Source organism: Hevea brasiliensis, chromosome 2, assembly GCF_030052815.1.
Source record: "Hevea brasiliensis isolate MT/VB/25A 57/8 chromosome 2, ASM3005281v1, whole genome shotgun sequence".
In the NCBI taxonomy this organism is placed as follows: domain Eukaryota; kingdom Viridiplantae; phylum Streptophyta; class Magnoliopsida; order Malpighiales; family Euphorbiaceae; genus Hevea; species Hevea brasiliensis.
Window position 1 is genome coordinate 95,184,695 of NC_079494.1, and position 72,089 is coordinate 95,256,783.

Sequence of the window (72,089 nt, forward strand, 5' to 3'; positions counted from 1 at the left end):
AATACTTTAAGAGGTCGGAGGAGAGTTCTTACCCAATCCTCATTCAAACAAAAAGCACGAAGATCGGAGGAGAGTTCTTATCCGATTCATTTAAATTTTTGAACCAAAGAGGTCGGTGGAGATTTCTTACCTGATCCTTAGTCAAATAAAAAGCAGAGATCGGAGGAGAGTTTTTATCCGAGATCCTTCATTAAATTTTAAACCAAACACCCTAAGAGATCGGGGGAGAGTTCTTACTTGATTCTCACCTAAATTAAAGCAGGGAGATCGGAGGAGAGTTCTTATCTGAAATTTCCACTCAAAAATCTTAATAAAGTATATCTAGAGATCGCGAGAAGTTCCCTGCCCAAGCTCTCTTAACAAAATTCAAACTAAATAACATGACCCTAATACACAAGACAACCTCACTCAAACACTTATTCACTAAAGGGTCATCTCACGAACTTGTGTTCCTGGGCAACCCAAAAATAAGTGAAATATCAAACATTCTTTTATTTTGCACAAAGGATTAACATCATCATTATCCCAACCCCCTAATTACCTTTTTAATTTATAAAAGAGTAAAATATTAAATCTGTGTACCTTCATTGAGGGACGAGGCAGGCTGCCTAACACCTTCCCCGCTCGTATATGGACCCCGAACCTAGAATCTCTGTTTTCGAAGTGGTTTCTTTTAAATTTATTTTCATGAATGGTTTTCTTTAATTTCCCTCAAAATTAAAGTGGTGACTCCTCACTTTTCCCACTTCGATGAAGAGCTTTCGTCCAGGCAACCGCAAAATACCTTGCGACACATTACACTTTAGTTTTTTCATCCATACATAAACATCTTTGACATAAAAATAGTTCATAATTTGAACCTTAATGTGCATAAGTTCTAAAGTGTAATGGTTCAGCATACATACTCCCAAGAAGGGTTAACATAATGTATACATCATCATACTTAAAAATACTACATAACTCCAAATTTCTTAAGTTACTAGCATAGTACTATCCATTCAAAGATCCCTTCTAGTCCTGCAACCCTGCATCTAGGGGTTAGAGGAAAGGGGTAAGCTTACACAAGCTTAGTGAGTAAACTAACCAACATTAATTATATCATTTAATTCACACATATGCAATGCATCATTCACATAGGTTTTCACATCACAAACATTTCACGTAGGATGGACTTGTCAGTAGCAACTCCCTAAATTTTTGCTTAAAACATGACCTACATCATGCACCCAGGGCAACTTATAAATCTCCCCTGGCGGGGCATCATGAAGATCTCCCGATGGAATTTGCTTATGGATCCATAACATATTTAATGTAACATAGTCATAAATATGGGGGGAGTCAGTGGGTCATCCAATAATGCACCAACAACAATTATGCACTTATACAACATCTTTGTGTTCTAGATGCATACACCTTAAATAAGTATGACATAATTCATGAGGATGATCATAAATTAACTTAAAAAGTTTACTTTTTTATTAAGGCTATATTTACACTTACTCACCTCTTGAAGCCTATCAAGCACCTAGCTCGAATGGTAGCTATCCTCGAATCCTTAACCTTCTGAGTCCCTCAAGCACAATCCTATAAAATCGAACCCTAGAGTGTTATACAAGGTTCTAAAACTCTATATGTATCATAAACATCTTATTCTAGGCCCTTAGGTACCATGAAATCATGTTTTGAAACCTTAGAAAAGAATGGAGAAAAAGTTAAGTAGAACCTATTTTGATTGCCAAAGTCTTAGGCTTTGGATTGCCCTTTTTGTCTAGAGCTAACAACGGCTATGGAAGTCTTGGACTTCGGCTACTGAACCTGGAGATTTTCTAAATTTTTTCAAGAAAGTGCATGCTTCAGTGGCCGAACCTTTGGTTTTCGACAGCTAAACCTGAAAATTTCTAGAATGCTTAAGTAAAAAAGCTATATGATTTCTTATCCCAAAAACCTCAAAACTCATCCCAAAGTTCTAAACACAATCTAATTACAAATACACATCTCTAGGGCCTAAAACAACTTGAAATCATACTTAATACCCACATACATTAACAAAAACTCAAACCCAAGGTTTTCCCCAAACCTAACATAACACATATATGGATTTCTTCAAACCATCAAGGGAAACTAGCCATTTAAGGCCCATAGCATTTAAACATTCCTAAATTAACAATAAGACATGAAATTTCTACATAAATCATAAAACCCTATTCCTAACACGCATAAATTCCCTCGAAACTCAACTTAAAACAATTTTTCATGAAATTGAGTTATAGAAACCTAATCCCTCATCAACTTTCTTAGATCTACCTATTAGATTAAGAAAGGAAGAATATCACCTATTTTCTTAGAGCTTGGAGGTGAGAGAACTAAAACATCAAAGCTTGAATATACTCTTTCAAAATTTAAATGGAAGAATCCACCTCCAGATCTTTAAAAACTTAAGGAAATCTCTTCAAAGAGCTTCTTGTATGCCCCAAAGTTGAGAGAGAGAGGAAAGAAGAAAACCCAAGTGTTTTGGGTAAAAAAAAAAAAAAGAGCTTTGGTCCCTTTTATACCTTCAATAGTCAAAGAACTTTTAGCTTTCGGCTCTTGTAATCCGTTTTGTCCAAATGGGCATTTTAACCATAAAAAGGACTTTGGCTGTAAAAAATCTATCCTTCGACTATCAAAATTCCTTCTGCTTAAAATAACATTTTAAAACTTTTAGGAAATGCAACTAAAACATTTTTCATTCCTAAATACATTTTAAACACATCACACATATATAAACACATTTTCTTATCTCACCACCACTCCCTTGTTAATGAAGTTTTAATTTTCACTAGAATATTCCATCAAGGATAGATATTCCAACGTTAGAAAGTGGTAGGTATTACATTCTCCTCCCCTTAAGAACATTCACCTTCAAATATTAAAACAAACTGTAGACCCTTATTTTGTAATGAGTATGTGCATTAAGGCTGTGGGAAATCCGGTGATGAAAAATTATATGACTATAAAATGTAATTGGAGGCATGTAGCTGAATTATTAATTTCGTGGTATGATTTTGAAAAAAAAAATAATATGATTTTTTGGAAAATTAATTTAATTAAATTTAAATAAAATTTTGTTTTGTTTAAATTTAATATGGGTGATTTTCAAATGGACCTAATTAAGTTTAATTGGGCTCTATGGGCCTAAGAAAGTCTAGTTAAAAATTTTAAATAGGGTCCATTTAATTTATTTTTTGAAATTTAAAATAAAAAAATATCTTTTTTTCTATCCTTTTCCTATATAAGCTCTCTCCCCCCCTTGGTCCCATTCTCTTTCTCACTCCCTATTGGTGCTGGCCCTTCCTCCCTATCTTTCTATTGGTTGAAACACCTCACCCATATTCCAGTCCCACTCAATTTCTACAATCCTAGTTATTTAAGTTATTTGAATCTTATCACCCAAAGACTCCAAATCCTATCACACCTCTCTCCCAAAATCCTATAAATACCCTACTGGGGTAGAGAAAAAAGGAGGAGGAAGAGAAAAAAGAGGAGAAGATTAAAAAAAAAGAGAAAAAAGAAAAGAGATTTTGGAAAGATTCAAAAATATTTAGAGCTATTTAGAGATATTCAAAACTCTTTTAGTTCTTTCTTGTTTTTTTTTTTCTTTTCTTCAAAAAGATTTTCTTATAAGATTTCTTAAAGGTTGGTTTTTGTTATTTTCTTTTCAAGATCTATGCCATGCAATATTTAATTCTATATTCTTTATCTTTTAATTTATCTTGCATGTTCATATGTATCATGTAATTATGTTTAATTTGAGAGGATATACAACTCTGCACATATTCAGTTTTCTGTCTCTCACGTTTTTATTATTTTTAGTTATTTTCTAAATATGTAAAATTTTTTGGTAAAATTACATTCATATTCTTCACGAAATTATATTAATTTTTGGCTCAAGAATCACTTAAAAAGCTTTTGTATTTTATAAGTTATAGCTATTTGAAGTTGGGGTTCCTACAAAACCCAATTTGCAGCATACCCGATTTTTGAAGTCTATATCTCCCGTGTTTCTTAATTTTTTTGTGTGAATCTGGCATCTAAAATTAATTTCAAAATCTTATGAATCTTTTCTAATTGGTTTCACATTCATATCTATTGTGGTTGATGAGTTATAAATTTTATAAAAAATTAGTGTGATTCTATCACTGGAAAAAGTTATGATTTGTGTAGACCATTCGGCTAGGATTTTGTTTGGTTTATAAATTTTATAATCTTGTAAGATGTGTTAGCTATGTTTTATAAATTTTTTTTACAATTTTTAGGAATTTCTAACTATTTTGAAAAAATCAAATTTCTTACTACCATAAATCTGCCAGAATTTGGAAATTATATGTTTATGCATATTCTTGTATTTTCTTGGGTTTTAATTGATATTTGACCTATTTTTCCATGTTTGGAATATGTTAAAAGACTTGGACATTTAAGTAGTTGTAACTAATTAGGAATCTTAACCCTTTAGGAGACTAGAGTTAGAATCTAATGTGAATTGTTATTAGTATTTTATTTTTTTCTTTACTTTCTTTATTTTCTTTAAGTTTTCTTTATTTTTTTATTACAAATAAAATTGGTAAATAGCCCCATGGTAAGTACCAAAGAGGGCATTTACGTGGAGCTAAATAGGAGTAAGCCAAGGTATCATTGCCATACTAGAAGAGAAGACTTTTTTTAAGGGTAGCTTGCCCCAATGGCAATTGCAATTACCAATAGGTAAGTAGTTCTGAATTTCTAGAACAACCGTTGACATGAAATTGTAGTAATAATAGGATTTTTATTTGGTAAATTAAAATTAGCTTTATTTTTAATTTAACTGACTTTTTCATGTAATTAATTTAAGTAAATACTGGGTAAATTAAAATTAACCTTATTTGTAAATTAAATTAACCTTGGTATGTAAAATGAATATAATTTAATACTTGGTAATTGTAAAATAAATTTGCATATTAGAAATCTTTATTAGGTTGTGATTGTTTGGGACTTATGTGATATTAGAATAAATTACACATGTACATAATTAATTTAGTTTAATTATCCTTAGGGCAACTTGGTGAAAAATTAATTAATTAGGTTAAATAGAAACTTAGGATTATTTGAAATTGAATTTGTTTGTAAATTAAATTCTCAATAATAAATTAATTTTAGTCATCTGGTAAATATCATTTAAATAATTAGTAACCCCATAGATAGGAATTACTTGTGCATGAAAATTATTTGTTAACAATAACCATTTTGTGAATTACTTGCGTGTGTAGAATTAGAATTACATTTTTAGGATAAAGTTTAATAAATGAATAATAAACAAGACTTCTAGAAACATTAGTAGAGGACTGGCACTCAAATTAACGAGGTTAGACCAGGCGTAAGGGGTGTCTAACACCTTTCCTTTACATACCCATTATTCTGAACCTAGACATTGGGCTATGGTAATGACGGTTCTGGAAACTCTGTAAGGAGTAAGTTGCCATCCATGACTCTTGGAAGAAATGTTGAATATGTCCCAGTTATTACCCGGGTGGCAACTCCTGTCTATTTATGCCTTCATTGCATAAATCCTTAGTACCGTGGTAGTTTTATGGGAAGATGGTACTTACCAGCGGTTTGATTCTATTAGGATTGTGTAAAGTGCATGTCTTAGAAATGTTGTCTAAGGAGGTGGTACTTAAGTCAGACCATTGTGACTCCATCATCTTTCATGGGCATTACCTGGTGCATTTTATATAATTCTAGTGGATGATATTTTGCCTCACGCTTTACTATGCCCCCGTATCTTATACAAACACATAAAAACATAACATAACAAACATAGCATACATAATATATAAAACATACCTAGAAATGTTAGGGATATTATTGTATAATGGAATCATGGGTTTCCCATGTGCACTCTTTCATGTTGTGGATAACACCTTGACCATAGATAGCTTCTTGTTCCTTAGCTTCCTTACTTGAGTGTCTACAATCCAAACAAGTTGTTCAACATAAGAAGCATCTTCCAAAATTTCCATGTCTAGTTCACTTATAATCTTGTTTAGATTTGACATGAACTTTCTCAACATAGAAACATGAAAAACTAGATGGATTCTCTCCACTTCTGATGGCAAAGTACTTATAAGATACATTTTCAACCTTTTGCAGCACTTCATATGGTTTAATGTACCTTGGAGCTAGTTTGCCTCTTTTCCAAACCAGATGACACCCTTCATTGGAGATGCTTTCAAAAGTACCATATCCCTTTCCTGGAAAATCACTTCTCTCTTATGGACATTTGTGTAACTCTTCTGTTTACTAGCTGTTATTTTCAACCTTGCCCTGATTAAAGGCATGGCTTGATTGGTGACCTCCACCAACTCTGTTCCCGCTAAGGCTCTTTCACCTACTTCTTCCCAACACACATGAGACCTACATTTCCTCCTATACAGACCTTTATATGGTGTCATTCCAATGCTAGAGTGATAACTGTTATTGTATACAAACTCAACTAGGGGAAGGTACTTTTTTCACGATCCTTCAAAGTCAAGTACAGACATTCCCAGCATATCCTCCAAAGTTTGTATGGTCCTTTTTGATTGTCCATTTGTTTAAGGGTAAAAAGTCACGCTAAAGTCTAACTTGGTGCCTATCTCATTTTGAAGACAGTGCCAAAACCTTGATGTGAACTATAGTCCCCTATCAGAGACTATTATCATTGGAGCTCTATGCAACCTTATTATCTCCACCATATAGACCTGATCCAACTTATCCAGAGAATAGTTAGCTCTAACAAGGATGAAGTGAGCAGTCTTAGTCAACTTGTTCACTATGAGTCATATCGAGTTATGTCTGTTGGAGGCTACCAGCAACCCCATAACAAAGTCCATGGCCACATTTTCCCATTTCCACTTTAGAATGGGTAGTGGGTTTAGCATTCCTACTAGCTTTTGATGCTCTAGCTTCACTCTCTGATAGACCTCATAAGCTGACACAAACTGTGTAATCTCCTTCTTTATGGAAGGCCACCAATACACCTTCTTTAAGTCCTAAGATAGTTTGGTGGCTCTGGGTGCATACTATACTTAGTATTATGTGCTTCCCTCATAAAGTCTCCCTTGAGTTGGATGTTATTTGGTACACATAACCTGTTTCCATACCTTAATACCCCTTTTCTATCGAAATGAAACTCACTGATCTTACCTTTTTATAACGTTTCTGCTATTTTTACCAACTCAAGGTCTTTATGCTGTTTCTCTGCTATTGCCATAGGTACCATCATCTGTGCTATCTAAGTACCCTTAGCTGATAACTCCAGTTGCAACCCTTCTCCAATTAGCCGGTGTAACTCCTTTAAGATGGGCCATCTTTCTACAGATATATGAGCCAAACTGCCAAATGATTTCTAGCTGAGGGCATTTGTAACAACATTTGCCTTTCTTGGATGGTACTAGATTGTATAATTATAATCACTGATAAGTTCTATCCATCTCCTCTATTTGAGATTTAGCTCTTTCTGCTTAAAGATGTACTGGAGACTTTTATGGTTTGTGAAGATCTTGCATTTTGCTCTATAAATGTAATGCCTCCACATCTTTAGGGCAAAAACTACGGCTCCCATCTCTAAGTAATGAGTGGGATAATTAGCTTCATGCTTATTTAACAGTCTTGAAGCATAAGCTATTTCTCTTCCCTTTTGTATAAGAACACATCCTAAATCCACTCTGGAGGCATCACAGTAAACATTGAAATCTTCATTGCCTGTAGGCAGAGCTAGTACTAGTGCTGAAATTAAACACTCCTTAAGCTTCTGAAAGCTCTCCTCACATTCATCTCTCCATTCAAACTTCTTATTCTTATGAGTTAACCTAGTCATTGGAGCTGCTATGTTGGAGAAACTAGGGATAAATCTCTTATAATAGCTAGCCAAACCTAAGAAACTCTTGATCTCCATCACTGTAGTTAGCTTTGGCTAATCTGTCACTACTTCTACCTCTTTAGAATCCATTTCTATTTCTTTCTCTGACACTACATGTCCCAAGAAAGATATACTCTTTAGCCAAAACTCACACTTAGAGAAGTTGGCATATAACTGATGCTCCCTCAATATCTCAAGTGAAAGAAAAATCCACTAAAATAAGCCTTAAGGTGCAAAGTGAGTAATTTTAAAATTTACAAACCTAGGTTTCCTGTAACATGTATAAACACTTTATACTATTGCATAGCACATAGTTTTGGTCATAATCAATTGCTAACATGCCTAATTGAGCATTAGGAGACAAAGTCCCAAATTTAGAATTTAGGGTTTCATGGAGAATTATTACCCAATTAGGCACATAATCAAATTCCACCACCTATTCCCGGGAGTGAAGACTATCAATTGCTAGCTCTCTAGCTTATCCACACAAGCTTTTTACTTAAAGCACCATTGATGAAGCAAAACCTCCTTTGGATCCTCCTTGCAATTCAGTTAACTTAGGAAGATTTAAGGAGTTTATTTCTTTTAGGTTTTCAAGCATGGATCTCATCACATAGTCAGCTATATCCTTCTTCATACCAGACTATCAGTAATGAGGCTTCAAGTCATGGTACATTTTAGTACCTGCTGGGTGCATAGCATAAACACTATTGTGTGCCTTTTTCAAAATGCTTATCCTCAATTCCCCATCATCTGGTGCGCATACTCTTCCCTTGTAGTATAAGCACCCATCCTCTTTCACCTCATATTTAGTCTCCTTCCCCTTTGTGATTCTGCCTATGAAAATTATTAACTTCTCATCCATCTTCTGTCCCTCCTGTATCCACTGTAGTAGATTTGGCTTCACTTGTAACTTAGCCAAAATAGCTCCATCCTGAGCTAAAGATAAGCGAGCATTCAAGGATCTCAAAGTTGCAATAGACTTCTGGCTTAGAGCATTAGCAACTACATTTGCCTTCCCAGGATGATAATCTATCACACAGTCATAGTCTTTCAGAAACTCAATCCATCGCCTCTGTCTAAGGTTGAGCTCCTTCTAGGTTGGAAAATATTTTAGAATTTTGTGGTCTGTGTATATGTAGCATTTTTCACCATACAAGTAATGCCTCCATATCTTCAATGCAAAGATAATTGCTACTAACTCTAGATCATGAGTAGGGTAGTTCTTTTCATATGGCCTTAGCTGTCTAGAAGCATAGGAGACCACTTTCCCTTCTTGCATTAGAACACACCCAAGCCCATTGTGGAAAGCATCACTGTAAACCACAAAGTCCTTCCTAAATACTGGTTGTGTTAACATGGGTGCCTCTGCCAATATAGCCTTCAACCTCTCAAAACTGGCTTGACACTTGTTATTCCAATTAAATTTTACATTCTTATGTAGCAACTAAGTTAGTGGAACGGTTCTCAGAGAAAATCCCTTCACAAACCTTCTGTAATACCCAGCTAGCCCCAAGAAACTTCTGACTTTAGTTACATTTATGAGAGGCTTCCATTCCATTATTGCTTCTATCTTTTTGGGATCCACTCTAATCCCATCAGCCGATACTAAGTGTCTAAGAAAAGCAATATCATTCAACTAGAATTCACACTTGGACAGCTTAGCATACAGTTTTCTCTCTCTCAGGGTCTGCAGAATAATCCTCAAAAAGCTCATCATGCTCCTCTTTGTTCTTAGAATACACCAGGATGACATCAATAAAGACCACTATAAGTTAATCTAAGTATGGACGAAAGATACAGTTCACAAGGTCTATGAAAGCTACTAGTGCATTTCTCAACCCAAATGGCATCACTAGAAATTCATAATGCCCATATCAGATCCTGAATGCAGTCTTAGGCACATCTGCATCCTTTACCCTCAGCTGATGTGTAATACCCCTATATTAAGTAGTCTATATATTCTACTGTTTCAGTGACTAGTGTTCGTCTGGACAGTCAGGATGTCTAGAACTATATCTATGTCATTTAGAAAAGCCATAAACAAAAAATTAATAGAAATTATATGAAGGTGAAATGGAAATAAGAAAAATAAAGCATAATGGGTTAAATAAGCCGAGGTCCCAGCAATGGGCGATCGAATCGGGAAGTGACTGTGAGCTTAGATGTTACCCTAATTTTGTGTGGGACCCTATGACATCCCAGGCCTAAAGATATTTACGAAGCTAGTGGTATTGTGAAAACCATGGAAAAGAATTGAGAACAAGCTCAAATAATTGAATCAGAGTTTAGGAAGTAACTCAGTGCTATTGAAAAAACTAATCAGATCGATAAGGGGCAATTTGGTCAATTCACCCTTAGAGGTGACTCTTGGCCTGAATATCCATTAAAATGTAGGAAATTAAAATTATGAAAAATAGATTAAAAGTGAAGAGGTGAATGGAAGAAAGGTAAAAGAAAAGGAAAAAAAATTCAAATTAAATGCTTTATGACATCACCCATTATGTAAGCATGACACAATAAAGATTTATAATTTAATTTAATTAATTATGGATAATTATAAATAGGATAAAATAAAAATTAAAAAGAAAAAAAATTTGGATCTTCTTCCTTTAAGTTGGCTGTCCCTCTCTCTCTCCATTTCTCTCTTACACATCTTCCATTGATGAGTAATTGAAGCTCATTAAAACCCTGAATTTCCTTCATAATCCCTATAAATCCCAACACTAATTCTTAAAATTAGACCTTGGTTAAGAACTTAGGAGCAAAGAAAGGAAGAAAATTAAAAAGTTGAGGAAGATTGAAAAAGCCCCAAGTAAGGTAAGTCTCTCTTTTAGTTTAAATTGAATTGTACTTATAGAAATAATATTGAGCAAGTAGAATTAACTTGAAAAAATTAAAAAATCATACTTAGTAAGGGACTAGAGAATTTCGACAAACTTGAAGATATTAGGGTTTGATGGAAATTGATGGAATTAAATGTGTATATAAGCTTAAATGAGTAAGTAGATGTGATTAGTATACTTGAATTACATGAATTGTGATAATTGGAGAATTAGGGTTTATAGTGGTTAGGGTTTTAGAGTAATTTGGGATTTTTTGAGAATTGTTGAGCAATTGTTGTTTTGATGCTTAATTTTGATCAATTAGTGTGTGTATAATTGTGACTTGATGAATGGTATTGAAAGAATTGATAATTGTTGAAGTGTTGAATTTTGGACTAATGAGTCCAGCTAGGTTAAAGGGCCATAAGTTGAATTATGTTAATCCAATTGGTATGAGGCTAATTGGATATGAAATTAGGGTCATAATGCTACAGTTTTTATGGAGAAACCTTGCCCAAAAACTGACCATAAGTTGGTCTAAAATTGGGTTGAATCCAGAATTGGTGCCCTGATTCTGGGCAGAATTGACCAAATGAACAGTACATGTTCAATTGGCCATAACTTTGTGTAGAGAGGTCCAAATGACCTAATTCTTGAACCCACGGAAATCTTAGACAATTTAGAACAACTTTCATGAAGAACATAAATCCAAATTCTGACCATAACCTATTCAAATTGCTAACCAAATTTAGGTCACTAAATCTGCCAGAACCAAAATTTGCCTAGAAAATCTAGAAATGACCAATTTGGCCAGTTATGGTAAAAATGCCATAACTTGAGCTACAAAACTCCAAATGGAGTGATTCAAAAAGAAAATTAAACTAGACACATAAAAGAACAACTTTTATGAAGAAAGTTTAGCCAAATTTCTACTGTAGATTGGTCCAATAGAATAGTAAACATTAGTGACTAGATTTGAAATTTTAGGATTCATTCTATTAGGCCTTGAATTGCAATTGGTAACCAATGCCAACAAATTGTGACCCAAAATGTGGTATGGCCATGTGTTTAGAAATGGTATACCTATTAATTATGAAAAAGTTAACATTTTGAGTGAATAGTAATGTGAATAGTAGTCACAATATTATCAAATACAAAGAACTCCCTTAGGAGACTTTATAAGTAAAATTAAGTATGCAAAAATTTAATTATTGGATTAATTAGTAAAAGTGATTTGGATCGATATTAAAACACTTTAATTATGTGTTTCAGTTGGAAAGGAGCCCTCCAAGGAAGGAGGAAGAGTGGACAAAGTCCAGGCAAACAAAAGAGGTTTGTGCATAACAAACATAAAATTTTTAGTTTTTATTTGAAAAACTATTTGAATAAATGTTGTGAACAATTTTTTATTATTATGACTATGAGAATTTTATTTGAAAAATAGTGTATTGCCTACCTTGTAAATGAGAATTTGAAATGCAACATGAGTTGTGAATTGTATGAAATATTTGAATGATATGGTTTTGAATTGACCTTTGAAATCAAACTTAGCATGGCAACTTTAATGTGTTCCTCCTCCATCTATGGAGTTGAGATTGATTATATTCCTCCCTCTCTGGCTTGCTAGTTTGAGGTTGAGATTGGATGAGTACTCATATAGCTAGCTAGCCAGCTCCCTCATTAATTTCGATTAGTGAGGTTGTAGATTGCTTTGTCATGGTGTACAACACGACATTGATCATGAAATTTTATGTTATGACCTAAGTTGTGTATTTATTGGCAACACTATTATTTATAATTTATTTTGATAAATTGTTATTAAAAATCCTGACTTCAGCTGGAGAACTGTGATTGTGAAAAATTTTATATTTATGTTATCAATGAATGATTATATTTCTGATGACTTTAGAAATTATTATTGTGCACCACTGACTAAATTCCTATAACACCCCTATATTAAGTAGTCTATACATTTTATTATTTCGGTGACTAATGTCTGCTCGAACAGTCAGGATGTCTAGAACTATATCTATATCATTTAGAAAAGCCATAAATAAAAATTAATAGAAATTATGTTAAGGTGAAATGGAAATAAGAAAAATGAAACATAATCGGTTAAATGAGCCGAGGTCCTGGTGATGGGTGACCGAACCGGGAAGTGACTGCGAGCTTAATTGCTACCCTAATTTTGTGTGGGACCCTATGACACCTCAGGCCAAGGGATGATTGCGAAGCTAATCGTAATGTGAAAACCACATAAAATAATAGAGAACCAGTTCAAATAATTGAATCAGAGTTCAGGAAGTAACCTAGTGCTATTAGAAAAACTGATCAGACCGATAAGGGGTAATTTGGTCAATTCACCTTAGAGGTGACTCTTGGCCTAAATGTCCATTAAAATGTAGGAAATTAAAATTATGAAAAATAAATTAAAAGAGAAGAGGTGTATGGAAGAAAAGAAAAAGGAAAAGAAAAATTTAAAAATTTAAATGATTATGACATCATCCATTATGTAAGCATGACTTAATGAAACTATAATTTTAAATTACATAAATGTGGGGATAATTATACATAAATAGAGACAAAAAAATTAAAAACAAATAATTTTGCTTCTTCTTCCTTCAATGGGCTGAACCCTCTCTCTCTCTTACTCTTTCTCAAAATTCCACCATAGTTAAGCAAGTTCAAGCTTTTAAAGCTTGATTTCTTCCCATAAACCCTAGCCATAAATTATAGAAAACTCCAAATTAGTCCTAGAAAAGAAGAATTGAAGGGAGAAATTGAAGAAATTAGAAGAGAAGTTGAAGGTTTAGAAGCACCATAGAGGTAAGTCTCTCCCTCTTCACTTAAGTTAGTTTATGCTTGAGAAAATGATGTTAAGCAAGTAGAAATTAACTTAAGAATTGAAAAAAATTCATGCATAGACTCAAGCCATAAAATTTGGTCAACTTGATGGGATTAGGGTTTGATGGAAATTGATGGAATTAAATATGTATACAAGCTTAAATGAGTAAGTAGATGTAATTAGTATACTTGGATTACATGAATTATGGCAATTGGTAAATAAGGGTTCTTAGTGATTTGGGTTTTGGAGGAATTTGGGGATTTTTGAGAATTGTTAACCAATTGATGTGTATAATGCTCAATTTTGGCCATTTGGTGTGCTTTGAATTGGGAATTGAGGAATGGAATTGAGATAAGTTGTGGTTATGGAATTGTTGAATTCTGGAACTAATGAGTCCAGCTAGGTTAAAGGGCCATAAGTTGAATTGTGTTGCTCCAATTGGTGTGACGCTAATTGGAGATAAAATTAGAGCCATAATTCTACATTTTTTATGGAGAAACCTTGCCCAAAAACTGGTCATAAGTTGGTCTAAAATTGGGTTGAATCTGAAATTGGTGCCCTGATTTTGGGCAAAATTGACCCAATGAACATTACATATTCAAATGGTCATAACTTTGAGTAGAGATGTCCAAATGACCTGATTTTTGAACCATTGGAAAGCTTAGACATAGTAGAACAACTTTTATGAAGAATAAAAACCCAAATTTTGACCATAAACTGGTCAAATAGATAATCAAATTTAGGTCATCAAAATTGCCAGAACCAAATTTGCTCAAAAAATCTGGAAATGGATCAATCCAGCTAATTATGGTAAAAATGCCATAACTTGAGCTAAAAAAACTCTAAATGGAGTGATTTAAAAGGGGAATTAAAGTAGAGACATTAAGGAACAACTTTGATGGAGAAAGTTTAGCTAAATTTCTAATGTAGATTAGTCCAATGGAATAGTAAACATAGGCAATGAAATCTAAAGTTTTGAAATTTCTCCTAATAAGCCTTGAATTGTAATTAGCAACCAATGCCAATAAAATTGTGACACAAAATGTGGTAGAACCATGTGTTTAGAAATTATATAATTATTAATTATGAAAAAGTAAAAAATTTGCATGAATAGTAATGTGAATAGTAATCACATTAACATCAAATGCAAGGAACCCAACCTTATAAGACTTTATAAGTAAATTGAGTATGAAAAATTCAATTTTTGGCTTAATTATTTAGAAATAAGTTGAATGGATATTGAAACACTTTAATTATGTGTTTCAGTAGGAAATGAGCCTTCCAAGGAAGGAGGTAGAGTAGATTGAGTTAAGGCAAGCAAAAGAGGTTTGTGCACAACAATTTTTATATTCTTTATCTCTACTAGAAAATTTATTTGGATAAGTGTGTTGTGAACAATTTATGATTTTTTTGGCTTTGAGAAATTTATTTAAGAAATATTATGTTGCCTAAATTATAAGCGAAAATTTTGAATGATACATGACTAGTGTTGAAATTAAATTGTTTGAATGAAATGGTTTGCATTGGATTTTGAATTCACACTTGGCATGGCAAATCTATTATGTTCCTCCTCTACTAGGGAGTTGAGATTGATTATGTTCCTCCCTCTCTAGCTTGCCAATTTGAGATTGAGATCGAATGAGTACTCATATAGCTAGCTAGCCACCTTCCTCATTAATTTCGATTAGTGAGGTTGTAGATTGCTTTATCGTGGTGTACAACACGACATTGATCGTGAAATTTTATGTCATGACCTAAGTTGTGTAATTATCGGCAATACTATTATTTACAATTATTTCGATAAATTGTTGTTAAAAATATTGGCATTAGCTTTGTGAATTATGATTGTGAAAATTTTAAATTTTGTTCCCAAATGAATGATTATATTTCTTGTGTCTTTTAAAAAAAATTATTATTATGCACCACTGAGTAAAATTACTCAGTGATGGCTTTTTCTTATTGTCGCAGATAGGGAAAAGGATAAAGCAGCAGAGTGAGCTACTATAGCTGCAGGGAAACATACTTTGGGATTTTTACAAGTATAATATTTTATACCCTTGTAAATTTCTTTTGATGTAAAATAATTGTACATATATATCTATAAAACTGAATGAGCAGTTGTACAATCAAAATTATAATAATATTATTTTATCCTCTTTTCTTGAAATGTGAATTTTATATATAAATTGCATTGACTTCAATGATATTGAGATTGTTAGAAATTGTGTTGGTTTGTATTGGATTGTGTTGAGGTTAATTGGTGTTGTGGATTTATTACATATTGGGAGTATTTTTAATAGGTTTTAAAGAACTGTTTTCTCAATTTCTAGTCGGCACTCTGCCGAAATTTTTGTAAAATTTTCGCAATGCCAAATTAATCAAAATTTTAGTTTATAACATAAACTTTAATTAAAGGCTTTTTAATATTTATTCAATATTACCTTACACTTTAAAATGATTGGAAATTGGTTTAAAATCCCTTTTAGTATATTTAATGGGTTATCGATAGGCGAAGTTCAGTAATTCATTAGGTATACTACGGGATCATATTATGCCTTACAGAGGGGTAGGGTGTTACAATTACTCAGCGATGGCTTTTTTCTTGCTGTCGCAGATAGAGAGAAGCATAAAGCAGTAGAGTGAGCTGCTATAACTGCTGGGAAACAAATTTTGGGATCTTTTAGAGGTATAATATTTTATACCCTTGTAAATTCCTTTTTAATGTAAATTATTGTTCATATATATCTATAGAACTAGTTGAGAAGTTGTACAATCAAAATTATAGTATTAATATTTTGTTCTCTTTTTTGGAATTCAAAATATTATATTTGAGTTGAACTGAATGAAATAATATTGAGATTTGTTAAAAATGTGTTGATTGAGTTGGATTGTGTTGAACTTAAATAGAGTTGTGGGTATTATATACATATTGGAAGTGTTTTTAATAGATTTTGAAGAACTATTTTCTTAATTTTTAGCCGGCATTCTGCCAAAATTTCTAAAAAAAATTCATAATACTAAACTAATCAAAATTTTGACTCATGACATAAACTTTACTTTAGGGCTTTTTAATAATTATTCAACATTACCTTACATTTTAAAATGAATGGAAATTGGTTTAAAATCCCTTGTAGTATATTTAATAGGTTATTGATAGGCAAAGTTCGGTAATTCATTAGGTATACTACAAGATCATGTTATGCTTTACGAGAGGGTAAGGTGTGACATGTTTTAGTGGTATGAGGGTAATGTTTTGAAATGTGCTTAGAATTATAAATTGAAATATTTCATTGATTAGTACAACTATTCAAGTGTCTTTAATTGATACATATGATGCATTTACATTATGAATATGAACTAATGGGGATAATCCTCCTTGTGTTAATTGCCAGGGAGTAGAATTTCTATAAATTGTTATGGAAGAAGGGGATCGCTCAGTTAAGCAATCAGTTGAGGCTGAGGTACAAGGAGAAGCCCCAGCTCTTTAGAATGTTAATGGGTCAGCTACACTAGCTCCACCCATGTCGCAGTTTCTTGCTCAGTTTACTCAGCAGATGGCTGCCTTATTCCAACAGATGGCTGGAAATATGCCAACTCAAACCCTAATTCAAGCATTAATAATGCAACCCCAGCCTCCAGCTAGGCAATATGATAAATTGATGAAATATGGGGCTACCGAGTTTAAGGGTAATGTGGATCCACTAGAGGCAGAGCAGTGGCTTAAAAGAATGGAAAGGGTGTTTAAAAAGCTACATTTCACTGAAGAACTAAAGTTTTAATACTCAGTTTCTCTGCTGCAAGGGGATGCGTATGAGTGGTGGAAAACCATCCCACATAGTCTAATAGAGCCCCTAGTCCTAACATGGTCAGATTTCTTGAGGGAGTTTAGGCAAAAATGGGTACCTGATACGTATGTCGATATGATTTGCAAGGATTCCTAAATTTGAAGCAAGGGGACAGAACATTATCAGAATATGAGAGGGACTTTTTTAGACTGAGTCACTATACTGGAAGCCTACTCACCACCAGCAGAAATTGATGCAAAAGGTTTGAAATTGGGCTAAGACCAAGTTTGAGATTGCAAGTGGTGGGGTTCAGACACTAGAATTTTCAGAATTAATTTCACAAGCCCTAGAGCTAGAAAGAATTGAATTGGAAGGGGCACCTAAAAAGGGGTCAGAGGAGAAAGAGAACGGTGGAAAGACCACTGGTCAAGCTTTTGATAGTGCATTAGGGAATAGAAAAAACTTTGGAGGATTTAGCTAACATAAGTCTGGTAATGGTAGATCCTCAGGACAGAGGCCACCCAGGTTTACCCAACAGACATTCAGAGGAACATTGGCAGTCCGCACCTATGAGACATGTGAAAAGGTGCATGGTGGGATATGCTACAAAGCCACAGGGTCAAGTTATAACTGTGGTAGCACTGGTTATTTTGCTAAGGATTATATAAGTGCACGCCATTCTGGACCACCTGCTACTTCAAAGGGATCAACCCAAGTTTCTATGTAACACCTTAGGCAAATCTCACATCGGCAAAACACGGGAGAGATGCTGGGTTTATAAGTTGGTGGTTCGTAACCCCTATGGACGCATTTTAAAACCGTGAGGGCTTCAGCCCAGAGCGGACAATATCACTAGTGGGCCGGGCCGTTACATTTGTGGTATCAGAGCCGCTTCGCGTGCAACCTTGAGCGATGGTGGGGCAAACCTCAGCGAGGATGCTGAGTCCCATAAGGGGGGTGGATTGTAACACCTTAGGCAAATCCCACATCGGCAAAACACGAGAGAGATGCTAAGTTTATAAGTTGGTGGTTCGTAACCCCTAGTGACGTGTTTTAAAACCGTGAGGGCTCCAGCCCAGAGCGGACAATATCACTAGTGAGCCGGGACATTACATTTGAGCATTGTAACACCCTAGGCAAATCCCACATCGGCAAAACACGGAAGAGATACTGGGTTTATAAGTTGGTGGTTCGTAACCCCTAGTGACGCATTTTAAAACCGTGAGGGCTTCAGCCCAGAGCGGACAATATCACTAGTGGGCTGGGCCATTACATTTGTGGTATCAGAGCTGCTCCGCGTGCAACCTTAAGTGATGGTGAGGCAAACCTCAGCGAGGACGCTGAGTCCCATAAGGGGGGTGTATTGTAACACCCTAGGCAAATCCCACATCGGCAAAACACGGGAGAGATGCTGGGTTTATAAGTTGGTGGTTCGTAATCCCTAGTGACGCGTTTTAAAACTATGAGGGCTTTGGTCCAGAGTGGACAATATCATTAGTGGGTTGGGCCATTACATTTGTACAAATCAGCCAAAGCCAAAGTGGCGCACTAGCCAAAGTGTACATGATGCGTCAAAGAGAGGAGGCTGAGACGTCAGATGTAGTAGCTAGTACTTTCTCTATCCTTGATCAAGATGCTTATGTATTGTTTGATCTTAGCTCCACACATTCATATGTTAGTGCCAGTGTTGTCTGTTCTGCTATTATCCCATGTGTGAAAATAGACTTTGAGGTGCTAGTAACTAGTCCATTAGGCCAGGAGGTCAGTATCAATAGAGTGTATAAGGATTGTCCTTTGGTGATCCAAGGACATACTTTTCTATCCGACTTGATTGAAATGCCCTTCAGAGATTATGATATCATCTTGGGCATAGATTGGTTAGCCAGGCATCATGCCATGATTGACTGTAGACCGAAGAGAGTCACTTTTGGTCTCTCGTAGTATGGTGATGTAGTAATACATGGGGAGAGGCAGTTATTGCCATCAAATCTCATTTCAGCTGCGCTTGCCAGAAAAATGATCCAAAAAGTGTGTGAAGTTTTTTTTGGCTCATGTGAGAGATACCCAAGTAGGGAGCCCAACATTGAGGGATATTCCTACTGTATGTGATTTTTTGGACGTGTTTCCTAAAGAATTGCCAGGATTACCTCCGAAAAGAGAAGTGCAGTTTGAAATAGAGGTTATGCCTGGTGTGGACCCAATCTCTATTACACCTTATAGAATGGCACCTGCTGAGTTGAAGGAGTTGAAGGAGTTGAAGGTGTAGTTGCAAGAATTGCTTAACAAGGGCTTAATTCACCCCAGTGTGTCACCTTGGGGAGCCCCAGTTCTATTTGTCAAGAAGAAAGATGATACTCTCCGTCTGTATATTGACTATAAACAGTTGAATAAGGTGACCATAAAAAATAGATATCCATTGCCTCGCATAGATGACTTGTTTGATTAGTTGAAGGGTGCAGCTGTGTTCTCCAAAATTGACTTAAGATCGGGGTATTATCAGTTGAAGGTGCAAGAGCAGAGCATTCCTAAAACTACTTTTAGAATTCGATATGGCCACTATGAGTTTCTAGTTATGCCATTCGGGTTAACCAATGCTCCAGCTGCTTTTATGGACTTGATGAACACTATCGTCATACCATATTTAGATTAGTTTGTTGTGGTGTTTATTGATGATAGCTTGGTGTATTCAAAGAATGTAGAGGAGCATGATAGGCACCTGAGGATTGTGCTATAAACCCTAAGGGAGAAACAAATATATGCCAAGCTATTGAAGTGTGAATTTGGCTGAAGAAAATTTCTTTCTTGGGGCACATTGTATCAGCTGAAGGCATTAAGGTAGATTCCAGCAAGGTAGAAGCTATCCTTAACTGGAAGCCACCTAGAAATGTTACAAAAGTTCGCAGTTTTCTAGGTTTAGCTAGTTACTACCACCGTTTTGTAAAGGGGTTTTCTATGTTAGCATCTCCACTGACCAAAGCTACTCCGAAAAGATGTAAAATTTCAATGGACTAATAAATGCCAGCATAGCTTTAATGAGTTAAAGAGATGTTTGACTAAAGCTCCAATCTTAACTTTACCTACACTGAGTAAAGAATATACTGTCTACAGTGATGCTTCTCACAATGGGCTAGACTATGTACTGATGCAAGACCAAAATGTCATTGCTTATGCATCACGTCAGCTGAAAACCCATGAGAGAAACTATCCTACACATGACTTAGAGCTTGCTGCCACTGTATTTGCTCTGAAGATCTGGAGACACTATTTATATGGGGAGAAATACTACATCTACACAGATCATAAGAGCTTGAAGTATTTGGGTACATGGAAAGAACTGAATTTGAGGCAGAGGAGATGGTTAGAATTGATCAAAGACTATGACTACTTGATAGATTATCAGTCAGGGAAAGCTAATGCTATAGCTAGTTTAATGGTTTCTCCTTTGTCTATGGTGCATGAGTTGAGGGCACTGCATGCTAATATGGAAATAGATGATGAGGGACAAATGATAGCTACTTGGCAAGTGAAGCAAATGTTGATTGATCAAATAAAAATGGTAGCACAAAATGATAAAAAGTATCAGAAATTGATTGAGAAAGCTCGGGATGGTAAGAAACCTAGATTTTCAGTGAATGATGATGGCTTATTGTTACACTAGGGTAGAGTGTATGTTCCAAATGATGTGGAATTGAGGCAAATCATTATGAAGGAAGCACATGACTCTCTTTTTGCTATGCACCCTGATGGAACTAAAATGTATATAATGGTAAAAGAGCACTATTGGTGGATGGGTATGAAGAAGGACATAGCTGAGTATGTATCTAAATGCCTAACTTGTCAACAAGTGAAGGCAGAACGCCAAGTGCCAGCTAGTTTGCTACACCCATTGCCAGTTCCTGAGTGGAAATGAGAAAGAATTACAATGGATTTTGTAATGGGACTTCCTGGAACACAGAAGAATCATGATGTAGTTTGGGTCATTATGGCTAGATTTACTAAGTCTGCTCACTTTCTACCAATGAGGATGGAATATAGCCTAGACAGATTGACTAAACTGTATATTGATGAGATTGTGAAATTTCATGGAGTGTCGGTATCTATTATGTCAAATAGAGATTGAAGGTTCACTTATAGATTCTGAGGTAGTCTGCAAAAAGCCCTAGAAACTAGATTGAACTTCAGTACTGTATTCCATTCATAGACATATGGCCAGTCTGAGAGGGTAATTCAGATCTTGGAGGATATACTATAGGCTTGTGTGATTGAGTTTGAAGGTAGTTGGGAAACACACTTACCTTTGATTAAATTTGCTTACAATAATAGCTATCAATCAAGCATTAGGATGCCTCCATATGAAGCTTTGTATGGCAGGAAATGCAGAACTCCTTTGTGTTGGGATGAAGTGGGTGAAAGGAAACTAATTAGCCTAGAAATTGTTCAATAGACAGAGGAAAAGATTAAGCATATCAGAGATAGATTCAAGGCTGCATCAGATCATTAGAAGTCCTATATTAATATGAAAAGAAGGGATATTGAGTATCCAGTGGGTGATAAAGTATTTCTCAAGGTTTCCCCTTGGAAGAAAATTATAAGGTTTGGCAAAAAGGGAAAGCTGAGTCTTCGCTTTATCGGACCGTATGAGGTTCTAGAGAGAGTGGGCCTTTTGGCATATAGACTGGCATTGTGATAAGTGCATAATTTATTAATTTTACTCCCATCATATTTAGTGTTTTTAGTGTGTTTTTATGTTTAATTCAGTTGGTTAAAATATATTTATCATTTAGGCATATTTTTAGATAGTTGTGGAATAATTGTGTTAAATGGAGAAATTTTTAGCATTTGACCTTTACTGTATTTTTCAGGTGTTTCTAAAGTTGTGGGTCTCCAAATTGAGTGCTGTTTAACCCATTGAAAAGCTAAGATAGAGCACTTCAAACGATAAAGAGGGACCAAAGCCTAAATCAGTCTCTAAGGTTGACAAAATGAGCTATGGATCTATTGCAAAAGCCTAGACTTGATGTGTCACAACCAGTTTCAGTATTTATTTTGTATCTGGAGTTTCAGATGTCCAAATGAAGCAAGCCCAAGTCCAATTGAACCTTAACAGCTACCTTTACAACTTCTATGAAGGGCTGAATGCTAGATGTGTCACACCTTACCCCTCTGTAAGGCATAACATGATCCCGTAGAATACCTAATGAACTACGGAACTTCACCTATCAATAACTCATTAAGTACCCTACAAGGGATTTTAAAACAATTTTCTTACTTTATAAGTGGTGAGCATTTTCTACTAGGTATTAAAACATTTAATTAGAGTTTGAAACTAGTTAAAATTTTTGTCCCATTTTATTTTTTCGCAAATTTTATAAAAATTTCGGCAGAGTGCCATCTGTATTTTGAGAAAACAGTTCTTCAAATACTTGTAAAAAGCACTTTAAATGATTTATCTCATCAACTTCATCAATTCAACATCCATCCCAACCAATTTAAACATCATTTCTCAAATTCTAAAATTCAACATCATAAAAAATACTACTAAGTAATTTCATTCAAATTAAAATAAAATACTTCCATTCATATTTCATTAAAGATAAAATAATATACATACATCATTCCAAAATTTAAATTAGAAAAAATCCAAACTAAAATTTATTACAAGTTTTATACAACTTTATACAACTGCGCATAACCAATTTTACATATCCATACAATTATATACATTTACATATATCAAAATAGTTTTTACAATCAGGGTATAAAATATACCCGATAGACTTCAAAGCAGGCAGCTCCTCAATCCTCAGCAGTTTACTCTGCTACTCCTTTAGTCTTTATATCTGCGATAACAATAACAGCCATCACTGAGTACTAGGACTTAGTGATGCACAACATACTAAAATAATCTTTATGCAGAATTAAAACATAATTGTTCAAAAATTTAACTAAACATGAGATATAAAATTCAAAATATAATTTTAATCCAAACAATTTCATTTCAAAAGTCTCAAAACAAATTTCATAAAAACACACAGTTATATCATGCCATTCGAAACAAATATCATCTCAATAGCCAGAGGCTAAGGAGAAGTCACATCACAAGGCTAGCTAGCTCAAATATATGGGAGCCCATTCTTTTTCTTCTTCTACTGGCACACACCTCAATACTTCAGCCAGAGAAGGAATCAAAATTCGAAATTGATTTCCCCCACTAGTCATGCTAGTGAGGTATTCAAATATATGGTCATGACACTGTGGTTTCAAAATTATCTTAACAATTTACTAAATATTTGATGCCATTTCAAATACATACAATTAAACTTTACAATAATTTAGGTCAACACAATTTCTTCATTTCAATTACAAAGTTGCAATCAAAATAAATCACAATTCATTTTATACAATTGCAAAAGAAATTTAAAGACAAATTTTATGTTGTGCACAAACCTTATACGAGTTGCCTCTTGGCTTGACTCGATCCCTCGGGTTCTTTTCCTGTATTATTTTCCACTAAAATACACAGTTTCACAGTGTTTCAGTATCATGACTTATCATAAATCCAAAAATAAATTCAAATTGACTTTTACCTAGCTTTAATATGCTAAAATTAGCATTCTTTAAAATTTATGTTTTGGGGTTACTATTCACTAACTATTCAAGTCAATTTGTTGACTTTCTAATGCTTAATAGGTATGGGAATTCCAATTTCACCCACATACCACATTTTGGTTACTAAATTTGTTGGTTTTAGTTGTTTACTCAAATTCTAAGTCTTTTAGGCAAATTTGCAAATTTTCAGTTTTAGTGTCTTATATTGCACTGTTCTATTGGTTATTTTGCTATTAGAATTTGACTAAGTTTTCTTCATAGAAATTGTTCCTTATTGTCTTAACTTTATTCTCCTTTTTGAATCACTCCATTTGGAGTTTTGTAGCTCAAGTTATAGCCATTTGAATCATGGCTGCCGGATTGGACTTACCCAGATTTCTGAGCAAATTTCTGGGTTCTGGCAGTTTTAGGTTACCAACTTTGGATGGATAAATGACTTGGTTAAGGGCATAATTTGGGTTTGTGTTCTTCATGAAAGTTTTAGGACTATATCTCAGCTTTCTACTGGTAAAATTTTAGGTCATTTAAACTTGCCAGCCCAAGTTATGGCCAAATGTTCATTTGGTCATTTTTGTACAGGGCAGAACACTCACATCTGGATTTGGCCAATTTGTTCACTATGCTATGGTCACTTTTTGGGCATGATTCCTAAATGAAAAATGTGTCATTTTGTGTCTAGTTTCATTCCCAATTGGTTTCACACCAATTGGGTTAGTAAATTTTCAGTTTTGGTCCCTGAAAGGGACCTTGGTCATGCTGCCTGCATACTGCCCACATCCAATCCGAATCTAAACCTAATTCTAACACTTCCAACATACATCAATTGGTCACAAATGACCATTTTCCATCTCAAACAAGGTCAAACACACCATTTGACCACTTCTCCAAATTTTTGTTTTTCAAACCCTTGGTGCCAAAACCTAATTCACATTTTTGTTATATTTAATTGATTCTAAGCATACCAACATCATTCCTCAACTCAATTAAGCTCCCTAACATATTTAATTCAATAAAAACACATGCATTTCCATCATAAACCCTACCTGACCGAATTTACTTCTAGTCCTCCAACAACTATTTTCATTTCATTTTAAGTATATTTCTAAGTTAGTTAAGCTACAAACACAATAATTAAACTAAAAGGTTGAAGTTTGAATTATTACCTTGAATGCAGAATTTTCTTCTTCCTTTCCTTCAAGTTTTCTTTTCTTTCTTTCCCTTGCACCTTCCTTTCTAGTTGCCCAAACAAGTTTTATCTATGGTAGACTATTTTTTATGGTGGGATTTTGTTATTTTTAAGCTCATAAAAGAGCTTTAATGGAAGTTTATGGGTGAGGGAGAGAGTGAGAGAGAGAGGGACGGCAATGAAGAAGACTTTTTTTTTTTTCCTTTTCTTTTTCTTTTATTAATTTATCCTTTATGGAAGACCACAAATTATCCAAATTTATTTTTTTAATTAGTGTTTATTGCATCATGCATGATGTCATGCATGATGTCATCACTTTTCACTTTTTCTTTTTCTTTTTTTTTCTATTTATTTTTCCAAATTACCCCTCACCGGTTCGACCTAGTTTGCAAATAATTTAATATTTTTTCTAGATCCCTGACCTAATTATTTGACCGGCTTAACATTTCTTTTTCGTGATTTTCTCTTTTCCACTGTGTTCGTAATAGTCCTAAGGACCGCGGCGTCATATTTTATGGTTCAAAATTTGAGTTTAAATCGACATCGCAGTCCTTCCCGAGAAGGTCACCTATCGCTGTGACTCTCGGCTCGTTTAACTTCTTATGTTCTGTTTTTCTTATTTATACTTAACTAATTGACAATTACTAATTATTTGTGTTCAGGACTTATCTAGTTGTCTTAAGTGTGGTTCTAATCCTCTTAATTATCCGGACCGACACCGATCACTGGAATAGTGAAATATACCAAGCTTTACAAATAGGGGTGTTACAAGATGATGTCATTTTAATTGTAAAAAACGACAATGAAGTAGTCACTATGGGCTGGACCATTTGTCTGAACCAGTCTCTGTTTTTAAGCCATAACTTGGGCTATAGACCTCTAATTTGAGCGAATGAGTACCCGTTGGAAAGCTAAGAAATAGGGCTACAACTTTCCTGAAGAGGGAAGAGGTAGATTCGGAAACGAAATCACTGAAAATCGACCTTGATTTCAAAGACGTGAATGTAGGCTAAAAATCTGTCTTTTGAATTTCAAAACTTTTCCTAGTTTGGTTCCTATCTTTGGGGTTAGGTTTTTTACTATAAATACGTCTTTGGGCAGCAGCTAAGAGCATCCAATTCAGACCTTCATTCTCCATTCTTTTTTTTTTTTAGATTTATTCTTTATTTTTCTTTATTTTTCTGTAAGCCATGAATATGAGTGGTTAAGTTTTTAATTCAGTTCAAAGGATTCAAGTTCTTTTGCTCAATTTAATTTATGTCTTTTTAAAATATCTATTGTTTTCTGATTTCATTGTCTTTGATATATTGAATGATTTGCTAAAAAGGCCTATTAGTTAATTGTTTGATTTGATCAATTGCTCATTCATCTTCATAATCCGTAATTATTGTGTAAGATTGAACATGAGTAGCAATTAGGTTTTATTGATTATGATCCAAGTTTTCGATAATAACCTAAGGAAATAATAGGGTGGATTAAATAATTTATGCTTCATAAATTGTTGTTCAGCTTAACTACTTCCTTTTCTTAAAGTAGTTATTAATTTGATGAGGATTGCTTAATACCAACTCAGTTAATAATTAGAGTCAATAAGAGTGATGGGCTCGAATTGATGATTATAGGGAAGTGAGGGGTTTACCTCATTGTTTGGTAAATCTACATTAAGTATTCAATAAGATATAATTATATTTCTTTTGTCTATGATCTAATCAATGCATTGGAATGATAATTACCTTGGACTGAAGTTTGTTTAATTTGAGAGAAGTTCTTATTTAATTTTAGATCTTAATTTTGGATTTTTTATTTCTTCTTTGGATTGCGAATTCCCCCCCCCCCCCAACCTTTGTTTCTTTTTTCATTGCACAAGTGCACGAAATTTAATAATTCAGTCTCTAGGGTTCGACCTGGATTTACCATTTACTGCAGAAAATATTTCATAATTGGTGATTTCAGTTAATTTAATTTATAGTGGATTCGACACCCATCAAGAATTTTGGCACCATTGCCGGGGACTGAAATTCATTGGATTTCATGTTTTTAGTGTTAGGGTATTTTGTTATTAATTTTGTTTGTGAAGTGTTGTTATTTTCAAGTTTCCAAGAAAAATTACAATGTTACTATTCATCAAGAAGTTTGGTTGAATTTGGAGGGCGGCCCATACCTATTTTGAAGGAAACGACGTTCTGATTAAGACCAATCTATCTTGAGGCCAAATTCGATTGTTTTCTAGAGTTTTGAGGCATTTTTCTATTTTTACTTTGATTTCTCTTTGTTTATGACAAGAACTTCTCAATCTGGTGAGTTGATCATTGATCCATAAGTAGAAAAAATAGCTAAACGGTTGAGAAAATTGGCTAAGCAAGCTAGGCAGATTCCGAGTACATCTGAAGGAGTTCAATCTCCAAAAGAGCTAAGTTTGAATTCTAATTCAGAGTTAAGCTCTGAAAACAAGACCATGGCTGTTGCTAGGACTTTGAAAGAGTTGGCTGCTCCTGATCTAAACCAACAACCTTTGTGTATTCAATACCCTACTTTGAATGTTGCTTTTGAGTTGAAATCTGGACTAATCCATTTGTTGCCTAAGTTTTATGGTCTTGCAGGTGAGGATCCACATAAGCATCTAAAGGAATTTCATGTTGTGTGTTCCAGCATGAAACCTCAAGGAGTTTCAGAGGATCAAATCAAGTTTCGAGCTTTCCCTTTCTCACTGGAAGGCACAACAAAGGATTGGTTGTATTACCTTCCTTCTGGATCTATCAACTCATGGAATGGGATGAAGCAGATATTTTTGGAGAAGTATTTTCCTGCTTCCCGTGCTACCAACATAAGAAAAGAAATTTGTGGCATCCGGCAGTACAATGGAGAGAGTTTGTATGAGTATTGGGAGAGATTTAAGAAGCTGTGTGCAAGCTGTCCCCATCATCAAATAAGTGAGCAGCTGTTAATTCAATATTTCTATGAGGGACTTCTACCAATGGACCGCAGTATGATAGATGCTACTAGTGGAGGAGCTTTGGTTGACAAGACACCAGAAGAGGCAAGGAGGCTGATTGCTAACATGGCAGCAAATTCTCAACAGTTTGGAATGAGAATGGATCACACACCTATAAAGGTTAATGAGGTAAGTACATCTAACCTTGAGAAACAAATTTCTGATTTAACTTCTTTGGTGAGGCAATTGGCTATAGGGAACATGCAAACTATTAAGGTATGTGGAATTTGTTCAGGTTCGGGTCATGCTACTGACATGTATCTTGCGTTACAAGAGGATGAATCAATGGAACATGCTAATGCAGTAGGACATTATGGATAGCTAAAATGCAGGTATGATCCCTATTCAAATACTTATAATCCAGGATGGCGAGATCATCCCAATCTGAGTTATGGGAATCAACCGGTGCAAAACCGATACTAGCAGCAAAGACCACAAGTGAATCAACCACCTCCACCTCCGCCTCCCTCAAATCAAGGTATGTCACTTGATGAAATTGTTAAGGCTTTGGCTAACAATACCCAATAGTTTCAATAGGAGACTAGAAATAGCATTCAAAACATAGAGAGGCAGATTGGTCAGTTAGCTTCATCTGTGAGTAAGCTGGAAGCTCAAGGTTCTAGAAAGCTTCCGTCACTAATAGTCATGAAAGAAGTTGATAATCAGACTCCACATGAGTCAACGAAAAAGAAGCAAGGAGAAAAAGAGTCTGAAATTAAGGTAAATACCGAACCTAAACTAAATAAGGTTAATAATTCTATTCTTCCTCCATTCCCCTGGAGGTTGGCCAAGACGAAGAAAGAAGAACAAGAAAAAGAAATTTTAGAGACTTTCAGGAAGGTAGAGGTGAATATACCTTTACTTGATGAGATCTAACAAGTTCCCAGGTATGCCAAATTCCTCAAGGAGTTATGCACTACAAAGCGCAAGTTGAGTAATAATGAGAACATCAGTGTGGGGGAAAATGTGTTAGCATTAATTCAACAAAAATTACCCCCCAAGTATAAGGATCCAGGTTCATTTTCTATTCCCTGTAGAATAGGTGATTCTAAATTTGAACGTGCAATGGCAGATTTAGGAGCATCTATTAATGTTAGGTCAAATTCAGTTTTTTGTTACACTCACTTCATATAGGCATTTTAGGGTAGTTTTGCATCCATTTTGCCCTTATATTTTAGTATATTTTATGTTTTTAGCTCTATTTTAGCTTATTTGTTAATTTTAGATACTTTATATTTGATTTTTGTAATTTTGTTGTTTTTTATAAGATTTTGTGGCAAATCGAGGATCAATGAGTGCATTAGGAAGTGATTTGAAGAAATTTGGAGTTCTTTAAGCAAAGAGGAAAGTTGAATAAATCAAGTCTTGAAAGAGCAAATTAGCCAAAATTTGCTTGAGACTTTGCTTAAGATCCTGCTTAGGGTAAAGCGGTAGTGCTTAAGGTGCAGCACAAGTCAAGCATGAGCAGAAAAGTCTATTTTACTCTAAGTCTTCCGAGATTTGCTGAGGGTCTGCTTAACCTTAAGTAGACAGTGCGACCAGAGGCTGAAATTTTCTAAGAAGCTGCTTAGGGTTAAGCCGAACCCTAAGCAGACTGCCCAGAACGTGAATAATGCTGCTGACTTGGACAATTTTACACCTCATTTCCTAACCACTCCTTTGCTCTTATTTACTTTTAGGGCAACTTTTTGGGACGATATAAATTCATCATTTTCTAGTTTTTGCCACAAGAGGAAAGGAAGGAAAAACAAAAGGAAAGAAAATTTAATAGAGGAAGAGGAGGAGACACCATTTTCTTTTGGGGAGGAGCTGCTGTACCAGTTCTGGAGCTCCAAAAACTAGAGATTTTGGTTCTTTTACCTGGGTTTTTTCTATTTTAGTCCTCTTATCATGTTTTTCTTTACTTTTCCATCAATCGTTCTTGTAAATACCATTATGAGTGAGTAAACTCTTTAGATTTCAAAGTTGGGAAATATGTTTTAGATTAATTTGTGGATTTGGACTGGGTATTTCCTTATTTTACATAAATATGAGTTTTGATTCTTTCCTTGTGTGCTTGATTTACTTGCCTAATGTTGTTACCCATTGGGTATTGTGTTAATCTTTGATTGAAGGACCGAAAGGTGAAAGTCATTGATAGATAATCAAGGATTGGAACTTAAAATCACCTAGATTTAGAAATAAACTAGGATTTTAAGAGGAATTAATTATTGGTTACCAAACTTAATAGGTTTTAAAGTAATCAAATAACATACGAAAGTAGGTTTAGTTATTTTAGAACACACTTTGGTTTACTTGAAAAAGATATCAAAGGAATTTAGAATCAATTTCCTTCAAACTCTATTTTTCCCTAAAAATTGGAATGCCCAAGACAAATCCCAATTAATTTATGCATAAACCCCCAACTCTGGAATCATTTTCAACATAATTAGACTTTCATTTAAATTACCCATTGTTAATTTAGTTTAATTGCAAACTAGATTTAGAATTTATTTGTTGCTCTTTACCCATTTTAATTAGATTAATCAATTTACCTTGCTCATTTACATTTACCATTTATTCATTAATCATTAGCCTAAATAATCGCTTCATTCATAGTTTGGTACTCAAACTGCAAATCCTCGTGGGAACGATACTTGATTCATCACTTTATTACTTGAGACGATTCGTATACTTGCAGATTCGCCACATTAAGTTTTTGGCGCCGTTGCCGGGGATTTGATTTTTATTTGATATTGAGCAATTGTTTGTTTGGTTAATTTGGGCATTTTATTTTATTTTCTTTTTACCATTTTACATTGAGAATTTGTTTATTTTGTTTTTTCAGGTACTTTATTTTATGAGAAGGATAAAAAGTGAAGAAATCAATTTATTTTTTGATCCAGAAATAGAAAAGACAGCAAAAGCTTTAAGAGCATAATCTAAGAGGAGAAAGGCTGAAATTAAAGCTCAACAACAACAAGAAAGAGCACAAGAGCAAGAGTAATTACAAGAAGAAATGGCCAACAACAATAACAACCGCTCTGTGAAGGATCATGCCTATCCTAACATTGGGGATTTCATGCCAAGTATCACAAGACCAAGAGTAGAAGCTAATAATTTTGAACTGAAGCCTGCACTCTGTCAGATGGTACAACAATCACAATTTGGAGGAAATCCAAGTGAAAGTCCACATGTGCATCTAGCACACTTTCTTGAGATCAGTGATATGTTGAAGATAAATGGAGTTTCTGATGATGCAATTTGACTCAGATTGTTTCCTTTTTCTCTGAAGGACCGAGCTAGAGAGTGGTTACATTCTTTGCCACCGGGTTCTATCACAACATGGGAAGAACTTTCTCAAGCATTTTTAGCTCAATATTTTCCACCAAGCAAGACAGCCAAGCTAAGAAATGAGCTGACTTCTTTCAAACCTAGAGATGATGAGAGCTTGTATGAAGCATGGGAGAGGTACAAGGATTTGCAAAGGAGATGTCCACATCATGGGATTCCTAAGTGGATGCTTGTTCAACACTTTTACAATGGAGTTTCACCAGCTATTAGAAGTACAATTGATGCATCTTCTGGAGGTGATCTTATGGAAAAATCTGAAGATGAAGCTTTTTCTGCTCTTGATAAAATTGCTTATAACAACTACTAATGGAGTTTTGAGAGGAATGAGATCAAGAAACCAGCTGGTATGTTTGAGCTTGATGCCATAAATATGATTAATGCTAAGTTTGATGCTTTGACAATGAAGATGGACAAGCTAAGCATGAAAGTAGATTCTTCAGCTGGAGGTTCTAGTAATTCAGTAGAAGTTGGAGCTGCAAATATCAATCAGGCAAAGATATTTTTTGCACTTAATCAAGATTTTTCAAGTGAGCAAGTGGATTATGTGGGAACTACAATCAAAGACCGGTGGTAACTCATTTTACGCAACTTATGATCCAAAGATGGAGAAACCACCCCAATTTCTCTTGGGGAGGTAGACAAGGACAAAATCAAAATTTTCAGCAACCTTCTAGGTATCAACAACATCAGAATTTTCAGCAGAATAGAGGTCCTCCTCCTGGAATTTCTAAACCTCAAAATGCACCTGCTCCACCTCTACCACAATAAGCACAACCAGACAAGACAGCTAGATTGGAAGCCATGATTGAGACTCTACTTGTGAGCCATCAAAGTCAACAAGAAATGATTTCTCAATTAGCATCTAAAGTGGATCAAATGGCAACACACAATAAGATGTTAGAGAATCAAATAGCTCAACAAGCTAGCTCTTCAAATAACAAAGCATTTGGGAAGCTCCCTAGCCAGCCAGAAAATTCAAGGGAGCATTGCAAGGCTATTACATTGAGGAGTGGAAAAATATTGGAGAATGGAGATAAAAAGATTGAAGAGAAAATTGAAGAAGAGAAAAACAGAGAAGGAGATAAACAAACTGAAGCTGAAGTTAGAATTGAAGCTGAGAAAGAAAATTCTGTGGAAGAAAAAGGAAGTAAAGAGAGGGAGAGTTAAGAGGAAGAACCTAAATATGTTGCACTTAAAGCCTACATGCCACCTTTACCATTCACACAAAGGTTCCAGAAAGCAAATTTGGATAAACAATTTGGGAAGTTCTTAGAAGTATTGAAGTCTTTGCATGTGACTATTCCTTTCACTGATGCCTTAGCACAAATGCTTTCATATGCTAAAATTTTGAAGGAGATTTTATCTAACAAGAAGAAATTGGAGGAATTAGAGATCGTGGCTCTCACGGAAGAAAGTAGTGCTATTTTGCAAAATAAGCTTCCACCCAAACTGAAAGATCCTGGGAATTTTTCCATACCATGTCACATTGGGGATATCAGTATAGATAAGGCTTTATGTGATCTTGGAGCCAGTGTTAGTCTGATGCCATTGTCTATCTATGAGAAAGTGAAGATTGGAGAAATGAAGCCTACTACCATTTCACTACAGTTAGCAGATAGGTCTATTAAATTTCCAATTGGGGTAATTGAGAATGTTCCTCTGAAAGTTGGAAAATTTTCATACCAGTGGATTTTGTGGTATTGGAGATGGAGGAGGATGTACACATTCCTATTATTCTTGGTAGACCTTTCCTTGCTACTGCTGGAGCTATGATTGATGTAAAAAATGGGAGGTTTACATTAGAAGTTGGGGAAGAGAAAGTTGAATTTAATTTGTTTCAAGCAATGAAAAAGAAAGATGATTTAAATTCATGCTTGAGAGTTGATGTGATAGATGAAGAGGTCAGAGAAGTGCTTAAAAAGCAACATCCTAAAGATCCCTTAGAAGCTTGTTTGGTTCATAACATCAAAAAAGGGGATGAGATTGGAGAAGCTGCAGAATATGCTACAATTTTGGAAGGAAATCCACCTTTGCCTATAGCTGATATTGAAAAGATTGGGGACTTAAAGCAAGAAACAACTTCATCATCAAAGCTTGAAAAAAGTGAAGCACCTAAGGTAGAGTTGAAACCTCTTCCAACAAATCTCAGGTATGTTTTTCTAGGTAAAAATTCTACATATCCTGTAATTGTTAGTGCTAAATTGAATGATTGTGAAGTTGAAAAATTATTAAGAGTTCTTAGAAAGCATAGAAGGATAATTGGTTATACCATTGATGATATTAAAGGAATACATCCTTCTGTGTTCATGCATAGAATTTTGTTAGAAAATAATCATAAAGCCTCTCGAGAGTCACAGAGGAGATTGAATCCAAATATGAAAGAGGTTGTGAAAAAGGAAATCTTGAAATTGCTTGATGCAGGTATCATTTACCCTGTTTCTGACAGCAATTGGGTAAGTCCAGTTCATGTTGTACCCAAGAAAGGGGGCATCACAGTAGTGAAAAATGAAAATGATGAACTAATACCTACAAGGACTGTAACTTGATGGAGAATGTGTATAGACTATAGGAAATTGAATAATGCAACTAGAAAGGACCATTTTCCATTACCATTTATAGATCAAATGCTTGAGAGACTAGCTCATCATTCTTATTTTTGCTATTTGGATGGCTATTCAGGGTTCTTTCAGATCCCTATTCACCCAGATGATCAGGATAAAACTACCTTCACATGTCCTTATGGTACCTTTGCATATCGAGGGATGCCATTTGGACTATGTAATGCCCCTGCTACATTTCAAAGATGTATGATGTCCATATTTTTTGACATGATTGAGGGTATTATGGAAGTGTTCATGGATGATTTTTTTGTGTATGGTAAATCTTTCGATGAATGCTTATCTAATTTGTCTAAGGTTTTGCAGAGATGTGAAGAGTTCAATTTAGTTTTAAATTGGGAAAAGTGCCATTTTATGGTACAAGAAGGAATTGTTTTGGGACATCTTGTGTCAAATAGGGGTATTGAGGTGGATAAAGCAAAGGTAGAAATTATTGAGAAAATGCCACCCCCAACATCCATGAAGGGAGTGAGGAGTTTCTTGGGGCATGCTGGATTTTACAGGAGATTCATCAAGGATTTCTCTAAGATTTCTAAACCTCTTACCAATTTATTGAGTAAAGATGTGGAATTTCATTTTGATACTAATTGTATGAATGCTTTTTGCAGGATAAAGGAAGCTTTGATATCTGCTCCAATTATGCAGCCACCCGATTGGTCATTACCTTTTGAGTTAATGTACGATGCTAGTGATTCTGCCATTAAGGCTATTTTGGGACAAAGGAGAGATAAGAAGGTGTATGCAATATACTATGCAAGTAGAACCTTAGATGATGCTCAAATAAATTACTCTACTACAGAGAAAGAGTTTTTGGCAGTGGTATTTGCAGTAGATAAATTCAGGTCCTATCTTGTGGGGTCTAAGATAATAGTGTACACGGATCATGCAGCTATCAAGTATCTCCTTCAGAAAAAAGAGGCCAAACCTAGATTGGTAAGGTGGGTGCTACTCCTTCAAGAGTTTGACTTTGAAATTAAAGACAAGAAAGGAGTAGAAAATGTGGTAGCAGATCATTTGTCTAGATTGAGGCAAGAACAAGGAGATAATTTGGGAAAAGAGCCCCCAATAGATGATTATTTTCCTGATGAGCAACTGTTAGTGATCATGAATGCAAAAACCCCTTGGTATGCAGATTTCGTGAACTATCTAGTGTGTGGAATCCTTCCACCTGAACTAACATGGCAGCAGAAGAAGAAATTTCTTTTTGATGTAAAGGATTATGATTGGGAAGAGCCATTTTTGTTCAAGAGATGTGGAGATGGGTTAATTAGAAGATGTTTAGCTGATGAGGAGATAGGGAATGTTATTAAAGATTGCCATTCTTCACTTTATGGAGGTCATATGAGTGTGACAAAGACTGTAGAAAAGGTTCTTCAAGCAGGGTTCTTTTGGCCACACATGTTTAAAGATGTGAGAAATTTTGTAAATACATGTGATAGGTGTCAAAGGATGGGTAATATCTCGAAGAGAGATGAAATGCCCCTCCAAAATATATTGGAAGTGGAACTATTTGATGTGTGGGGCATTGATTTCATGGGACCTTTTTCATCATCCTTTGGACACAAATACATTTTAGTTGGAGTAGATTATGTGAGAAAATAGGTTGAAGCTATACCATCTCTAACTAATAATGTTAGAGTTGTGATTAAATTCCTTAAAAAGTTCATTTTCATAAGATTTGGAACTCCACGTGCCATTATAAGTGATGGAGGTTCTCATTTTTGCAACCATCAATTTGAAAGATTATTACAAAAATATGGAGTGAAGCATAAGGTTGCAACACCCTACCATCCACAAACTAGTGGTCAAGTGGAGATCTCAAATAGAGAGTTAAAAAGAATTCTTGAGAAAACAGTGAATAGTTCAAGAAAAGATTGGTCACTAAAGTTAGATGATGCTCTTTAGGCCTATAGAACCGCTTTTAAAACTCCTATTGGCACCACCCCATTTAGATTGGTTTATGGGAAAGCTTGTCATTTACCTTTGGAGTTGGAGCATAGAGCATATTGGGCCATAAGGACACTGAATTTTGACTTAAAAACTGTAGGAGAAAAAAGAATGCTGCAACTAAAAGAACTTGAGGAACTTAGATTGGATGCTTATGAAAATGCCAAGCTTTACAAGGAAAGAACTAAGAGATGGCATGATAAGCATATTAGGAGGAAAGAATTTCAGGAAGGGGATGTTGTTCTCCTATATAACTCTAGGTTAAGGTTATTTCCCGGAAAATTAAAGTCAAGATGGTCAGGACCCTACACTGTTATGAAGGTATACCCTTATGGAGCTGTTGAGATAGGCAATGAAACATCAGGGAGTTTCAAAGTTAATGGGCAGAGATTAAAGCATTATAGTGTTGGAGAACCCACACAAAAGGTTGTAGAGGTTTCATGGCTTGGGTCTCCAATCAGGGCTATTTAGGTGATTTGGAGTGGAAGGTCAAGCTTAAGACCTTAAACAAGCGCTTCTTGGGAGGTAACCCAAGCGTATCCTTTTATAGATTATTAATTTTTCATTTCATTTCATTTTCAGTTTTTACCCTCATTAAACTCAAAAGTGACATTTGTTTATCTTTTGTAGGTCATTCATGAAGATTGGGCAAATTGACACTTGTAGCAAAAACAAAGAATTGAAAGAGAGCGAGCATAAAGCTAAATACTGCACTTTATCCAGTACCTGTGAACAGTAACACTTTTAAACTTGTGCTAAATTACTGGTATTGCAATCTACTTGATAGCACATGTTTGATTTTGTGCTTTGTGTAAATTCTGTGAAATGCAACTTGAATGAGGATCAATTTTGATATTTAGGACTGATGTGAGCTTTATTGAGGTGCAAAAATAGTGTTTGTTAAGTTTTACCTTTTAGTGTATATATAATTTTGTAATCTGTTAGGAATTTACATGTTTTTGTTTGAATTGCTACTAGTTTTTGCAGTCTGCAGATTTTTGTTACTGTTCATGCTGCTTAAAAGGTCAATTTCTATGTCTTTTCTGCAATTTTTGAATGTCTGAAACTTGTCTCAAATGCTGCTGAAAATGTGCTTTTTGTATAAGTTTAGAAAGGAGACCATTTCATTAAGTGTGCCAAAAGATAATCACAATTGGTGCCTAATTTGAATCATGATTTCAAAAAGCTAAATGAACATGTACAATGCTTACTAAGTTTATGAGAGATGATAAGCTTAAATTCTTCAATTTGATGGTATTAATGTGTATTTGGTAATTGCTGAGGGTTATGATAGCATTCCATAGCATTTGGACTGTTTTTGGTAAGTAAAACCACAATTTTTCCCAAAACCTGTCGAAACTTACTGATGATGTTGCTTACTAAGCAGAGTCCTATGCAAATTCTGCTGAACCCTATGCTTGACCCCAAGCATGGCCCAAATTACCAGATGTCTGCCCCACATTTTAAAAAGCCCAAAACTTTCGCCACTTTTATGAAGCCCTCCCGATAAACCACAACTTTCATTCTGCCGACTCCCTTCCCACACCATTTTTTCTGGCAAATTTTTAAGGGAAGCTAAAAAGTCTCTTTCTCTTCATTAAATGGTAAGAACCAAAATGTGGTCCACCTACAAACCCAAACCCAGAAGATTTCGACACTCTGTCAAATCGAAAATGGGTATTCCTGAAGGAACGGAAGCGTGAAAAACACAAGTTTATACCATTGAATTCAAAAATTTTCACCTAGGGTCACATGCACCATGCAAGATTTATTTTTATCTATTTGATTTCAATGATAAACAACATATTAAAACTCTTTCAATATGTTTTTGGATCTGTATTTGCCATTTAAGATTTTAAAATTAATCAGATTAATTTTAGAACCCTAGATTAAATCAAGAACGATTACACTAACCTCTTGATGCAATCGCAATGTGTCTGCGCTTTGAGATTCGTCTTCAGGACACCAGATGTTGTCCCTCTAGCTTGTCCACACCAAGAACACCTATGGCAGCCCTTGAACAGCTTCTAAAGCCTTTTCTATTAATTAGAAATTCAAGTTCTGCCTTTTAAGAGATTAGAGATGTAAACAGGACACTAGAAACAATTTCTAGCGTTCTTAATTCAAGAGATTGATGATTAATCTCTTTGAATTGATGAGAGATGAAGAAGAATAAAGGGAGGGCTGCAAAATGGCATGACCAAGGAGTGTGGCTGCTGGTTGTATTTTATTTTCTCATAACAGCACTTAAATAGCTAGGTTAACACATTAAACCCTTGCCACATGTCACCCTTTGATTAGCTCTAGGTTTAAGTGACCCAATCACATTGTGCCAAGTGTCAAACCTATATTTAATCTTGATTTTAATCATCTTACATGATTAAAAAAAACATTTGGCAAGCTTATGTGTAATCCCATGTGTCACCATCTCATGGTGCCACGTGTCACACTGTGAAATGACCAAAATGCCCCCTGTGTCTTAATTTTGAGTTCTTAACCCAAAATAATTATTTTCTTCTTCTAATTAATTTATATCAAATATAAATTAATTAATTAATCTCTATTAATTAATTTCTCATTAATTAAATTCATATTTAAACACTTTAAAAATAAATTTAACTTATATTATACATCCAATAATCTAGATTTGGTTTCAAGTCATGCTAGGGACTTTGCAAACTAATTGCAAACCAAACCTATTTAATTAATCAATTAAACTCTTTAATTAATTAATTAAATCATATTTAATTAGGTGATAACTTGTGTATGTGTGTGACTTACTAGGCTCATCACTAATTGGCAATGAGACATGATATCAACTCTTAATATCATCAGAACTCTTTCTTACCATAAATGATTTCTCTAAATCATTTTATGAACCTCATAGACCATGGTTAACACCTAGCATAGCATGCCATGGCCACCCAATTAGTAATAAGGTTTACCTTAAATGAACCTATAATCATATGTTACCATGCACTAGAATCTCTCTGTTACAAAATCCCAACTCAAGCTGGAGTCATGGTTTATGTCAAACTCCATTAGCTATGAATATTATGTTCTCTTTTAATTCCAGTTCTTGATTAAAAAGATTTTCTCATCAGAAACTCTTTTCTGAATATATCTATCTGTCCTGGCCAGAAACTTGAAACATCAAGAACAATTAAATGAACATAGGATTTTATCTCTATTTACTTAGAGGAACAGATTCCATCTTGATCAACACCTACCTCCATATATAACTAGTAGGAGCCAACACATGCCCATATACCCATACACAGTACAAGTATGAAAGCAGTATCAAACTCAAACTACCTATATACAAGATAACTGTGCTATCTTAGGTCTAAAGATTATATGCACTGATATGATTTATGACAAAACATTGACAAGAGTAAACTCCATGTGCTTGTCATAAGTGTCACTGGTTCGGCCTACTTATCATTTATAAGTGCCTATCATGTTTGTTATATGGCATGAGACTCACCATTCCATGTTATTTATATCTCATATAAATAACTGGGGAACAAACATGAATACAATCTTTCTGGATAAGTCATGTCCTTATTATGAAGTATCCTCGATTGTGAACCTATTTATGATATTTTGTACTAGAAATATTGTCACTCATATTCTTAACAACTTAAGAATAATATTTCTAACAAAATATCAATGGACCTTTTCTATTACACATAAATATCTTATGTAAACAGAAAAGTGGAAATGCCTTTTATTAATAAAATATGTACAAGATACATACTAAATGATATGCTCTAGGGCATACTACTAACAATCTCCCACTAGCACTAGAGCCATTCATTACAATACCTTAGACCCATCTTCTCAAGATGTCAGTCTAACTGAGCTTGTTACAAAGGCCTAGTGAATGGATCAGCTGGTTTTTCAGCTAATGTTATTTTTTCTGCATGGCTATATCGCCTTGCCCAACTATATCTCTGATAATGTGGTAGTGCCTTTCTATGTGTTTGGATTTCTGGTGAGACCTTGGTTCCTTTGCTCAGTATGATCGCTCCATTATTGTCACGATGTAGTGGAACCGCTGACTCAATGGAAGGAACTACTGTAAGTTCATCACGAACTTCTTTATCTAAACAACTTCCTTTGCAAAGATCGATGCAAAGAATATACTCACCTCTGTAGTGGAATCTGCAATGCGTGCTCGCTTGGAACTCTTCCAACTGACTGCACCTCCATTACAAATGAACACATATCCAGAGGTAGACTTTCTATCATCGATATCTGATTGGAAATCAGAATTAGTATAACCATCCAATTGCAAGTCTCCACCTCCATAAATCAAGAATAAATCCTTAGTTCTTCTCAAGTACTTAATAATATTCTTGACAGCTATCCAGTGTTCCAAACCTGGATTGGATTGATACCTGCTAGTGAAACTAACAGCATATGCGATATCCGGCCTAGTACACAACATTGCATACATTAAACTTCCAATAGCCGAAGCATATGGAATCCTGGCCATCTTATCTCTTTCTTCAGGTGTCTTTGGAGACATCTTTTTAGAAAGATGGATACCATGTCTCACTGATAACAATCCTCTCTTGGAATCAAGCATGTTAAACCTCTTTAACACCTTCTCCAAGTATAGACTTTAGGATAAACCAATTATTCTTTTTGCTCTATCTCTATAGATGCAAATCCCAAGAATATAGGTTGCCTCCCCTAAGTCTTTCATGGAGAATGTATTTGACAACCACACCTTTATAGTCGTCAACATACCTGTGTCATTACCCATCAATAGTATGTCATCCACATATAAGACAAGGAAAGTGATAGCACTGTCACTAACCTTCTTATATTCACATGGCTCATCCTCATTTTTGATAAAACCAAAGGATTTAATGGCTTCATCAAAACGGATGTTCCAACTCCTCGAAGCTTGTTTCAACCCATAAATGGATCGCTTTAGCTTGCATAGCTTGGAACTATCTTGGGATTCAAATCCCTTAGGTTGTTCCATGAAAATGTTTTCTTCAATGTATCCATTGAGAAAAGCTGTTTTGACATCCATCTGCCAAATCTCATAATCATAGTATGCAGCTATTGCTAATAAAATCCTAATTGATTTAAGCATGGCAACAAAGTAGAAAGTCTCCTCATAGTCAATTCCTTGCCTTTGGCGAAACCCTTTCGCTACTAGCCTTGCCTTATAGGTCTCTACCTTTCCATCAGAACCAATTTTCTTCTTGAAAACCCATTTGTTCCCTATAGGTATAATAACTTCAGGTGGGTCAACAAGATCCCAAACTTGATTCTTATACATGGAATCAATCTCGGATTTCATAGCGTCAATCCATTTTGAAGAGTCTATATCTGATATAGCTTCTTCATAGGTAAGTGGATCATCTCCATGATTTACTTCTTCATGAGTGGACAACTCTTGTTCTTCTTCATGAAGAAAACCATATCTCACTGGTGGGTGAGATACCCTGGTTGTTCTACGAGGAATAGCTATAGATGTTTCATCAACGGGTATTGGTTGACTAGATGGATCTATATCCATCTGATCTGTTGGTTGGTCAGAATTCTCCAATTTTAACTCTTGTCTTCCTTTGCCTCCTTCTTGAACAAACTGTTGTTCAAGAAATGTGGCATCTCTACTTATCACAACCTTTTGTGAAGCAGGCAAATAAAACTAATATCCAAAACTATCTTTTGGATATCCAACAAATCGACCTTTTTCTGATCTGGTCTCCAATTTATCAGTGTTCAGCTTTTTGATATAAGCTGGACAACCCCAAATCTTAACATGCTTAAGACTTGGTTTTCTTCCATGCCATATCTCATAAGGTGTGGAAGAAACTGATTTTGATGGAATCCTATTCAGAATATACAAATCTGATTCTAATGCAAATCCCCAAAAGAAGATTGGCATATCAGTATAGCTCATCATACTACGTACCATATCCAATAGGGTACGATTTCTCCTTTCAGATACACCATTCAGCTGTGGCGTTCCTGGAGGAGTCAGCTGAGAAACAATGCCATGCTCTCTCAAGTATTCATCAAATTCAGTACTCAAATATTCACCTCCATGATCTAATCGAAGAGCTTTAATATTCTTTCCTGTTTGATTTTCTACTTCAGATTTAAATTCTTTGAACTTTTCAAAAGATTCATGTTTGTATTTCATCAAATACAAATACCCAAACCTTGATTTATCATCAGTATTTCATCACTATGTATTAGCTCCAAAATATTTTTAGCTCTTAGCCCTTGTCCAACAAAGGGTGATCTAGTCATTTTGCCCTGAAGGCAAGATTCACAAGTTGGAGTAGGCTCAGCGCCCAATGAGGATAGAATCCCCATTTTCTCCAGTTTTGCAATCCTATCTTCTGCAACATGAAATAACCTTAAGTGCCAAATATATTTTGAACTTGAGTTGGTTTTCACCATGGCATTGCATTAATTTAGATTGCTATACTCTGGGCAGTGGAAACACTTTCTTACTGGCAATGGAAACAATTTCCTGTTGGCAATGGAAACACTTTCTTACTGGCAATGGAAACACTTTCCTTTGCCTTTGTCAGCTTTGGTCTTTGTTTTCTGTTTAGCTATTTTCTTAGAAGGACCAGAAATATGAAATTTCTTTTTCTTATTGACCTTCTTCTTGTTGGACTTTCCAGTAGAAGAAGATGCAATCAAAGCTACCTCTTTTCCTTTATTGCCTGGCATATTCTTTTGAGCAATAACCAGCATGTTGAGTAAAACCAGCTAAGGTGCATTCCTATTTAGTCAAATGGAAATTTGTCACAAAATTCCCAAAAGACTCAGGAAGGGACTGAAGGATCAAATCCATCTGTAGTTGGAAATCCATGTTGAAGTCAAGATGTTCCAACTGCTCAATCAGCCGAATCATCTTGTGGACATGATCCCCAACATTCTGTCCCTCATACATCCTCATACGAAATAGCTGTCTAGATAACTCATACCAAGCATTCCTGCTGTGCTCACCATACAACTCTTGTAGGTGAAGGAGGATCTCACTCACACTCTGCATGTTCTCATGTTACTTCTGTAACTCATTACTCATGGAAGCAAGCATGTAACACTTAGCTCTCATATCATGCTCCTTCCACTTGTCCAAAGTATCATGTTCCTCTTGTGTGGCCTCTGGAGGTAAGGGACCAAGAACATTTGAATCTAGAACATATCCTATATGTTCAAGGTTCAGGACAAGCTTCAAATTTCTTAGCCAATCAGACAGATTTGGTTCTGTCAACCTATTGTGATCAAGTATGCTTGCAAGGATATTGGATGGTGGTGGTTGTTTTGTGCTCATTTTTATCAAAAAATTAAGTGCAGAAAATAACCAGATTAATTAGTAAATGTATCATGTAATTAACCAAAATGATTATGGTCTTTTAATCAAATTGGTCCTCCCACTAACTTAGCGAATCCTACACTTCCAAAGTAGGAAACGGAAATCCTAGTTGGATGGATTTCTAGTGGGTGATTGAATTCTTATAATTCTATTGATCATCCTCAGGTACATCCATTATTGGAATTACAATAAACTATTAGTGAGCAACTCCTTGCCCATCACATCTCATATGAGGTTCAATCCTTTACCTAGCCCCTAATGCTCAAAATCTCAGGTACATCCATTATTGACTTATCTTGCATTAGTTAAGTTGATCCCATTGAGCCAGTAATTATGCAAATAATTTTAATGTCCTCAGGTACATCCAATATTGGCCACTAAACCATTTACATATTTACAACATCTCATGCTTAATAGTTATTCTTAAGAAAATCTCTTAAATTAATTGCATCTCATGCAACTATTTAAAATTTCTTAAACTAATTGCCCCAATGGAGGGCCTATGTTATAATTACTTCAATTATAGCATTTCCAACTTAATCATTTGTTTGGAAGATTTTTTGGTCATTCTAATTACTATTATGGTCTCACTTTGCACATTATCCATTTAGCATGCATATATCATATAATTGCATACATTCCCATACATCTCATGCATTCATGGATAAGCAGTAAATATGGTATGATCATGGACTTTCTAAGGGATTCAATTCTGAGCCACCAAGAATTGAATCAGGGCATTCCTAGGTGCATTTCATTCATTCATTTTACAAGAGTTGCTGAAGGAGTACATAATCAACACTTGATCTTGAATTCCTCCCACTGGTTCCACCAATGCTCTTGACCTCCTTGAACTTCTTGCAATCCAATATTACATAGTAATCCTTGGCATACCAAGGCGAATTTACAAGAACTTAAATAAATAAAATTACAACCCAAAAATTATTACAAACTTAATAATACATGCCCAAAATAAATTAAAATAAATTAATTAATTTACAATCCCAAAGAAATATAAAAGAAATAAATCCAATCACATTGGTCTTTTATAGTCCATGATCATCCATCATGCATATCACTATTTAACAATTAAATAAAACATACATACTTAAATTAAATTGAATATCTCATATTCAACTTAAAAATCCAGATTTGAATATGATTCAAATAAATTTAAAAATTCAGATTTGAATCTCATTCAAACAAATTTAAAAATTCATATTTGAATCACATTCAAACAACTTCAAAAATTCAGATTTGAATCATATTCAAACATTTTTTAAAAAATCAGATTTGAATCACATTCAAACATTTTTTAAAAAATCAGATCTGAATTTTATTCAATTAATTTTAAAAAATCAGATTTAAATATGATTCAAACAACTTTAAAAATTCAGATTTGAATCACATTCAAACAACTTTTAAAATTCAGATTTGAATCACATTCAAACAATTTTTAAAATTCTGATTTGAATCATAATTTAATTGTGTGATTAAAAATCCTAATTAAACATTTTAATTAGTCATATGATGAACCTTTCATCATGCAACAATTGCAGAATTTAATAACAACCATGCGCACCATGATCTTCCAAAGCCATGCGCACCATGTTGGAGTTCATCAAGCATGCCGCCACACCTCTTGATCCAACCAGCAATGGATCAATCATCTCATGATCAAATCACACAATTAAATCATATAATCAACAATCTAAATGGCAAATATAGTGGCTCTGATACCAATTGAAGGAACGGAAGCGTGAAAAATACAAGTTTATACCATTGAATTCAAAAATTTTCACCTAGGGTCACATACACCATGCAAGATTTATTTTTATCTATTTGATTTCAATGATAAACAACATATTAAAACTCTTTTAATATGTTTTTGGATCTGTATTTGCCATTTAAGATTTTAAAATTAATCAGATTAATTTTAGAACCCTAGATTAAATCAAGAATGATTACACTAACCTCTTGATGCACTGTAGCATGTCTGCGCCTTTGAGATTCATCTTCAGGACACTAGATGTTGTCCCTCTAGCTTGTCCACACAAAGAACACCTATGGCAGCCCTTGAACAGCTTCTAAAGCCTTTTCTATTAATTAGAAATTCAAGTTCTGCCTTTTAAGAGATTAGAGATGTAAACAGGACACTAGAAACAATTTCTAGCGTTCTTAATTCAAGAGATTGATGGTTAATCTCTTTGAATTGATGAGAGATGAAGAAGAATAGAGGGAGGGCTGCAAAATGGCGTGACCAAGGAGTGTGGCTGCTGGTTGTATTTTATTTTCTCATAACAGCACTTAAATAGCTAGGTTAACACATTAAACCCGTGCCACATGTCACCCTTTGATTAGCTCTAGGTTTAAGTGATCCAATCACATTGTGCCAAGTATCAAACCTATATTTAATCTTGATTTTAATCATCTTACATGATTAAAAAAAAACATTTGGCAATCTTATGTGTAATCCCATGTGTCACCATCTCATGGTGCCACGTGTCACACTGTGAAATGACCAAAATGCCCCCTGTGTCTTAATTTTGAGTTCTTAACCCAAAATAATTATTTTCTTCTTCTAATTAATTTATATCAAATATCAATTAATTAATTAATCTCTATTAATTAATTTCTCATTAATTAAATTCATATTTAAACACTTTAAATATAAATTTAACTTATATTATACATCCAATAATCTAGATTTGGTTTCAAGTCATGCTAGGGACTTTGCAAACTAATTGCAAACCAAACCTATTTAATTAATCAATTAAACTCTTTAATTAATTAATTAAATCATATTTAATTAGGTGATAACTTGTGTATGTGTGTGACTTACTAGGCTCATCACTAATTGGCAATGAGACATGATATCAACTCTTAATATCATCAGAACTCTTTCTTACCATAAATGATTTCTCTAAATCATTTTATGAACCTCATAGACCATGGTTAACACCTAGCATAGCATGCCATGGCCACCCAATTAGTAATAAGGTTTACCTTAAATGAACCTATAATCATATGTTACCATGCACTAGAATCTCTCTGTTACAAAATCCCAACTCAAGCTGGAGTCATGGTTTATGTCAAACTCTATTTGCTATGAATATTATGTTCTCTTTTAATTCCAATTCTTGATTAAAAAGATTTTCTCATTAGAAACTCTTTTACGAATATATCTATCTGTCTGCCAGAACTTGAAACATCAAGAACAATTAAATGAACATAGGATTTTATCTCTATTTACTTAGAGGAACAGATTCCATCTTGATCAACACCTACCTCCATATATAACTAGTAGGAGCCAACACATGCCCATATACCCATACACAGTACAAGTATGAAAGCAGTATCAAACTCAAACTACCTATATACAAGATAACTGTGCTATCTCAGGTCTAAAGATTATATGCACTGATATGATTTATGACAAAACATTGACAAGAGTAAACTCCATGTGCTTGTCATAAGTGTCACTGGTTCGGCCTACTTATCATTTATAAGTGCCTATCATATTTGTTATATGGCATGAGACTCACCATTCCATCTTATTTATATCTCATATAAATAACTTGGGAACAAACATGAATACAATCTTTCTGGATAAGTCATGTCCTTATTATGAAGTATCCTCGATTGTGAACCTATTTATGATATTTTGTACTAGAAATATTGTCACTCATATTCTTAACAACTTAAGAATAATATTTCTAACAAAATATCAATGGACCTTTTCTATTACACATAAATATCTTATGTAAACGGAAAAGTGGAAATGCCTTTTATTAATAAAATATGTACAAGATACATACTAAATGATATGCTCTAGGGCATACTACTAACAATTCCATCATCTCTACCCACAAACCCTAACCCCAGCCCCAGTCCACCGCTCCCTCAATCACCACCACCGCAAACGCCGCCACTACCTCTATCGCCGCCACCTCAATCAGCCCCACTACCCCTAGGACAAACACCAACTCTCATTCCGCCGACTCCCCTCTCACCACAAACTGTGTCGCACAATGAAACACCTGTTTTCGAAACTCAGTTCCCAGAACCAATGCCTGAACCTGCACCTACTCAAACGAAAACCAAAGGTAAAACTAAAAAGGCTGCAGGTAGACCCAAGAAAGCTCCTGTCGGAAAACAAAAAAGAGTGCCCTCTGTTCCTTTCGACCTAAACTCTCCACCTCAACCTTCCTCTGAACTAGTCAGCAAAAGGACTATGTCCTCCTCGCAAATTCCACCACCAACGGTCCAAACCCCTGTATCTCAGTCACCCTTAAACTCTCCAGCAGCACCTACGTCATCTGCCAATGATATAGAGGAGGTACTTTCTCCATTACCCTGGGCTTTTAGAGACATGGATATGAAAAATGCTTATGACAGTTTAGTTTCTAAACCTATTTTGGCAAACAAATATATGATGAGCTTATTTTAAAAGAATTAGGCATTTATGACTCTGTATTTGCCTACTTAGATGTTGTCAACTGGACTAAATTTGCTAGGATTAGGGAACCAGTGTACAAGGATTTGACCTTGGAATTTTTTAGTTCCTTAAGGCTGAATTTCAAACCAGTAGTACTTGAGCATAAGGATGTGATATATTTTCGATGTGTTGGAATTGATAGGGAGTTAGACATGGATGCTATGAATGTAATTTTTGGTTTTCAGGGTTCGGGCTATAAAAATATTGAGTGGCAACAAACTATTTATGACCCTATTCAATTCTGGAAAGACATTGCACCTTTTGGGGGTTATTATAGATAGAGGACTGCAAAAGCCTCTAAGATAGTTAATCATGTGTTAAAATACCTCCATAGGTTCATTTCTTACACTGTTTTCAGAAGGGGACACAGTAACAGCATTGTGGGTGCTAGAGATTTATTTTTCCTGTGGTGCATGAAGGAGAGAAAACAAGTAAGCACAGCCCATTTCCTAGCTACTCATTGGCACCAAATTGTCACAAAGCATACCAAAGGTAGAATAGTTTTTGGAGGATATATAACTGCTATAGCAAACTCCTTTAGCTTTGATGCTAGTCTATATAAGCTGCTGCCAGTTTCTGGTGAATCATATATAGACAGCACAATGTTGCTACACATGGATGTTTGTGAGAAAGTAGGACATACCTATGCTTTGTTACAGCAGCATCCTGAAGCCAGTGGTACTGCAGACCCCACTACCTTTGCACTAGCAGAACCCCAACCAACCACTGCCCCGCAGTTTTCAGCAGACATTTTGTCCCTCTTAAGATCCTTGGAATCCAAAATAGCAAGTTTCACTGTCCAACCATCTGTTCCCTCACCTGACACCACAGATATCCTTGCTACCTTGAAGAACTTAGAAGTCAAAATTGATACCATGGGTCATCAGCAGGTCAACCAAAAGAAGAAGCTAGAAAAGAAACTTAAAAAGAGATTTTCATCTCTTAAAAAGAAACAGAAGTAGCAACAAATTCAAATGCTGGAGCTCTACAACAAATTGGCCCAATCTTACAACAATTTATATCATTGGGGCCAAGATATGCTTCAAAAAATGAAAGACCTCACAAAAAATTTGGAAACTGCTTCTGAAGCTTCAGATCACATTGAACCTACTGCAGAACCTGAAGCAGACCCTGATGCAGCAACAAAGCCTTGACAGCAGAGCTTGAACAGTAGCAACAATTTAGTATTAGTTTTAGTACAGTAGTAGTAGCAGTAACAGTACTAGTTTTTCAATTCAGTTTCTGTTTTAGGTTTATTTTGTAATCTGTTTATTTAATCTTCAAACTTTAGTAATAGTTGTAATACTTTGGTAATTAGTTTTTATGATTATACTTGCACTTCTTTCCTTTAGTTTGCTTTATTTTATTTTATCTTCTGCTATGGACATAGTTATTCTGTGAATGCTTTTTGATTTAATTCTTGATTTAACTGTTAGATTTTATTTCTTTACACTTTTTCATCTTCTTGCACATTATTTTTGCACTTTATCTTTTCTTCAATCCTAATTTTGCTGACATTGATGAGTTGCACAATTTTCTTTGAGCCGCATATGTTTCACATCATTTGGAGGTAACAGCTTACCCTTTTACTATTTATGCTTATGGTATGTTGTCAATGCTTATGCTTTCGCTTTACCCTACGCAACAGGTTAAGCAACATCTTAAGCAGTGTAAATTCATACATTTGGGATACTTTTTCACATTTTTCTCTTTAAAGCTTCATTGTTAATATCATTTTGAGCTAATTTTGAAATACTTGAGCTTACATTGATTTAATCCCCAATTGTATATAGTTCATTAATTGATTAGTTCACACAATTTTGCCCATCTTTGCATTCATTTTAAACATTGAGGACAATGTTTCATTTGAGTTTGGGGGTGAGGGCAAAATTTTTGCAAAATTTTTTAAAAAATTTTTCTTTCATTCATTTATTGCATTTCATTCATCCATATATAGATAATCCATACACTTACACATATACCACACACATGTCTATACTTATATACATACATTTGCATATAGTTTTCATATAGATTACACTTAGTTTTAATTTGATTTATGCATTCATTTTAGGATCATGCATATCATAAAAATAATTTTTTACCTTGTCCTTAGAGGATTGAGAATTGCTTTGAAGAGCAATTGAGCTTACTTTTAGAAGGGTTTGATGGATTGAAAGTTCTGGATAGGTGCAAAGTTATTAGATTCTTGCTTTAGTTTATATCTTCTTAGCCAAGGGCCACCCAATCAATTGCATTGACTTTGAGTGCTTAGAGAAAACTCTAGAGTGAGAAGTAGCTAATTGATGTCTCACCAATCCTAGAACAATCTTTCTAAACCTTTCAAGGCGAAATCATAGCATACACTTGAAAAAGAAATGATCTAGGCATTCTTTGAATTTTAAACCCATATTTTAGCCTTAGCCAACCTCACTTCAAAATTTCCCTTTGGAACCAATTTGAGCCTACATTTATCCCTCTTATTTCTTTGGAACCCACATTAATGCCTAGCCATAAACTCAAACACTTACCTACCCTCCATAAGAATAATTCTTTAAGTGATAGATACACATAAAAAAAAAGAGAAAAAAATATATGTATAACAATTAGTTGGGAGAAGTGACTAAAATAAAAAGGCTAGCAAATTCAATTATGGTATGTAAAGTAATTCACCACCCAAGTACACAAAGAAATGAGTTTGGGGGTGAATTGAAAGGGACAATTATAATTCAAAGTCAATGTTATTTATGTAGTCCCTCTAAAAGCTTCAAAATTATAAGCTAGTATTGGTAAAAAGTTGTAAAGTTCCTTCTCCCAATTGATTAAAAAAAACAAAAAATTTGTGTGTCTTGATCTTTTAATAATTTGATTATTCTCATATTTTGTTACCTCTATCCTTTTCTTGTTAGCCACATTATCACCCCCTTAGCCTCATTACAACCCTTGAAAGTCCTTTTGATCTTTTGATGGTGTTTTGCTACATTAGTGGAGATTGGAATAGGAGAATTGCCTATGGGATTGTGATATCATTAATCCATTCATTTACTTCCATCATTATTTGAGACACTTTAATTTGTGGATTACCCTATAGTCTATTTAGGCACGATTATTCCTTGTGATTGATTGGTTTGGGCTTGATGATATGGATAATTGACCCAAGGCTAAGCGGTGATAACTTTGGTAAGGATTGAATTCTTTGTACCTTGAAAATGGATATATGGTTTGTTGGTGGCTAAAGGTAAGCTTGAGAGTTTGGATAAGTAATTTTCATAAATTTAAGGTAAGGTACCCCAAATTGCATTAATTGTTTTTAATTTGCTTGAGGACAAGCAAATGTTTGAGTTTGGGGGAATTTGTTACACTCACTTCATATAGGCATTTTAGGGTAGTTTTGCATCCATTTTGCCCTTATATTTTAGTATATTTTATGTTTTTAGCTCTATTTTAGCTTATTTGTTAATTTTAGATACTTTATATTTGATTTTTGTAATTTTATTATTTTTGATAGGATTTTGTGGCAAATCGAGGATCAATGAGTGCATTAGGAAGTGATTTGAAGAAATTTGGAGTTCTTTAAGCATAGAGGAAAGTTGAAGAAATCAAGTCTTGAAAGAGCAAGTTAGCCGAAATTTGCTTGAGACTTTGCTTAAGATCCTGCTTAGGGTAAAACGGCAGTGCTTAAGGTGCAGCACAAGTCAAGCATGAGCAGAAAAGTCTATTTTACTCTAAGTCTGCCGAGATTTGCTGAGGGTCTGCTTAACCTTAAGCAGAGAGTGCGACCAGAGGCTAAAATTTTCTAAGAAGCTGCTTAGGGTTAAGCCGAACCCTAAGCAGACTGCCCAGAACGTGAATAATGCTGCTGACTTGGACAATTTTACACCTCATTTCCTAACCACTCCTTGGCTCTTATTTACTTTTAGGGAAACTTTTTGGGATGATATAAATTCATCATTTTCTAGTTTTTGCCACAAGAGGAAAGGAAGGAAAAACAAAAAGGAAAGAAAATTAAATAGAGGAAGAGGAGGAGATGCCATTTTCTTTTGGGGAGGAGCTGCTGTACCAGTTCTGGAGCTCTAAAAACCAGAGATTTTGGTTCTTCTACCTGGGTTGTTTCTATTTTAGTCCTCTTATCATGTTTTTCTTTACTTTCCATCAATCGTTCCTGTAAATACCATTATGAGTGAGTAAACTCCTTAGATTTCAGAGTTGGGAAATATGTTTTAGATTAATTTGTGGATTTGGACTAGGTATTTCCTTATTTTACATAAATATGAGTTTTGATTCTTTTCTTGTGTGCTTAATTTACTTGCCTAATGTTGGCACCCATTGGGTATTGTGTTAATCTTTGATTGAAGGACCGAAAGGTGAAAGTCATTGATAGATAATCAAGGATTGGAACTTAAAATCACTTAGATTTAGAAATAAACTAGGATTTTAAGAGGAATTAATTATTGGTTACAAAACTTAATGGGTTTTAAAGTAATCAAATAACATACGAAAGTAGGTTTGGTTATTTTAGAACACACTTTGGTTTGCTTAAAAAAGATATCAAAGGAATTTAGAATCAATTTCCTTCAAACTCTAATTTTCCCTAAAAATTAGAATGCCCAAGACAAATCCCAATTAATTTATGCATAAACCCCCAACTCTGGAATCATTTTCAATATAATTAGACTTTCATTTAAATTACCCATTGTTAATTTAGTTTAATTGCAAACTAGATTTAGAATTTATTTGTTGCTCTTTACCCATTTTAATTAGATTAATCAATTTACCTTACTCATTTACATTTACCATTTATTCATTAATCATTAGCCTAAATAATCACTTCATTCATAGTTTGGTACTCAAACTGCAAATCCTCGTGGGAATGATACTTGATTCATCACTTTATTACTGGAGATGACCCGTATACTTGTGGATTTGCCACATCATTTTTCAAACTTTAAATTTAGATCCTTTGAAAGAAACCAGTGTCATTATTCAGTTAGCTGATCATTCTAATGCTTACCCATTGGGAGCAGTTGAAGATGTGTTGGTGTAGGTTGGAGGATTGATTTTTCCTACAGTTTTTTACATTCTAGATATGGAGGATAGTGTTCCCACATCAAAATCAGCTTTGATTTTGTTTGGAAGACCTTTCCTGAAAACTGCTAAGACAAAAATTGATGTAGATGATGGTACCTTAACTATGGAGTTTGATGGAGAGACTGTCAATTTTAATATCTTTGATGCCATAAAGTATTCTACTGATGATCATTCTGTTTTTTCTATTGATGTCGTTGATACAATTATGCAGGATGTTTGTGAGTTAAGCATAGAGGATGAGTTAGAAATGGTGATTATTCAAGGAATTCAAGAAATTAGTACCAATCAGCCATTAAGTGTAGAGGTTTAAGAGGCAGTAATGGCATTGCAGTCATCACCTCCTGTTCAAAAAAGGTATGGAGTATCAAAGATTGACTTACCTGTATCTCACACAAAATTATTACCTTCTGTGGTGCAGGCACCAATTCTTGAGCTGAAGCCTTTACCTGAGCATTTGAAGTATGTTTACTTGGGAGACAATGAGACACTTCCAGTTATCATCTCAAGTAATTTAATAAAGATTCAAGAAGACAGATTGACTAGGATTCTAAGAATACACAAGGAAGCAATTGGATGGACAATAGCTGACATCAAAGGTATAAGTCCATCAGTGTGCATGCACAGGATTTTACTAGAGGATGAGGCTAAATCGAGTAGAGAAGCTCAAAGGAGGTTGAACCCACAGATGATGGAGGTTGTGAAGGAGATTTTAAAGCTACTGGATGTAGGAGTTATTTACCCAATTTTAGATAGCAAATGGGTAAGTCCAGTCCAAGTAGTGCCAAAAAAATCGGGAGTCACTATGGTAGCAAATCAAGATAATGAACTTGTTCCAACAAGGATTCACAGTGGATGGCGAATGTGCATAGACTACCGCAAGTTGAATTCAGCAACAAGGAAAGACCACTTCCCACTGCCAATCATTGATCAGATGCTTGAGCGGTTAGCAGGTAAGTCTTATTTCTGCTTTCTTGATGGCTTTTCTGGATATAATCAAATTGTGATTACACCGGAGGATCAAGAGAAGACTACCTTTACTTGCCTTTTTGGAACTTTTGCTTTTAGAAGGATGTCCTTTGGGCTTTGTAATGCACCTGCCACATTTCAGATATGCATGATGAGCATATTTTCATATTACATTGATACTTGCATTGAGGTGTTCATGGATGATTTTACTATGTATAGTGATTCATTTGATGCATGTTTACATCATTTAACTTTTGTTCTTGAGAGATGCATTGAGAAAAATCTTGTTTTGAATTTTGAGAAGTGTCATTTTATGGTGGAATAAGAGATTGTTTTGGGTCATGTTGTCTCTAATAGGGGTATTGAGGTGGATAAATCTAAAATTAATTTAATTGTGAACTTACCCTACCCCACAACTGTGAGGAAAGTACACTATTTTCTTGGTCATGCAGGTTTCTATCGCAGATTCATTAAGGATTTCTCTAAGATAGCATTGCCTTTGTCTAGACTCTTGTAAAAAGATCTTTCTTTTGAGTTCAGTGAAGAGTGCAAGGAGGCTTTTGACAAATTAAAATCTATATTGACATCACCCCCTATTATCCAGGCTCCTGATTGGATAATACCATTTGAAATTATGTGTGACACGAGTAATTATGCAGTGGGAGTAGTTTTAGGGCAGCTTGTTGGGAAACTCTTTCATGTGATTTATTATGCATCCAGAACGCTCAATTCAGCTCAGCACAATTATTCTACGATCGAAAAAGAGTTGTTGGCTATAGTTTTTGCTTTAGATAAATTTTGGTCATATTTGCTTGGTTTTAAAATAATTATCTTCTCTGATCATGCAGCGTTGAACTATCTCTTAGCAAAGAAGGAAGCAAAACCAAGGTTGATTAGATGGATCCTTCTACTGTAAGAATTTGACCTTCAAATCAAGGATAAGAAAGGAGCTGAGAATCTGGTAGTAGATCATTTGAGTAGGTTAGTGACACAAGAAGATCCACTTCCTTTGTAGGAACTTTTTCCTGATGAGCAGTTATTTAAATTGCAAGGTACGATCCCTTGGTATGCTGATTTGGTGAATTATTTGGTTACTAAGGTTATGCCTTTTGATTTGAGTAGAGCTAAGAAAGAGAAATTAAAAAGTGAGGCTAAGTATTATGTGTGGGATCAACCGTATTTGTGGAAATTTTGTTTAGATCAAATTATTAGGAGATGTGTTCCTGATAATGAGATTCAATCTATTCTTGCTTTTTATGCCTATGCATGTGGAGGTCATTTTGGACCCAAGAGAACAGGTAAAAAAAATATTAGATTGTGGTTTTTACTGGCTCACTATATTTTGTGATTCATATTTGATTTGCAAAAATTGTGAACAATGTCAAAGAATAGGAAACCCTTAGGAATTAGATGATTCAGAATCCAATACTTGTTTGTGAGATTTTTTATGTGTGGGGTATTGATTTTATGGGTCCATTTCCTTCTTTTTTTGGCTTTATTTATATATTACTTGCTGTTGATTATGTTTCCAAATGGGTGGAAGCCAAAGCCACCAGGACTAATGATTCTAAAGCTGTTGTAGGTTTTATTAAGTCAAATATTTTTAGCAGGTTTGGAGTTCTTAGAGCTTTAATCAGTGACCGGGACACACATTTTTGTGATAGAACTGTTGAGGCATTGTTGAGGAGATATGGTGTTTTCCATAGAATATCTACAGCTTATCATCCTCAAACAAGTGGGCAAGCAGCAGTGTCTAATAGAGAGATCAAGTCTATTTCGGAAAAAACAGTGAGGCCAAATAGAAAAGATTGGAGCCTTAGACTTGATGATGCATTGTGGGCTTACAGGACTGCTTATAAGACACCCATAGGTATGTCCCCCTACATATTGGTATTTGGTAAGTTGTGTCACCTTCATATTGAGTTAGAACATAAGGCTTATTGGGCTGTTAGACAATTTAATTTGGATTTGGATACTGCTGGTGTGGAAAGAAAATTACAATTGCAGGAATTAGAAGAAATCCAACTTGAGGCTTATGAAAATTCTGAGATCTATAAAGAAAAGACCAAGGCATTCCATGACAAACTAATTCTAAGGAAGCAGTTTCTGGTTGGGCAAAAAGTTTTATTGTATAATTCCATATTGAAGCTGATGCCTGGTAAGTTGCGTTCTCATTGGATTGGATCCTTTGTTGTTACTAATGTGTTCCCTTATGGTGCAGTTGAAATTCAAAGTTTAGGAACTAATAAGGTGTTCAAGGTCAACGGTCATAGACTCAAGCCATTTTATGAAGGGTTTCAAGAGCATACAGTGGAGGAGCTCAAATTGAGTAAACAAAAGCGCTTCTTGGGAGGCAACCCATGGGTGGCTTGTTAACCACAATTAGATTTGTTTTCTTTCCCTTATTTTATTTTATTTTCTAGCAATTTTTTTCTTTTCTTTTGCATTTGGGCTTCACATTGGGGACAATGTAAGTTTTAAGTGTGGGGGAGGAGAAATTTGTTGCTTTAATTTTTTTAATTATTAAATAATAATAATAATAATAATAATAATAATAATAATAATAATAATAATAATAATAATAATAAAATTAAAAAAAATAAAAATAAAAATAAAATAAAATTTGTTCTCATAAGCTTGATTCATAATTCTTTATTAACTCTTGGAGAGAAGTGTTTTATCCTTGAAATGACTTTTCTATTTTAGATTGAGTTTTTGAGAATTTAGGCAAGGTAATAGTAACTTTAATAATGGATTTTCCCTCTTCTCCATACCATAGAGCAATTTTTTTCCTGCATAAATCATTTAGGCTTGATTTAATGGTGAAATGATTAGTTATGTGTGCTTTAAACTAGTGTCATGTATATTTTAGAACTTTGTTTAATCTATCAGGGCACTTTATAATATGCAGATGCATAAATTAGGGGAAATAAAAGGTTGAACTTGAAAATTGCTCCGTTATTTTAGTTAAGCAAAATAACCAGGGGTCTTCATGAACTCCATGTCAATTCTCAGGCCAAAAGTTAGCTAGGATATGAGCAAGGTACTTTTCTGAAGGTGACGGTTGAAATAAAAAAGAAAAAAAGTGATAACTGTGATAAGAGAGAAGTACTAATTTCAAATAAATAAATAAAGGCATTTCTATCTCCCCTAAGAATTGTAAAGAGCTATAATTGTTGTGCCTTGATAAATTAGCCTTGTGTTTTAGTGTGTATTGACTTAAAATTTTATGGAACTTTAATTGTGTGAGCTAAATTGATTTCAAGCCTTTTGTTTTATGTTAGAAAAATTATTGATATATTGGTATGGTGTTAATGGAATTTGTTTATGATGGTTATCACCTTACTTGCCTCTTCTTTCAAGCTTTTAATCTTTTGTTAGAGAATGTTGTGATAGGGTAAAGTTAAGGAACTTCTAAGTGGAGTTGATTGAGAGTTTAAGTCACGCTTGAGTACATGCATGGAATAAGTGTGGGGGAATTTGATAAGTGCATAATTTATTAATTTTACTCCCATCACATTTAGTGTTTTTAGTTTGTTTTTATGTTTAATTCAGTTGGTTACATTGCCTCCAAAGTTAGAAAGGATTCATAATGTTTTCCATGTATCTATGTTCAGGAGGTACAGATCAGACCCCTCTCATATTCTACTAGTAGAAGAAATTGAAGTGAATCCAGACCTTACTTATAATGAAGAGCTTATAGAAATCTTAGCATATGAGGTAAAGCAACTGTGAAACAAGCAGATACCTCTAGTGAAAGTGTTATGGAACCATAATTTGGGCCAAGAAGCTACTTGGGAACGTGAGGAGGATATGAGGAGACAACACCCATAATTGTTCAGAGTCTAATATCAGGTAAAATTTCAGGATGAATTTTTTTTTTTTTTTTTTTGGGGGAGGGGGGTGTAGGATAATTGTAATACCCCTATATTAAGTAGCTATACATTCTCTTTATTAGGTGACTAGTGTCCGTCTGCATATCGGGATATCTAGAACTATATCTGTATCATTTAGAAAAGCCATAAATAAAAAATTAATAGAAATTATATGAAGGTGAAATGAAAATAAGAAAAACAAAGCATAATGGGTTAAATGAGTCGAGGTCTCAGCGATGGGTGACCGAATCGAAAAGTGACTGCCACCTCAGTTGCTACCCTAATTTCGTGTGGGACCCTATGACACCCCAAGCCTAAGGATAATTGAGAAGCTAATGGTATTGTGAAAACCACAGAAAAGAATAGAGAACAAGATCAAATAATTGAATCAGAGTTTAGGAAGTAACTTAGTGCTATTAGAAAAACTAATCAGACTGATAAGGGGCAATTTGGTCAATTCACCCTTAGAGGTGACTCTTGGCCTGAATATCCAATAAAATGTAGGAAATTAAAATTATGAAAAATAGATTAAAAGTGAAGAGGTGAATGGAAGAAAGGAAAAAGGAAAAGAAAAAAATTCAAATTAAATGCTTTATGACATCACCCATTATGTAAGCACGACACAATAAAGATTTATAATTTAATTAATTGTGGAAAATTATTAATAGGATAAAATGAAAATTAAAAAGAAAAAAATTTGGGTCTTCTTCCTTTAAGTTGGCTATCCCTCTCTCTCTCCATTTCTCTCTCACACATCTTTCATTGATGAGCAATTGAAGCTCATTAAAACCCTAAATTTCCTTCATAATCCCTATAACTCCCAACACCAATTCTTAAAATTAGACCTTGGTTAAGAACTTAGAAGCAAAGAAAGGAATAAAATTAAAGAGTTGAGGAAGATTGAAAAAGCCCCAAGTAAGGTAAGTCTCTCTCTTAGTTTAAATTGAATTATACTCATAGAAATAATATTGAGCAAGTAGAATTAACTTGGAAAATTTGAAAAATTATACTTAGTAAGGGACTAGAGAATTTCGGCTAACTTGAACATATTAGGGTTTGATAGAAATTGATGGAATTAAATGTGTATATAAGCTTCAATGAGTAAGTAGATGTGATTAGTATACTTCAATTACATGAATTATGATAATTAGAGAATTAGGGTTTATGGTGGTTAGGGTTTTAGAGGAAATTGGGGATTTTTGAGAATTGTTGACCAATTGATATTTTTATGCTTAATTTTGGTCAATTAGTGTGTGTATAATTGTGACTTGATGAATGGACTTGAAAGAATTGATAATTGTTGAAGTGTTGAATTCTGGACTAATAAACCCAGCTAGGTGAAAGGCCCATAAGTTGAATTTTGTTGCTCCAATTGGTGTGAGGCCAATTGAAGATAAAATTAGGGTCATAATGCTACATTTTTTATGAAGAAACATTACCCAAAAACTTACCATAAGTTAGTCTAAAATTGGGTTAAATCCGGAATTGGTGCCCTGATTTTAGGCAGAATTGATCAAATGAACAGTACATATTCAATTGGCCATAACTTTGTGTAGAGAGATCTAAATGACTTGATTCTTGAACCCATGGAAAGCTTAAACAATTTAGAACAACTTTCATGAAGAATAGAAACCAAAATTCTGACCATAACCTATTCAAATTACTAACCAAAATTAGGTCACCAAATCTGCCAAAACCAAAATTTGCTCGAAAATGCGAAATGACCAATCTGGCGATTATGGTAAAAATTCCATAACTTGAGCTAAAGAACTCCAAATGGAGTGATTCAAAAGGAAGTAAACTAGACACATAAAAGAACAACTTTGATGAAGAAAGTTTAGCTAAATTTCTCATAGATTGGTCCAATTGAACAGTAAACATTGGTGACCAAATTTGAAATTTTGGGATTAATTCTATTAGGCCTTGAATTACAATTGGCAACCAATGCCAACAAATTGTGACCCAAAATGTGGTATGACCATGTGTTTAGAAATGGTATACCTATTAATTATGAAGAAGTCAACATTTTGAGTGAATAGTAATGTAAATAGTAACCACAATATTATCAAATACAAAGAATTCAACCCTTAGGAGATTTTATAAGTAAAATTAAGTATGCAAAATTTTAATTGTTAGATTAATTAGTAGAAGTGATTTGGATGGATATTGAAACACTTTAATTATGTGTTTCAATTAGAAAGGAGCCCTTCAAGGAAGGAGGAAGAGTAAACAAAGTCAAGGAAAGCAAAATAGGTTTGTGCACAACAAACTTAAAATTTTTAGTTTTTATTTGAAAAACTATTTGAATAAATGTTGTGAACAATTTTTTGTTATTATGACTTTGAGAATTTTATTTGAAAAATAGTGTATTTCCTACCTTGTAAATGAGAATTTGAAATGTAACATGATTTGTGAATTGTATGAAATATTTGAATGATATGGTTTTGAATTGAACTTTGAAATCACACTTGGTGTGGCAACTTTATTGTGTTCCTCCTCCATCTATCGAGTTGAGATTGATTATATTCCTCCCTCTCTGGCTTGCCAGTTTGAGGTTGAGATCGGATGAGTATTCATATAGCTAGCTAGCCACCTCCCTTATTAATTTTAGTTAGTAAGGTTGTAGATTGCTTTGTCGTGGTGTACAACACGGCATTGATCTTGAAATTTTGTGTCATGACCTAAGTTGTGTATTTATTGGCAACACTATTATTTATAATTTATTTTGATAAATTGTTATTAAAAATCTTGACTTTAACTGGAGAACTATGATTGTGAAAAATTTTAAATTTCTGTTACCAATGAATGATCATATTTTTGATGACTTTAGAAATTATTATTGTGCACCACTAAGTAAATTACTCAGCGATGGCTTTTTTCTTGCTATCGCAGATAGAGTGAAGGATAAAATAGCAGAGTGAGCTACTATAGCTGCTGGGAAACAAATTTTGGGATCTTTTATGGGTATAATATTTTATGCCCTTATAAATTCCTTTTTGATATAAATTGTTGTTCATATGTATCTATAGAACTAGTTGAGCAGTTGTACACTCAAAATTATAATATTAATATTTTGTTCTCTTTTCTGGAATTGAAAATTTTATATTTTAGTTGAACTGAATGAATTGATATTGAAATTTGTTGAAAATGTGTTGATTGAGTTGGATTGTGTTGACCTTAAATGGAGTTGTGGGTATTATATGCATATTGAAAGTGTTTTTAACAGGTTTTGAAGAACTGTTTTCTCAATTTTTAACTGGCATTCTGTCGAAATTTCTAAAAAAAGTTTCATAATACTGAACTAATAAGAAATTTGACTCATGACATAAGCTTTAATTAAAGGCTTTTTAATAATTATTCAACATTACTTTACATTTTAAAATGAATGGAAATTGGTTTAAAATGTCTTGTAGTATATTTAATGGGTTATCGATAGGCAAAGTTAAGTAATTCATTAGATATACTACGGGATTATATTATGAATTACGTGGGGAGTTGGGGTGTGGTAAGGTTTTACATGATGATACCCTGATCTAAGTTCAATCTTAGAAAATACACCTGCTCCCTTCAATTGATCAAACAGATCATTAATTCTCGGCAATGGGTACTTGTTCTTTACAGTTACTTTATTCAACTGCCGGTAATCAATGCATAACCTCAAAGTCCCATCCTTCTTTTTCACAAATAGAATCGGAGCTCCCTATGGTGACACACTGGGGTGTATAAACCCCTTATCCAGTAACTTCTGCAACTGGATTTTCAGCTCTTTCAATTCAGTGGGTGCTATCCTATAACGAGCAATTGAGATCGGCACTGTACCCGGCATTACCTCAATAGCAAATTCTACTTCCCTTTCTGATGGCATACCAGACAATTCCTCAAGGAAAATATTAGGGAAATCACTTACAGTGGAAATGTCATGGAGACTAGATCTAGCCTTTCTAGTATCAATAACATGCGCTAGATAGGCTTCACAACCTTTTCTCATCAATTCCCTTGCCTCTCAACTGATTCTGATGCAGGCTTCTGTGAAGTACCAGTTACCTCAAATTTACCCAGTCTTTTACCCCTTTGAACTGCAGGGGCAGGTCTGTCTGCTTGTACTAGAGTAGCTACAGTATTCCTCTGTGGGCAATCTCTTATTTAATACATAGTAGACCCACACTGGAAACACCCTGCAGTCAGTCGCTAACATTCACCTCTGTGCCACTTATGATAGTGTGGACACGCTAAAGAAATTGCTGAGGCTGGTCCCCTAAACACCATCCCTGGAGAGCTGCCCACTGATGGTGTGGACTGGCCTCTCCTAGGTGTGAACTGATATTTGGGCCTCTATGATTGGCCCTGACTCTGTGTCTAGCTATGGCCCTGAGTTTGAGGGCCTTTGAATTTCTTACTAGCTGTAGAGGAGGAACTAGCTTGACCTTGACCTCTCTTCTGCTGCTTGTCTCTTTTGCTCTGTTCATTTATTCTTACCCTCTTAACTTTCAGTGCAGCTTTAACTAATTGTGCAAAATTGGTAATCCTTAAGGCCGTGATAATCAATTTAATATTATTATTTAAACCTTTTTTAAATCTTCTGCGTCTCTCAGCTTCAATGGGGACTATTTCTCTTCCATAGCTGCTTAGTCTTACAAATTCTCGCTCATATTCTACTATAGACAACTGTCTCTGCCTCAAACTGATAAATTCCCTTCTCCTTTCCTCCAGATACACATTACTGATGTATTTCTTCCTGAACTCTACAAAGAAGAAATCCTAAGTTATTTGGACTGGTTGCACCTCTCTGGATACTGTGTCCCATAATTGATAGGCATCCTCCTAAAGTAGGGACACAACACCATCCAAATTCTACTCTGGGGTGCAGTGGAGTTGCCTAAGGACCTTTCTGTTCTTTCCAGCCAATGTTCAGCTGCTGCTGGATCGTTTTCTTTCTTACCCATTAAATCCACAGCCATATATTTTGAGTTTCTCCAAATGGGACTTCTGTGGTGGCTACTGATGTTGTGGAATAGCCCCAGTCATCGATCTAAAGAATTCTGTCATTTGTTGGAATAGGGCCTGCTTAGGCTGTGCAGGTACCTCTTGTACTAGTGGAGCAGGTTCTCCCCTGCATCCAACTTTAACCATGGGTGGAGCATGACTCTCCACCTCTTTCTCAATGGCTCTCTACGATGTCAGATCCATATCCTAACCAAAATATAACCAAAGATAAATAGATCTGTATTATTGTCGCCTTAACTCTTACAAATGCAATGCATGGTATACACTATATCTAGGTCCAGAAACGCCTAAACCATGCTCTGATACCACTAAATGTAACACACGTTACTCGTCTACAGTGTAGCCGAGCAAGGCATGTCACACTCGGTGTCGGAGCTCCTTAACTTATCTTATTACATTTCCTAGTAATCACATTTAATTTTATTAACTTAGGTTCAATTAATCAATCGGAGAAACTAACGGAGTTTTCCCTAATTTATTCATAATGTGATGATTTTCCCACCTGTTTAAAATCTCAATAATAATCCCAAAAATATAAATTTTTCACAATTTCAATACTTCATCTCAATATCTCAAACTCACAAATTCATTCATTCCATACATACATAAAATCATACTCACATTAATAAATGAAATACTCAAATTTCATTAATTTACATAATTTATAAATGATTACATGAGTTTATAATTTATATGACAAAATTTATGTCCAATTACAAAATACAAAATCACTAACAAAGCCTAGCGGGTCCTACCAAAATGCACTATAGAGGATGGTGACAATAAACCTGGGTGCAGATCGGGACTCCCAAAAATAACCTTGATCATGGTCTCTGGGCTCTCTCTCACGATCTCGAGACCTATGCATAGCAAAAAGTGACGCTAAACAATGTTAATGAAATAATGAAATACAAGAAAATAAAATACAAGAAAAACAAAGGAAAAATAATAACAATGAAATGTAACCAAGTTAAGCAATGAGAACCATAGCGATGGGTAGCATCGGGAGATTCTGGCGTGGACCGTTGACTAATACGGATCACGAGGAACTCTGGAAAATATTTTTAAGACTTAAATAAATACCTATTGAAGTATAAATATCGTTATAAATATCAAAGAAAAATTAATTAATTAGTACAAAGAAAAACGAGATATCGAGAAAATGACAAAACTCGGTGTTACTGAAAAATCAGAAATGCAACTCGAATAGGGGCATTGTGGTCATTTGACATCCCGAGTTGCCTTTTCACCTAAATATACATTAAAAATAAATGATATTACACTTGAAAAATGTCATGAAAAATTAAACTAAGATACATTATGTAAATAGTGAAAGTGTTGAAGGAATGGAAGCGTGAAAAACACAAGTTTATACCATTAAATTCAAAATTTTCACCTAGGGTCACATGCATCATGCAAGATTTATTTTTATCTATTTGATTTCAATGATAAACAACATATTAAAACTCTTTTAATATATTTTTGGATTTGTATTTGCCATTTAAGATTTTAAAATTAATCAGATTAATTTTAGAACCCTAGATTAAATCAAGAATAAACACACTAACCTCTTGATGCATTGCAGTGTATTTACGCCTTTGAGATTCATCTTCAGCACACCAGATATTGTCCCTCTAGCTTGTCCACACCAAGAACACCTATGGCAGCCCTTGAATAGCTTCTAAAGCTTTTTCTATTATTTAGAAAATCAAGTTCTGCCTTTTAAGAGATTAAAGATGTAAACAGGACACTAGAAACAATTTCTAGTATTTTTAATTCAAGAGATTGTTTGCTAATCTCTTGGAATGAATGAGAGATGAAGAAGAAAAGAAGGAAGAGGCAGCAAAGGGGTGGCGGCACCTTTGGGAGCAGCAACTTGTATGTTTTATTTTTTCATAACAACACTTATATAGCTAGGTCACCACTTAAATCCTTGCCTCATGTTACCCTTTGATTAGTTCTAGGTTTAATTGACCCAATCACATTGTGCCAAGTGTCAAATATATATTTAATCTTAATTTTAATCATCTTACATGATTAAAAAACATTTGGCAAGCTTATGTATGATGCCATGTGTCACCATCTCATGGTGCCATATGTCACCCTGTGAAATGACCAAAATGTCCCTGTGTCTTAATTTTGAGTTCTTAACACAAAATAATTATTTCTCTTTTTCTAATCAATTTATATCAAATATAAATTAATTAATTAATCTCTATTAATTAATTTCTTATTAATTAAATTCATATTTAAACACTTTAAATATAAATTTAATCTTATACTTTACATCCAATAATCTAGATTTGGTTTCAAGTCATGCTAGGGACTTTGCAATCTAATTGCAAATCAAACTTATTTAATTAATCAATTAAACTCTTTAACTAATTAATTAAATCATATTTAATAAGGTGATAACTTGTGTATGTGTGTGACTTACTAGGCTCATCATTAATTGGCAATGAGATATGATATCAACTCTTAATATCATCAGAACTCTTTCTTACCATAAATGATTTCTCTAAATCATTTTATGCACCTCATTGACCATGGTTAACACCTAGCATAACATGCCATGGCCACCCAATTAGTAATAAGGTTTACCTTAAATGAACCTATAATCATATGTTACCATGCACTAGAATCTCTCTGTTACAAAATCCCAACTCAAGCTGGAGTTATGGTTTATGTCAAACTCTATTTGCTATGAATATTATGTTCTCTTTTAATTCAAGTTCTTGATTAAAAATATTTTCTCATCAGAAACTCTTTTCTGATTAAATCTATCTGTCCTGGCCAAGAACTTGAAACATCAAGAACAATTAAATGAACATAGGATTTTATCTCTATTTACTTAGAGGAACAGATTCCATCTTGATCAACACCTACCTCCATATATAACTAGTAGGAGCCAACACATGCCCATATGCCCATACATAGTACAAGTATGAAAGCAGTATCAAACTCAAACTATCTATATACAAGATAACTGTGCTATCTCAGGTCTAAAGATTATATGCACTGATATGATTTATGACAAAACATTGATAAGAGTAAACTCCATGTGCTTGTCATAAGTGTCAGTTCGACCTACTTATCATTTATAAGTGCCTATCATGTTTGTCATATGGCATGAGACTCACCATTCCATCTTATTTATATCTCATATAAATAACTTGGGAACAAACATGAATACAATCTTTCTGGATAAGTCATGTCCTTATTATGAAGTATCCTCGATTGTGAACCTATTTATGATACTTTGTACTAGAAACACTGTCACTCATATTCTTAACAACTTAAGAATAGAATTTCTAACAAAATATCAATGGACCTTTTCTATTACACATAAATATCATATGTAAATGGAAAAGTGGAAATGCCTTTTATTAATAAAAACATGTGCAAGATACATACTAAATAATATGCTCTAGGGCATACTACTAACAAGTGTGGTCCCCAAATTGCAAAAATTGGAAACTAAATAAATAACCATTAAAACTTTTATTAGTGCTCCACTAACTTCAGCATTTGGACACCTAAAGGGACACTTGGGAGGTGCGGAACCCATCTTCAACCTCACTTTGCAAAACCAGCCGAACCAAACCTTGGGAGAAAACTCCATGGCCGTCCACACTCCAAGCTCAAGTTCACCATGTTCTAGCCATTTTTTCCACTAGGTTCCTTCATTAACTTTGCTCCTCACCTTGCAAGGAAGAGTTTGATAGAAATTTTAAAAAGTTTAGTGAGGTTTTGATCAAGCTTCAAAAGTGGTAAGTGAGTGTTTTTAATTCTTGTTTCATTAAAAGTGTAACCAAGGTTGTGGGTAGTTAATTTATGGAAGAATTTTTTATGATTGAATGGTGATACACCATTTTGGCAGCCATGGAAACTCACTATTGTAGCTTGTTTTTACTTGTTTATGGTTGTTTAAGATGTTGATATAAGTGTTTATATATATAGAAATAATTTGGATAATGTATACTAAGTGTATGTGTGATAGTACACTTGGTTTTGGAAGCTTTGAAGCTAATTGAAGAGGATGTGCAAATCGGCAACTTTAAAGTGTAGTTTAAAATGTGTTGTTTCATGGTTTGGGTTGTTGAATTATGTTGTTATTCATGGCAGCATATATATGTGTATAATGGTTTGGAATTGGGTATGTAAATGGGGTATGTTCATGTGGTTAAATGATGTAATTGGACTTGGAAAAATTTTGTGTTATAGTGTGCTTATTGAGAATGGTTACAAGCTGTTCAAAATGACTAAAATGTGCTGTTAAATGTGTTAATAGTAAGGTACAAACCAGAATTGGCATGAAAGAAGTAATTTGATAAGTGTTGAATATGTAATTGGTAAGTGATGAGGAGTGTGTAGTAGGGCAGTATATGTTTTGGCTTAGAACCTTAAGTATGTGACTCCAATTGGTATGAGACCAATTGGAGGTGAAAATAGGCACAAAATGTGCTAACTTTCATGAAGGAAGCTTATCTAAATTCTGCCTAGAAGGTGACTTGAAAAATGACCAAATCCGGATTAGTGACTTGAAAGCCTGAAAATTGACCATTTGGGCAGTAGTTAGTTTTTTTACCATAACTTACTCAAAATAGGTCCAATTGACCTGAAGTTTTTACCATGAATAGTTTAGACATATATCTACAATTCTTATGAAGACACCAAAGCCCAGAAATTGCCAGAACTAAGCCAAATAGCTTGTACAAGTTCAGGTACCAAAACTGGCCGAACCAAAAGTGACCTAAAAATGACCTAAAGTTACCATTTTGGTGCATTCTATCTAGCATTGGTAAATTGACCATAACTTGGTCTACACAACTCAGAATGACCTGAAATTTTTCCCCGCGTGCAATAAGACATAGGCCTACAAGTTTGTAGTTTGGACCGAAACTCGAAAATTGAGGGAACTAGGTCATCTAGCAAGGTAAACTTAGTATACAAAAATCTGATAAATTGCAACAAAATGCAATATACTTAAAAGTGAATTTGGTAACATGTACCAACACTAAAAGGCTATAAAAAGTGACATATTGGTAACATTAAACTTAATTCACCTAAAGTGCATCGAGGGTCAACATTTTAGGTTAACTAAGGAAAATAATAGAATTTAATAAATTAATTAATAAACCTTATTATTAGAGACAATTTAAATGAGTACTGAAACACTTCAAATTGTGTGTTTGATTAGCAAAGACTCGAGGAAGGAAGGAAACATTGAGTCAGGACAAAGAGACATTTATCAGAGGTTTGTGCACAACAGTTATTTCTTTTGAATTTTCAATTGAAATAAATTTTGACAAATTGTTTGCTATTGTTTAAATTGTGAAAATTAGTCTTAATGATATTTGATGGATACTTATTGCTTGAAAAACATTATAAATGGTTTGAAATCACAGCTATCACGTATATTGATTGAATTCCTCGCTGGCTTGTCTAGTGGGACGAATTGACTTTGAATTCCCTCTCTGGTTGAAGTGTTGAGGCGTGTGCCTATTGAGGATGAATAAAATGAGTACTCATATTATTGCTAGCTAGCTATGTTATTCCTCACTAGCCATCGGCTTTTGGGATGAATTGAACTTTGGAACATGATTAAGCTGTGTGTATGATTTATAGATATTTATTGTGATATTGTGAAATGGAATTTAAATTCTTTATGACATTTACTGTCTTTGAATTTAACTATGGTTTTAAATATCCACTATTTATACAACTTATGATTTATGATTTAAAGTTGCATTTTGTTAATATTGTGCACCACTGAGACATCGGCTCAGCGATAGCTTTTTATTGCTATCGCAAGTAGACAGACTAACAGGGCAACAGACTAGGCTGCTAGTGCTACATTGAGAGTTCATCGGGTATATTAAGTATACCATATTTTGCATTTTGTATTGTAATGTATGTTCACTGTATGTATATATTGTTCTTGATTTTGAGCAGTTGTAAATTAAAATTGTGCATTGAAGTTGTAAACTAAATTTGTAAATTATTTTGGCTTGTAAATATCTTTTATCTCAGCTTTTGAAAACACTGGAAAATATTATGGATTTGAGTTGACAAATGTTGAGAAACTTATTGTATTGATTGGATATTGGAGTTTGGGGATTGAATAAAATATTGGAAGTGTTTTTTACAGGTTTTTGAAGAACTATTTTTATTTAAAATACAGATGACACTCTGCTAAAATTTTTACAAAAATTATTAATTCTTCAAATGTATTATTTGGTTTTACTTCAATAAATTTTTTTTTTAACACCTGTAAATAGTGCTCACCACTGTAAAAAGAAGTAAAAAAAGGTTTAAAATCCCTTATAGTGTATTTAATGGGTTATCAGTAGACAAAGTTGGTAATTCATTAGGTATACTACGGGATCATGTTATGCCTTATGGAGGGGTAGGGTGTGACAGTTGTAAATTTTTAAGACTTATTTTTAATTGCCCAAGTAACCTAAACAAATTGACCAAACTCGATAAACAAGTAAATTGGCATTGGGTACCAAGTACCTCATGCCATCACATCATCGGTCACATAGTGTCTACTAGGTGTGCAACAGAATGGCTAAAAAGCCATAATTTCAATCATGCATAAAGCCGTGCATGTCAAAGAATAACAAAATAGCCAAAAACCATAAATCACGAAATGGCATGGAGCCATAAGTAGTACTGTAGTTAGAACCCTGTTGGCATGCCAACCTATCTAAACCAATCATAATTAGGCATACATGGGCATTCTAGTATTTTAGGTATTGGTTCTTTGCAATTTGTATCATTGTGATTACTATTCATAATATTATTCATCTAAATTTTTTATTATTCCATAAATAAAAGGTATACAAGTTCTAAATACATGATCACACCACATTTTGGGTTATAAAGTTATTGGCATTAATTGTCAACCACAATTCAAGTCTTCCTAGAAACATTTTAAAATTTTCAATTTTTGCAATCTAAGTTTACTATTCCATTGGACCAATCTACAGTGGGATTTTGGATAACCTTTCTTCATCAAAGTTATTCCTTAATATCTCTACTTTAATTTCCTTTTTGAATCACTCCATTTTGAGTTTTGTAGCTCAAGTTATAGCATTTTCACCATAACTGGTCAGATTGGTCAATGTTCAGAATTCTTTGGGCAATTTTAGTTCGAGCAGTTTTGATAAGCTAACTTTGGTTAGCAATTTAATTAGGTTATGGTCAGAATTTGGGTTTTTGTTCTTCATGAAAGATGTCTACTATGTCTAAGCTTTCCATGGGTTCAAGAATCAAGTCATTTGGACTTCTCTACACAAAGTTACAACCATTTGGGGTTTTGACTTAACTTTGGGAATTTTATGTATGACTTGAAATTGATGATGTTGAGATCAATTATTGACTATTATAAGTGCCATGAATGTAAATTAAAGTTTGGGAGTTGGGTGGAATTGATATTAGTAGTGTTGATTTTCTATGTAGAAATTTGGACCTTGAGTCCATTGTGGTTTTCAGGCCATAAGTAGAGTTGTGTTGCTCCAATTGGTGTGAGGACAATTGGAGATGACACCTAGGACAATTTGCCACATTTTTCATGAAGAGACCCTACCTAGAAGACCAAAACAAAGTGACCTAAAATTTGCTTGAATCTAGGAAACCAAAATCTGGACCTGGAAAAATGACCATATGAACAGTGATTGTTCAAATGGGCATAACTTTGTGTAGAGAGGTCCAAATGACTTGATTCTTAAACTCATGAAAAGCTTAGACATGGTAGAAAAACTTTCATGAAGAACTGAAACCCAAATTCTGACAATAACCTAATCAAATTGCTAACCAAATTTAGCTCATTAAAGCGCGAGAACCAAAGCGCGAGAAAATCTGGACATTGACTAACCCAACTAGCTTTGGATGTGAAGTCCCTAGCATGAAACTAAATCTAAGACATCGTAGAACATTTGTATGAAGAACATTAGACCAAATTATAGACTTAACTTGATTAAATTTTTGAACGAATTTGGATCGATAAATCTGCCAGAACTAAATCTGCAGCATGAACAGTGACGTAAACAGTAATCGTGTTTTGTGCATAACTTGAGCTACACAGCTCTGAATTAGGTGATTCAAAAAAGAAAATAAAGTTAAGACCTAGATAAATAATTTTCATGAAAAACACCTCACCAAAATTATGATTGAAACTAGGTAAAAATTGGATTCAAATATTGGGGCACCAAGTTGTCTAAAACTAAAATTTTCTAAAATTTGCAAAGCTAACTTGGGATGCATTAGACATGCATGTAATGAGTTTTTGGCAGCAATTAGGATTGGTATTGAGGTATTCTATTTGTTTATTTTCAATAGAAAAAGAAGTTGGAATGGATAAGGAGAAGTAGGTAACAAGGAAGGAGAATTATTGAAGGTTTGTGCACAACTAACATTTTCTTCGTTTTTAAACTTGTAAATTGCTTGGAATGTGTTAAATTGAATGAGTTTGCTTTGAACAAGTTTACTTTGACTGAAATATGGTTTTTCTCTTGCATTTAAGAAATTTGGGTGTTGCCACCTTTATATGGATATTATGATGAATTTAAATGTGTTTATTAGTTTATAAATGTGATTGCTGAGTGGGAAATTTTTGGAAACTGTTTTGAAACCACAGTTAGCATGACAGCCCTTTCAGAACTCCTCAGTAGTAATGGCTACTTGGGGTTGATAATTGATATTGATTATGTCTCCCATTAATAACGGTTAGTGGGGTAAGACTATATGAGTACTCATTAGCTAGCTAGCCATTCCCTCATTAATAACGGTTAGTGAGGTTGAGATTGCTTTGTCGTAGTGTACAACACGGCACTGATCATGAAATTTTGTGTCATGGCCTGAACTGTGTGTTGATGTTGGCAACACTAATGCTTTTTGAATTGTGATTTATGAAGTGTGATTTCTCATTTGAAATGTTATTCCAATAAATGGCTCTTATGGACTTAGAACTATTGTGAAGTTTTCATGTTTAAGACAAATGTGATTTATTATGCTTTGACAAATTGTATTTTACCTTAAGTTTTAAAGTTATTAGTTGTGCACCACTGAGTGATATACTCAGTGATAGCTTCTTTATGCTGTCGTGGGTAAGGGAAAGGAGAAGGCTACCGAGTGAGAGACTTGGAAGCAGCATTTGGTATTGATTGTGGGTATATATCGTAGGTATACCTCTGTAATTTCCTTTTGATGTATTTTGTACCTATATGTATGGAT

The 72,089-nt window shown here is 34.4% G+C and overlaps 2 non-coding genes across 2 annotated transcripts; both read right to left on the reverse strand.

The window, feature by feature from the left end:
- Positions 1-27,986: 27,986 nt before the first annotated feature.
- On the reverse strand, positions 27,987-28,093 carry LOC131178067 (small nucleolar RNA R71). The gene has a single exon (XR_009147197.1). It is a non-coding gene; the product is annotated as a small nucleolar RNA R71 (small nucleolar RNA).
- A 3,446-nt stretch (positions 28,094-31,539) lies between these two features.
- On the reverse strand, positions 31,540-31,646 carry LOC131178254 (small nucleolar RNA R71). The gene has a single exon (XR_009147388.1). It is a non-coding gene; the product is annotated as a small nucleolar RNA R71 (small nucleolar RNA).
- Between the last annotated feature and the right edge of the window lie 40,443 nt (positions 31,647-72,089).